At 55.0% G+C, this 70,462-nt stretch overlaps 1 protein-coding gene across 1 annotated transcript; it reads left to right on the plus strand.

Moving 5' to 3' along the window:
• Window positions 1–3,063: 3,063 nt before the first annotated feature.
• TMEM132E (transmembrane protein 132E) lies at window positions 3,064–28,880 on the plus strand. The gene is made up of 10 exons (XM_042914467.1): window positions 3,064–3,270; window positions 16,906–16,924; window positions 17,065–17,995; window positions 19,445–19,591; window positions 19,868–20,060; window positions 20,856–20,999; window positions 23,318–23,523; window positions 25,097–25,385; window positions 26,303–26,494; window positions 27,466–28,880. Exons 1-10 carry the CDS (start codon window positions 3,064–3,066, stop codon window positions 28,519–28,521), a joined length of 3,384 nt encoding a protein of 1,127 aa, XP_042770401.1. The 3' UTR covers window positions 28,522–28,880.
• Window positions 28,881–70,462: the final 41,582 nt, after the last annotated feature.

Raw genomic sequence — 70,462 nt, forward strand, 5'->3', positions numbered from 1 at the left:
TAACAGACTTCCCCATCTGTCTTAAGGTGTGTCTATTTCTCGTGAGTCTGCCTGGCGTCTGGGGTTTGGCTATTCTAGACCGGGTTTGGCTGGCTGGACTCCAAGCCGCTGTTTGGACCCCAGTCTCTCCATGTCTCCCAACACCCTCTTTGGACCAGGTGCTACTTGAGGGCTTACTCTTCTTGTGATGGAAAGTCCCAGTCGTGCAAGCACATCTCAAGCGTCTACGTGCATTTCCTTCACTCAAATCTCACTAGCTAAAGCAAGTCCCGTGGCCAAGCTCCAGATCAGGAGCTGGGGACGTATACCCCACCTACCACAAGGCCACGGCCAGGGCACAGCTGCACCGTACGGCTGCAGGACGTTGAAGAACTGAGACCAATAATTCCATCTGCCACCCAGGGAGAAAGTGAGGCAAGTCAGAGCCGGAAAGGGACCAAGAGATCACAGGCATAGAAACTGAGGCCCAGGGAGGGGATAGGACGTGCCCAGGGAGGTGCAGGACCCAGTCTCATGCCCTTAGTTTGTGCTTGTGTTGGACGGACCGGACCACCTGGAGTGGGGAGCAGTGTGCACCCCAATCCCATGACCTCTCCTACCAAGCAGAGACATGACTTCTTCAGTTTCTCCAGCTGCAGTCCTATCTGCCCTCCCTGCCCGCGCCTGGACTGCCGGAAAGACAGCGCTGGGCCTCTTATCCCCTCTCTGCATCTCGCACTCACCCCTTCCCCCCCTCCTCCTTTCCTTTCCTCCGCCCTTCCACAGCAGACAGCAGTTCCTAAGAACGGTAGCCTCCCAGAATCCCATGGTTGGAAGGTCATCCAGGCCAACCCTCTGCCTGTGCGGTATCACCGATGGAGATCGTCAGCCTCAGGTGGTTGGGATCCTTCTGGGAATGGGGAGCTCACTACCCCCAGAAGGCAGTCCTTTCTGTTGTTGGGCAGCTCCGACCCCAAGAAATTCCCAACTCATTTTTAGTTCCAAGTCTTCCTCGCCCCCCCACCCCAAATTCCGTTCACTGATCTTAGTTCAATATGTAGGAAAACATACATGCCAGCCGGGATCTGGGGATACAGAGATGAGAGTCTGCCCACATGTCCAAGGGGCTGCAGTCCACATGGGAGGCAGACAAGGGTACAGGGTGACAGGCATTTGGGTGGGAGGAATCATGGTTGTCCTTGCGAGACGTCCTCACCTTCTTGGAGCGTCAGGACATCTTGTCCTCTTCCCCAGGGCATCTTGAGATGCTCTGGTGTGAGCAAAGACTGTTGAGAATGTGACTCTGTTATCTCCCTTCTGGTTGCTTCCTCTTGGAAATGAGCAGCGTCGTGGGGCCCTGAGAACGACCAGGGGGCATTAGGCCCACAGAGGAGTTTGAGCAGATCTCTTTAGCAGAGATCGGGGAGCAGGTGGCCTTAGCATGGAAGAGAATGTCATCTGCTCTTATATGGCCCCTCCCAGAATCTGAGGGCTGCAGGGAACCTCAAAAATGTCTAGTTGAATATCCATCTGGGTGCTTGGAGTCAGGAGGGGTAGGCACACTACAGACGGACACAGAAGCCACTGTTCCCCCATCCGGCCCTCACAGAAGACATTGTTCATCACGTGTGGCTCTCTTCTTCCCTTGAATGTGGGCTCAGATTCAAGCCACTCTCAACTCCGGCTCCTCTGCAGGAGGGATAAGAATTTCTTGACCAGTCTTGCTTTACAGCAGCCCACACAGGCTTCCTAGAGGAGGCGGGATTTGGGGATTGAAATGAGCAGACATGGGGCGAGCACGTTCCAGATGTGGAGTTGGGGGGACATCTGGGGAGGGCCCTGTGCTCAGTTCTCCTGCCTTCCCGGCAGGTGCCTGTGAGATCTCTCTCAGAGAGCCTCTGGGAGGCGCTGGCGTGGAGTGGGGCAGGGACAGGGACAGGATGGGAGAGGAGGGAGAAGAAGGCAGTTGTGAGCGGAGGGGGCCATGGGGTGAGGTGAGGGGCTAGGGCAGGTGCCCGCCACGGGGTCTGGCCCCTTCACCTCAGGATGCCTGGAGCCCAGGCTGACCTGACGGGTTGTTGCAATAACATAAGCTCAGGAAATTCTTTGTAATTATGGCACTTGCTTCCCATGCCCTGTATCAGCCCCTCTGAACAGCAGTTTTATCCGTGTCTCCTGCTTTTGCCTGCTGTCTTGAGTGTATGTTGGGGGTGGAGTGCCTGGGAGGCGCTGGGAGATAAGGCAGGGCCCCACCTCTGGCCTCCCTGCCTTGCTCCAAATCCCTAGGGGCTCCCCATCACCCACAGCATGATGGCCCGAACTTTTAAAGGCAATTATTCACGTGAAAGCCTTTGTGAAAATCCCTATCTACAAAACCTGCCGAGGACCTCTGTGGCACCCCCCTTGCATCACCCCCAGGCCTTGTAGGGTCCGGGACCCTTCTGCAGGGCCCCAGGGCCCCTGGGAATACAGTCTGAAAACCATTGGGATAAAATCCCCAGACTCATCCGTCCAGCACCAAAGCCTTTCCCACGCCCTCGCTGCCACCTGCTGTCCACCTCAGCTCCCTATGCCACCCAGCCCAGAGCTGCCTTCACCCCTGGCCCCGTTGCCCACTCCCACTCGCTCCGCCTGAAAGCCCCCCACCTCCCGGGTCTCGTCACACTCCTCGGTTTATGTATTTCTTCTACCCTCCTCCAAGGCCCGGCACTCAGTCCCTCCTCCCCCTCCCGGCGTTTCTTGTGTGGGCATCTGGCTCCTCCTAGAACACCCAGGGTACCCTGCACTCCTCCTGAGCCTTGCAGCATTCTACCTGTTAGCGTGGTTATTTATGTACCTTTCTGGTCTCCCTGTTAGCCTGCAAATTCCTTCCGGGCAGAAACTATCTTCTTTATCTCTGGCTCCCTGGCAGCTCCCAGCAGGGTCTTGAGCAGAGAAGGGGCTGAGTAAATATTTATGTGTTGAATGTCTTTATTGAGGACTGTTGTACTGGGTGGTCAGGTTGCAAGGTGAAAGGCCCAGCCCCTGCCCTCAGCAAGGCTTCGGTCTAAGAGGAAGCAAAACCTGTACAGAGAAAAATGCGGAATGGTGAATGCGAGTGGCTCGGAAGTGCCTAACCAGGTCTTGGGGGCGGTCAAGGAGGGCATCATCGAGGAGGTGACCCTTGGGAGGAGTCAAAGGTCAAGGAGCACCCACCAGGCGGAGCATGTGGGCAACAGCACCACAGGCATAGGGAACAGCATGTGCAAAGGCACAGAGGCAGAGGGCATGGCTGGAGTGGCCCAGACCCAGGTGTGTGGGCTAGGGAGTGGAAGGAGGTGACTCGAGAGCAAGTAAGGACCCACGACCGGGGCACTGTGGGAATGAAACACTTGTGGGGATGTGGGACCGGGAGGAGGAAAGAAAGCATCCCATAAGGAAGAGGAATGGGTTGCACTGAGGCAGAGCAGAGGAGGAGGAGCAGGGTGTCTGTGTTCTCCAAACCTCAGTCTTCTCATCCGTAAAGTGGGTGGTTACAATCAGAGTCTTGAAGACCCCAGCCCTGGATCAGAAACGCCCATGGCGCATCAGGTAGATGACTGACCGTCAATCATTGTGGTGCCAAGAGAAACAAGGCACAAGAGGGCCTAGGCTTCGAGGGGCAGTTAGGGTAGGGCAGAGCAGATCCGGAAGGCTCCATGGGGGCCGAAGGGGGACACCCGTGAGCCAGAGTCTGTGAGAGCACTCAGTAGGGATTCCCACACCTGTTCTTTATAACACCCGTATAGAGGTGGGTTTCCTTGGCCCCATTTTGTGGGTGAGGGAGCTGAGGCTCAAAGAGTAAGTAAGTGGCTTGAATCCAAGGTTGTGACACTGACCCTCTGCTCTCTTCCCAGCTGGCAGGCGAATCTCATCATCCAGGGCTCCCCGCCTCCACCCCCAGGAAACCAGCCCAGGTCCTACAGTCACCCTGCGGGACACTTCCTAGTTCTTTTTAACGCCCTTTGACAACCCTGTGGGGCAGACAGAGAAAGGATGGTTAGCCTCCTTCTTAAAGTGACCAACTGTGTTTTGCCCAGGACGGGGGGGGGGGGGGGGGGGGGGGGGGGGGGACTGTCAGTATCAGATTGGTCGCACTACTCATTCTGCAGGCCCAGGTCACTCCAGGGGGCAATGCCCTGGTCCCCAAACTCGCCCTCACACACACATGTTCCAGCCCAGGGGCCAGCTCAAGAAGGGGCCTCCCTCCCCAGCTACCCAGTTCCCAAGGCCCCAAGCTGGGGGCCACAGAAGACTCTCTAGTGAAGACACTAGACAGCTTGTAAGTGAGTCAGGAAGACCAAGGCAAGGCTCAATGCCGAAGGACAATCATGGGTTCCTCCTCCAGGTCCGGATGCCCAGACCAGCTTGGAGTGCACTCTCTTCCTTCCTGGGTGGCTCTCTCTTCCCCAGCTGGAAACTCCCCAGATGGGGCTTTGGCTGTGCAGCCCCAGCAGACCACCCCCCCTACCGCCACCCTGCTGACCTGTCCCAGGGGCCAGGAGTCTGAGTTCCAAACCCTGCTCTGCCACAGAACCCCTGAGATCTTGGACAGATACCCTCCTGTCTCTAGGCCTCAGTTAAAACGGGCTCAGGGAAGGCCCACCTCTCGGACCGTTGTCAGAACGTCAGACCTGGGCTGTGGACGGGCCGAAAAGCCCTGTGTTCGTAATAGCGCCAGCCGCCGGAGCTGTTCTGGAAACACAGCTCAGTTGGTCCAGCATGCCAGGTCTCCTGCTTCCATTGCTCCCAGGAAATGAGCCCAGGGCTAGGGAAATCAGGAGGCCTGAAGGAGCCTAACCCCAGCTGTGTGGCCTTGGGCAAGCCTCTTAGCGTCTCTGAGCTTTGGTTCCCTCATAGGCGGAAATAGGGATGTTATTTATTTCCTGGAGTTATCATGGGGACAGGAGTCTAGCCTAGTGCCTGCGGTCCGTAGCAGCCTCTAAATATGAGCTGGGCCCCCCCACGGGCTTGCTCGGCCCTTTGGGGCCACTCTGTTCGCTGCAGCCCTGACCCCCAGACTGGGCTGGGCTGGGCTGCAGGGGTGAGGTGGTTCCCCAGCTGTCCCCAGAGCCTCCCTTCCCAAGGCCCAGCTCCAAACCCCACCCCCACCCCCACGGGCAGACACACACACACACACACACACACACACACACACACACATTCTCTCTCTCTCTCTTTCTGTTGTTTGCGGCTAATTGTTTATTAGGAGATGCGGGGCGGCTGCGCCAGTGGGAAGGCTCAGCTTGCTCCGCTATAATTAGGATAATGCCCACTAGTCATTTAGTGAAACTCAGAGAGCAGCCCCTCCCCCGCGGCTCCTGCTGCAGCTCCCAGGCCCGGCTGCCCGGCGTGCTCCAGTGCCAGGCCGCCCCACCCCTGCCCTCGGCCCACCTCCTTACCCCTCCATCCCCTGGGCACCTGCCAGGCTGAGGTTTTCCTCCCTCCCTCTCCTGGTTTCTTTCTCTCTGTCCTCTTCCTCTACCTCCCCCCTGCTCTCCTGACTCTAGCTTCCTCTCTCCTTTTCTCAACACCAACCCCCACCCCCCCCACCCAGTTCCCTCATCCTTGCCTCATGTCTGCTCTCCCCCTCCCCTTGCCCTCCTGGGAGCCTGAACCAGAAGCTGGGTTGGGAGGGTCAGCAGAGTAGGTCAAGCCTGGGTTTCCAGGCCCCAGGCGGGGGCAGTTCTAGTGGAGGCTGTGACCTCCTGGGGGACCCGCCTCCCTCAGGCCTGCTCCCTTGGAGGGGCCCTCCTTGCAGCTGCCCTCCCCTCTTCCCTGCCCGAGGCTGGAGGACTGGACCGGTAGAGCAGGGCTTGATCTCCAAAAGCCCCCTCCCAGGAGCACAGCAGTATGACTCTATTGCCCTATCCCCCATGCCCTTAGGGTCTTCCTGAAATCCCAGAAACAGGGGTGTTTGGGGGGTTAGGGGCTTAGGGTTCTGGGTGTGAAGGTGGGGACCCCCACAGGAATGGCCAAGCAGGGAGCCGTCCGCCTCACGTGGCCCGAGGTGGGGAGGGGCAGCGGGCTGCTGAAGAGTATCCATTAGTTCACCAGCAACCAGGGGCTCTTCCAGCAGCTTCCTTTTGTTCTGAGCCCCACAGCCACCAGTGGAAACCAGACCTGGCCACATATGAACCCCAACCCCTCTTCCTCCACCCTGGACCCCACCCCCCACCCCCGCTCAGCCCTTTCCACCACAAAAGAGACCTCACATCAGACCCATTACAGCTGGGCAGACTGAGGGTTTCACTCGCCCTGATAGTTGTTGCAGGGGGCAGAGGTGAGGACGGGGTCCCTTCCAGCTTTTCAGAAGTCAATAAAAGAGCTGTTCCCCAGGGGTGAGAGATGCTTGCCTGGAAATACAAGGCCTCCTTGTCCTCACAAGCCTGTCTGAGCCTCTGGTCCCCATCCTGGGATCACAGATGCAGACAGACTAACAGACAGACACACACTCACGACTCATAAGGGCAGGCTCACAGAGCAGGCACTGGGAGGGGGGCCTGGGACACTGGGCATCTGGAAGGGGCCGGGCTTCTGTCCCTCCTCTCCTGGGCTCCCCCAGCCCAGGAACCCTGTCTCTGGGCTCAGGCTCCTCCAGCCCAAGGTCACCGTCCCACATCTTCAAGTCCTTGCCCCCAAGAGGCCTGTATCACCCTCTCTAGGGCTAACGCTTCTCACCCTCCCTCTCTTCATGGGCCCCAAGGCTCTGGACCCCCGGGCCATCTGTAGCTTACAGCATCCCACAGAGAGAGCAGAAGCTGGAAGGGAAGGGAGTGAGCCTGGCTCAACCAGTCCCTCAGGACCAGGCTTGGTCTTGCCCTGGGACTGCTTCCCTCTGGCTGCAAGGCTCTGGGGCCAGCAAGATAGTGCCCCTGGGACCAGCAGGGAGCCGGGGAACAAGAGCCCTGGCTCCAGCGGGTCTCCCATCTGCCTTGCTGTGCACCCAGGATGTCCTCCCTGCCTGGGCCTCAGGTCCCCTGCCAGGTGCCCAGGAGCAGGACTGGATAGATGGTCAGCGCCAGCACGCAGGGGCCACAGCAGCTCCCTGGGGGGCACGGCTACCCGAACTTCCGGTGCCCTGGCCCTCCTTTGGGCCCCTGAGAAGCACTCCCAGCCCCCAAGTTAGCAGAGCTTGATACTGTCTCTCATTCACCAATACTCTCCTCCTCCCCTCTGTTTCTGCCTGCATCGGATTTCTCCCCTTGTTCTCAAAGATGACTGGTCACAGCTGAGCGGCAGGCAGCCACTGGTCTCATGGAGCAAGAGTGGCCAGGTCAGAATGCCGGCCCGGGATAGGGCTGGAGCAGGGGGCCTGGAAGCGGGAAACTGGCCCAGACTGCGTGTGTGCGCACGCATGCGGGCGTGCGTGGCTGTGAATCAGCACACACAACCTCCCAGGGCCCCCCCCCCACCCCGGTCGTTCATTTGTTCATGGCTCTGTGCAAAGCACCAGAAGGCTCAGACATAGTGAGGAGGGGGAACAGTCACTGGGTTTCAGAGGCTCTCTGGGCCCTGACTCAGGAGGCTGTGTGGGTTCCCTTTGGTGATGGGGACAATGACTGCCAAACCATAGCTGACATTAAAAGAGGCTGACTGTTGGGGCGCCTGGGTGGCTCAGTCGGTTGAGCCTCCAACTTTGGCTCGGGTCATGATCTCATGGCTTGTGGGTTCGAGCCCCGTGTCGGGCTCTGTGCTGACAGCTCAGAGCCTGGAGCCTGCTTTGGATTCTGTGTCTCCCTCTCTCTCTGCCTTCCCCCACTTCCCCTGTCTCTCCCTCTCTCAGAAAAAATAAACATTAAAAAAAATTTTTTTTAAATAAAGAGGCTGAATGTGCACCAGGCATGGGTGAAGTACTTTATAGGTCATCTTATAACATGTGCATTTCCTTCTCAGAGCAGCCCAGCGAAAGAGAGACTATCGCCCCCTTGGACACTTTAGGAAACTGAGGTAGAGGGATGCTAAGCTGTTTGCCCAAGCTCACACAGCTAATTGATGGCACAGCCAATCTGAGGGGAGCCTTCCTGACCCTCAGTTTCCTCATCTGTAAATGCAGGGTAGGGATCCTGCCATCGCTACAGCTAAGGGACCAGGAGTTCTCCGGTAGATGCAGGAAGAGACCTGGCCAATCATCAGTGCCGCAGGCAGCAGGCAATTTGGGCGGAGTGGACAGGTGCCCCTTCTACTGGCCCCTTTCCCTCAGCTTGTTCCATCCCGTGTGGCAGGGGGTGTGACAGCATGGGGAGGCTGCCTCCCCAGGATTTGCAGCCTCCTGGGGGCTGTGGGATACTGGAGGCTTGGCTTGCCATGGGTCCTCTCCTTGGAGCTCCTGCTCCACTCAGCCCAGCCAGGGCTACAGGCCCATGGGGGTCCTCAGTGCTGGGGGCACAGGAGTCAGGTTCATGGTGAGAGAGCCTCACCTTGAGGGAACCGCTTTGGGAAGAGGCAGAGCGAAGCTGGGGAGGCAGGGATAGTGGGGCTCAGGGTGGGGACAGACATCTCAGGACCCAGACCTCAGGGAGGCACCCATTTCTCCGCCGGGCTCCTCCTCAAAGAGGTGGTTCACCACAGCCCCAGCCTTGGGTGGGGACATACCTATATCGACCAGCCCAGATGGCATCACATAGGGAAAAGGCAGAAGCATTTCTGCATCAGGCTCTGGGCTTGGTGAGCAGAGCCCGGGGCTGGGTTTAATTTCCTACTGGCTCCCTGGACCCAGCATCTTTGTACAAGACCCAAACTGTTTAACAGTATATAGAGGCCCTGCCTTAGGGGATACGGGAGGGCATTGTTTGGGGCCCACGGGCCCAGCTGTCACCTCTCCTTTATCCAGCTGACCCCTGCCTGGCCCAGAACCCACCAGACTCCCTGCACACATGGCCCCTGCCCACCCCTACATCCCCCATGTGGCAGGCAGCTCAGGGACTGTCCGCTTCTTCCTGATGAGGTCCAAACAGGGGAGGAAACTGCCCCAGCTCACTCAGCAGGCCACCGGCAGATCTTCCTGAGCTGGATTCCAGGGGCCCCCAAAACTAGTAATCCTTTCAGCCTCGGTGACACTTTCGAGCTCCTTGGGACACTGTGCTTCATGTGCCTGTCATCTCTGTACTTGTCCTTTTTAACTCAACAGACATTGACAGAGGGCCTGCTGTGAGCTAAACAATGCATCCAGTGCTGGAGAAAAGCAAATCAGCACTTCTCCCTTCTCACAATGAAATAACCAATACGTGTTGAGTGAATAAATGAATAAACACTGAACGCTGAACACTGACTCTGTGCCAGGAATTACACCAGGCAATTTGTTTATTTAGTCATGGCAACCCTATGAAATAGGTTCTATTATCCTCATTTCCCAGGTGTGGCAATCGAGGCTCAGAGAGGTTAAGTAACTTGCCTAAGGTCACACAGCTAAGGAAGTGTCAAAACTGGGATTTGAACGTGAGTTTGTGTGGCTCCCAAACCACACGGGTTCTTTCTTCCTTTCCTTTCTTTCTTTTTTTTTATTTTCCTTTTTTAAAAAAATCTCGGAATAGCTTCAAACAATTTCCTTCATTTTTAATGACATTTATTGTTTTCTTTCTAATTTTACAAGCAGTACATGTTCATCGCAGACAACTGGAAAATACATAAAAGCATAAAGTAAAAAATAACAATCACCCGTAATCCTCACCCCCCAGAGATAACCACTATTAGCATTTTGATGTATTTCCTCCCGGTGTCTACATCTTTTTATGTAAAATTGGTATCATGCCATAGAGCCAATTTTACACCCTTCTTTGTTTAGTTCAAACTATTTTGTGAGCATTTTCCCATCTGAGTAAATATTTTTTTGAAAACTTGATCTGTAATGCTTGCACACATCCATTCTTAAGCATTTGCTTTTATTTAACCATGTCTTGCTTTTGGACACTTAGGTGTTTCATATTTTTTACTTATAAACGTAACATCGCAGTGAATATCTTTTTACATAAATCTCTGAGCCGATATCTATGGACGAGATTCCCCAAGGGGAGTTCCTGGGGCAAAGAGCATGAGCATCGCCAAAACCTTTAAAACGTATCTTGAAAGTGCGTTCTAGAAAATTGTCTACAGTACCCTCCGACAGTAGGGCGTGCAGATGCCCCGTTTCTTAAAACCCTTGCTAATACTGGATCTCACTAATGAAAACAACCACAAATGAAAACCAAAAACCTTCTTCAAGACAGGTTTTTCCCACTTCAGCACCTCACTCCGTGGTTCCTGGCATATGGGTTGATGATTGATTCTCCGTGTTACTGATATGGGGAAATGGGTCCTCAGAAATGGCATGCTTGCCCCGGGTGGGAGCTACTCGTTAGCCAAGGAAGAGCAGGACTGGAACCGGGGCACCCCTCCTCCCGGCCAGAGCCCTCTTCCAGGCACCCTCAGAGGGGAGCTTCCTCCCCTGCAGCTCTCCTGGGCCAGGGGTGTTTCACACCTCTGCTGTGGGCCTGGAGGTTTGAGCTTGTGTGTGGGGGGAGGGGGAGGGTGCCACTGTGCAAACCCATCCCTGGCCTCTTGATAGTGGACACATAGACCCCAGGATCCTCACCACCTACAGCAACCATATCTCTTGCTCCCATTCATTCATTCATTCATTCATTCATCTCTTCACAGATTTGGCACCTGTATGTGCCAGGCACCGTTCTAGGCTCTGGGTACTTCATCACCCACTGTCAGCATCACCAAATTATGTCATACAAGTCACTTCAGTGTCTCCCAACCTTTCCCGCTGGGTGCCATGTTTTCCAAACTTCTGTGATAACAGCGCCTGGGGTGTTTGATAAACACACATCATCAGGTCTCTCCCCTGGAAACTCCGATTGTGTTAAGCCTGGGTCCAGCCCTAGAATCTGTTTGCTTTTGTTTTGTTTGCTTCCGCTGATTCTTACATTCAGGCAAGTTCAGGAGCAAGTGCCAAAGGCTCCCCAAACATTGACATCTGGTGTGGCACCTGTGCATGTGTGTGTGTGTGCGTGTGTGTGTGCACACACAGGTGAGTAACCAAGCGGCTCCCAGCACAGCCCAGCACCCTCAGGCCCTGCTAGGACACCCTGCTGTGTCCCTCAGCCTCAAACTCACCAGAGCTAATGACGATCTTTTTTTTCTGATTTGCAAGCGATTAGTTTTAATTTGGGGACAATTAGAGGTAGAAGCAGGAGGCATCTGATCTTGATTAGAAGCCGGGAAATGGCCAGAGGCACCCCCATCCCCAGCCTGCCTGGCTGTAGCCTCTGTGTAGATTAATTTATATTTTCAGTAGGTTTGTGGGGGTGGCAGGCTGGCCTGTGTGTCTGGGGAGAAAGTGGGAAGGTTTTGTGGGGGTGGCCAGAGGCCCCTGCTGTGCTCCCAGACCACAAAAGCCAGACTGAGTTGAAGAGGGAGGGCCTCTGTGGGGCACCTGGGTGGCTCAGTCATTTGAGCATCAGACTCTTGATTTCAGTTCAGGTCATGATCTCACAGTTTTGTGGGTTCGAGCCCTGCATCGGGCTCTGCGCTGGCAGCTTGGTGCCTGCTTGAGATTCTCCCCAACTTCCTGCCCCTCCCCCATTCATACCCTCTCTATCTCTCAAAATAAATAAACCTATAATCTTAAAAACAAGGAGGGGGGAGGGCCTCTGTCCAGCCACTGGCCCTGCGCAGGTGTCTCATAAGAGGGTAGAACTGAGATTTGTTAAGCACCCCAAGTGCCACCCTTTGCGCTGCGCAAAGCTGGTCCAGGCCCCGTGTCTGCCTGTATCGCCATTGAGCTGGAAAAGCAAAAGCATAAATAAGTAGGTGCCTTCTGGTGTCGGGGGTGGCTTGGGAGACTTCTGCACAGGTGAAGGGGCGCGTAGGCCAGCGTCCTGCCTGCGGAGAGCATTCACTGAAGTGACTAACGAAGCAGTTCGATGGTAATTTGCATGTTACACCCAGACCAAGGCCAAGCTCCAGATCAGTCGGACCCAGAGCTGGACAGAGCAAAGCAGCACCCACGGGTCCTAGTGAGAGGCGTGGGGGAGTGCTTCAGGAGGAGGCAGAGCCGGGGCGGGCGTGGAAAGAAGATGGGACCCCCACACCCCATCCCAGCTGAGCATAACCCCAAAGTGGCCCCGGGTCAGTGCTCCCCAAGGGACTGGGCAGATTCAGTGCCCAGGGAAGCTGGGTGGGGGGAGAAGATTCGAGGAGGATGGGAGTTCAGGCCTGTTGCATCCACAGACACCCCATTCTTCGTTACCAAGCTGTAAAGAGCTGTATGTGCCTTCTGGGGCTGTGGGAAGAAGGAGCTGGCTCAGCTGAGTTGGGAAGGGTCACACTCTGGGTCTAGTCTCAGGGAAAGGCTGGGTCTGCCTCAGCCGCCATCATTATCCCTGAGCACAAAACCAGCATGATCCCCGCCCAGCTTCTTCCCCTGGATGGTGTCTCCGCTCCTGACTGGGGAAACTGAGGCTGTTGGGGGGCAGAAACAGCCAATCCCCATGTGTTCATCTGCTTGGGCAGCCCTAACAAAGCACCACGGACTGCATGACTAAAACAACAGATTTTGGCTTCTCGGTTCTGGAGGCCAGAAGTGCAAGGTCAGAGTGGCAGCAGGGTGGGTTTCTCCTGCGGCCTCTCTCCTTGGCTTGCAAAGGGCCGTCTTCTCCCTGTGTGTTCACGTGCTCTTCACTCTGTGTGTCCGTGTCCTCATCTCCCTACTTGTTGGGACACCAGGCGTATTGGATCGATGACCTCGTTTTACCCTGATGACCTCATCTTACCCGGATCACCTCTTTGCAGACCCTGTCTCCAAACACGGCCACATTCTGAGGTCCTGGAGGTCAGGTCTTCCACGTATGAATTGGGGTGGGGGTCACAATTCAACTCCTAACACCCATCATGCGCCCGAGAAGATGTGGAGAAGCCCTCTCTATCAGAAGGCGGCTCAGTCGGTTGAGCGTCCAACTTCTGCTCAGGTCATGATCCCACAGCTCGTGAGTTCGAGCCCCATGTCGGGCTGTGTGCTGAGCTCAGAGCCTGGAGCCTGCTTTATACTCTGTGTCTCCCTCTCTTTCTGCCCCTACCCTGCTTGTACTCTGACTCCCAGGGCTGCACCCAAATGCCTCCGGAGGCCCAAAGCTGTTTACACAGAGGGAAACCTAGCTGCTGCTCCGGGGGAGAGTCAAGGCCACTGACAGGAACACAGTGCAAAGGGTGGTCCACAGGGTGAGCTGGGCCCAAACACAAGAGCAGGAGTTGGGAGCCTGGAGGCCAATGCTCTGGGGAGCAAGTGAGAGGGTGAGGGGCAAAGAGTGGCCAGGTTCAAAGCCAAGCCTGAAGAACCCTGTGGGGTGCCTGATGTGGGGCCCGAGGGGCGGATGTGCACCAGCCCGTGAGATCAGCCCCCCTGTGTTGGGGGGGGGGTGTCCAGGCTGTCATGTCCATCCCAGCCACACCCCTTCAGCACCTCTCCCCCACCTCTGGGCCCAACCAACCTCAGTTCTGTGTAGATCTTCCCCTCCCCCGACTGTTGTCATTCAGGGAAACTGCAGCTCTTTCCTCCCAAGGCCAGGCCCTGCTTTATGCTGAGATAACAGGCCAGTGCACACATTAGCACACACACACCTTCCCAGATAGCCTTCCAGAAAACCTGACCTGTCTGCCGACAGCTCCACGGGCCTCAACTTCCTCCCCTCCAGCCCCCCCACCCACCCCAGACCACCTCCAGGGCCTCTCCCACCTCCCTGGGGAAACTGAGGTCCAGAGAGATCAAGTAGCTTCCTTTATGCTCCAGAGTAAGTGGGCAGGAGAACAGAGGTTATAGTGCTGGGGCCTCAGAAACACTCACCTCCACCACAGAAGAGGCCTCAGGGCCTCACAGAGGATAGAATGACTCACAGTGGTGACTGGAGGGGGTGTCGTGTGTCACGATGACACAAATACGAAAATTGCACCACCCTAATACTGTCTTTTCTGGCTCTCCTTTCTGAAAGTGAGCTGTTTTCTTAGCACAAGTCGCTTCCCCTTTCAGAAACCCAGACTCTTTATCTGCAAGGTTGCTGCCTGCCACTGAGAACCGTCCCCCTCAGCGGCCATCCGGTCTTCTCTTGGATGCCTCGTGGAGGAGGCCCTTGTACCCCACAGAGCATCCCAGTCATCGGGTTCTGAGAATCCCACTCATTCCACAAAAATCTATGGAGGGCAGAGGGGTGCATGCGGACATGGCCTCCAGGCCCCTCCCCCATGCCCCTCTGAGTCTTCTGCCCATCTGGTGGCTCCTGCCCCCACTGTGCCTCCAAGGGGTCCAGATGGCCAACTGTGGGGTGGGGACAATGAGAGTGTCGTCAAAGGGGACTAAGTGCTTACTTAGCAGCCTTTGGGATCTCCTGAGGACAGTAAGCAAGGCAGGGTCAGTGGTTATGAGTTCCGTGCCCCCAGCCTGTCCACCCCGGATGCTGAGCACTTACTGCTATGGCAGCTGCCCTTCCCCAACACCAGCGGGACAAGCACGGTGGCCCCTCCCCGCCTTGGCCCAGTGCCCACAAGCCCTGGACATCCCACCACACAGAGCAGTGCCCCCCTCCTCCTCTCCCTTGGCCTTTTAGCCACTCTCCACATCCTCGTGGAGGGGCTGATGTCACCATCTCAATTTTAGATATGGGAACCAAAGGAAGTATCTTGCCCATGAGTGTCACGGGGAGAACCTTGCACCTGAGTCCTGGATTCTTTGTTTGCCTGCTTCCTGCCGCTTCCAAAGCAGTTTGGGTGGTTTCTGAGCTCTGGCTCGGGCTGTTCCCCTGGACTCCAACATGTGTCACTTGGACCAGCCTCCCCCTGATGGCAAGGACAGCATCTCAGAGACTCCAGGGGTAACTGTGGAGCAGGGACTGCGGCCAGGAAGGCTCTTCCCATTCTCCAGACATCTTCCTGTCCTCGTCTTGGACCTAGCTGTCCACCCCGCCACTGCAGCCAGCATACCTTGCAGGGTTAGGAGCATCTAGTGGGGAAGGTGGCCTGGGAGCAAAGTTCTCCGGGGAATGGGAGGAGCAGTCTGGTGATTAAAGCATGGGCTGCCCGCCGAACGGGCCTATGCCCTGCCCCAAGCCAAATGCCTCTTTTTTTTGAATGAGGAAATTAAACCACAGATTAAAAAAAAAAAAAAAAATAGGCCATAGGTGCCAGAGCCTCAAGAGCGGGGAATTTTTAGTTCATTGCCTTTATGAGGAATTGGATGTGAAGGTCTGTAGAATTATCAAGGTTTCATTGATGATGGCAAAATAATAAATGGGCATAAACTGCAAGGAACCACTATAGCGTTGCTTAGAAGGCTCTTCCTTGGGACACAGGTCTCTGCAAATCACTCCGCGTAAATCAGGCATGATTTGTCAGAGGCTTGCTCAGTGCACGGCCTCCTAGATAACTAACTTCCATACAAGACAGGATGCGAAGTCCCCTCTGAGAAGGAGAGTCCCAGGGATTTGAGGTCATACCTTGGAAGGCTTCCTGGAGGAGGTGGCATTGGAGCTGGGCCTCGGAGGAGGATTCCGATGTGGATGCGTGCAGTTAGGAAAGGGGAGAATTTGATGCAGAAGGCACAGCATGAGCAAAGACGGCAGATGGGGCAGAATCAGCAAGTGCTACAGGCAGAGATGGTCCAGTCATGCTGGCAGCGCGGGTTTGGGAGGGGGAGTCCTGGGGCAAAGGGGAGCCTGGAACCCCACAGTAGAGGACCCTGAATGCCACACTCAGGCCCAAAGTGAGTCTGGATTTTGTCTTGTAAGCAGAAGGGAGAGAGTCTATAAAAATGCTTACAGACATTGGCATTGCGATGCACAATTTATAGAGTTCTTTCTTATTTGATTCTCGAAAACAGAGCAAGTGACAGCACAACATCCTTTAAGACCGGTATTATTATTATTATTATTATCAATTATTATTATTATTAACTTGATTTTAAAGGTGAGGAAAGTGACTCAGCACCGATGGGAAGATGGGAAGAGAACTGCTTCTCAAACCTCAAACCCCCACAGCTTGGTCCTTCCTATTCCAGAACAGTGTCCAAAGGGAATTGAGCTGGCGGTGAGGGGCCAGCAAGGTCTCATTTGTGTCCAGGAGAAACAAATCTCTCTGCTGCTGTGGGGGGGAGTGGATGCCAGGGAGGTGGTTAGAGGGAGAGGGGAGACCAAGTCAGGCCGTGTTATGTTGTCATAGCAGCGGGATCAAGGCAGGGTTCTGGGGATGGAGGACAGGGGGCAGCTCAGGACACCTCACAGAGTCAAGAGGTAGAATTGCTTTGGGCAGGGTCCTGCTCAGATGTGGGGAGGGGACCAGAGATGGCAGACCCAAGGCTTGAGTTGGGTTTGGGAGAGTGGGGTCCCATTCCCTGTGTATACAGTGCATGGGGAGAGGGCGTGGGGGTGGGGGGAGACAAGGGATCTCTGGGGGCCTGGCACCGTCTGAGGCAGCGGGAGCAGGAAAGGGCTTGGGTTTGAGAGTCAGGTGGCCCTGGGTTCGAAGCCTACTGCTGGCCCCTTTGGCTCATGTGGCTCGGGCAAGTTGCTTAAGCATTCTGCACCTTTACCTGTAACATGTGAGAATAAGCTCTCAAAAAAGAGAAGCTGTTGACAGAACACGATTGAATCCGTGGAAAAGGTAGACTGTGTAGCTCAGAGGATCCATCTGAGGATCAAATAAGCTAATGCCGGTGGCGTCAGCGTGGAGCAGGTTGGAATGGTAAGAGCGCTTTCTGGGGGCCCCCTCTCCGCTCTCGGCCCTTTACCCGCACACACTACTCGGGAAGTCTTAAGCAACCGCACCTGGAGGCAGAAAGCAATTTCATCCTCATTTTACAGATGAGGATGTGGGGGGATAAACCCTCTTTAAAGCCTCACAGGGCTTTGCGCTAGTGTCCGGTTTACGCGCACGCTGCAGCAAAAGAAACCAGGCAACGGTGAGCGGAAGGTTAACACAGCAGCACGGGGGGGCGCGCTTGGCGCGGACGCCCGCTGCGGGGTGGGAGGCTGGGGTGCCCTGCCGTGCCAGCACAGCCTCTGCTCACCCCTCTGGGCTCTTTCCCCTGTCTGTCCCCAGCCTCCAGCCGCTCGCACCCGGCCAGCCCCAGCCCACCCGGCCCGCAGGCCGGCCCGGTGCTGCCGGTCAGCTACCGCCTGTCGCGGACGCGGCTGGCCTTCTTCCTGCGGGACGCGCGGCCCCCGCCGCCTGCGGTGGCCAACGGCTCCCTGCAGCGCTCCGAGCCCTTCGTGGTGTTCCAGACCAAGGAGCTGCCCGTCCTCAACGTCTCCCTGGGGCCCTTCAGCACCAGCCAGGTGGTGGCCCGGGAGCTGCTGCAGCCGTCCAGCACCCTGGACATCCCCGAGCGCCTGACGGTCAACTGGAAGGTGCGGGCCTTCATCGTCCGCGCCCGCGTGCCTGCCTCGCAGCCCGAGGCCCAGGTGCTGTTCTACGTGGCTGGCCGCGACTGGGACGACTTCGGCGTCACCGAGCGGCTGCCGTGCGTCCGCCTGCACGCCTTCAGGGACGCGCGGGAGGTCAAGAGCTCCTGCCGCCTCAGCGGGGGCCTGGCCACCTGCCTGGTGCGGGCGGAGCTGCCCCTGGCCTGGTTCGGGCCCCCAGCCCCCGCCGCGCCGCCCGCCGCCCGCCGCAAGTCCCCGGATGGGCTGGAACCCGAGGCGGCCGGGGAGAGTCAGCAGGCAGAGCTCTACTACACCCTCCACGCCCCGGACGCGTCTGGGGGCTGCGGGGGCGCCCGTCGGGGGACCGGGCCCGGGGCAGGCGCCCGCGCGGAGAGCCCCACCCAGCACCCGCTGCTGCGCATCGGGAGCATCAGCCTGTTCCGCCCGCCCCCCAGAAGGACCCTGCAGGAGCACAGGCTGGACAGCAACCTGATGATCCGCCTGCCAGATCGGCCCCTCAAGCCTGGCGAGGTGCTCAGCGTCCTCCTCTACCTGGCCCCCAACTCCTCCTCTCCCTCCAGCCCCAGCGTGGAGCATTTCACTCTCAGGTAGGGGGCATGTGGGGGGAGGGTCCGCCCGCATCCCAAGGTCAAATGCATACCTGGCCGCTTGCAGGGGTGAGCCAGCACCCTAATCCGACTTCTTCCGTTTCTCACTTGAGCTACTTCAGGAAGGCACCTTACTTATTTGAGCCTCAGTGTTCTCATCTGCCCGGTGACAACAAAAAATTCTGCCCTACCTCCCTAGCTCACAGACGTGGGGAAGGAGAAATGTTCCTTTTCACAAGCATAGGTATCAAGAATGATAGAATGGGGTTGGAAGGGCCCTTGGGCCTTAGCTGGTGTAACTTAAAATGGTGTACCCATTTTGCAGATGAGGAGACCAAAGGCAAAGAGAAGAAATGGAGATCAGACAGCAGCCCGTTGGCTGGGAGTCAGAAATGAGCAGTAGTGTGCCCATGTGTCAGGACATTTGCCCAATCTTGGAATTAAGAGAAAAATTTTCAGGACTCCCAGCCTTTTCTGTACCCTGAACAGGATACAGTCCACAAATTCAGAAATACCTTAAGCCATATCACATCCCCACAAAACAGAATGTAATTTAAACCATGTTGAATGATTCTGAGAATGTAGCAAAGGCCCCACCAAAATATTCCCCCCACCCCAGGCACTATGCATAGGACCCACAACATTGCCTTTAGCCTCCGACTTCTTTGAGTTAAGTATTACCCTCTCTCCTGAGTGTACCACCTTAAAGTTCAGATCTTCCTGGAAGGGATGAGACCTGATTCAATGATTGATACGTGAATGTGAATATGAGTTAAATCAGTCATCACAGATCTTGGGCTACATTAATAGGAGTAAACATGTAGAATTAGGGAGGTGATCACCATTCTGCTTTAGCCAGTATGAATCGGAGCATAGCTGAAGTGTTGTATTTGGTACAGGGCGCTACAGGGTACTTATGTGTGCAGTGTCCAGAGGACGGTGACCTGAACCTGTGGCAAAAAGTAACAATTGGAAGAGCTAGAGATTTTAGGCCTGGAGAAAAGAGAGACTCAGGGAACACCCGCTCCCCTCCGGCTGTCTGAGAACTGTTACAATTGAGACGAAGGAGGATTGTTCTTTCCTGCCCCAGCAGAACCCATGACTAAGTATAGGAATGGGGTTTCAAATCCTTAAGGGCTTTCTGAGAATGGAATGGGATGTGCACAGTAGTGAGTTCCCTGTCACTAAGGTATGCAAGTAGAGGTTTGGTAGAACTTGGCAGAGAGATGGGGTAGAAGCGATTGTAGCCTCCACTGAAGGTCAGCATTTTCAGTCACATGATACCAGATTCCCCAAGTTCATCTCAAGCATGAAGTCTAGGACTCAGGGTAATGTACTCACCTGCTCCCCCTACTCCCAGCCCCAGCCTGGGGGGTGGGGGTGGCCAGGTGGGCAGCCATCGGGCCCTAGGCTGACCCTCTCGCTCTTCTCCCTCCCACTTTGTCCCAGGGTGAAGGCCAAGAAGGGTGTGACCCTTCTGGGCACCAAGTCACGGAGTGGTCAGTGGCATGTGACCTCGGAGCTGCTGACTGGGGCAAAGCACTCAACAGCCACTGTGGATGTGGCCTGGGCGCAGGGCACACCCCTGCCCCCCTGGTAAGCTGAGGTGGTGCCTCTGCCCACCTCTTTGCAGGATAGCACCTGGGAGGGGTGGGGGAGTTCTTGATGGAGGAAGCCAGACCAACAGAAGGGCTGGGGCTCAGATTGTGGGGGCTCTGGGGTCCAGGTCCGGGCACCTCAGGTGGCTGGAAAAGGCTCAGAAAGCTCCAGGAGGCAGGATGCCAAGGAGGGCAGGGGTCCTCATCGGGGTCCTCATCCCGAGCTGCTCCCAGCTCTTCCTCCCGGGCTCTGCTTCCTTCCTCCCCCCTGCAGGGAAGGCCAGGGGCCCCTGGAGATCCTGCAGCTGGACTTTGAGATGGAGAACTTTACCAGCCAGTCGGTCAAGAGGAGGATCATGTGGCACATTGACTACCGCGGCCGCAGCCCCCTGCCTGACCTGGAGCGGGCGGTCACCGAGTTGACGGTCATCCAGCGGGATGTACAAGCCATCCTGCCCCTAGCCATGGTGAGCGGGGCAGGTGACTGGGCCAGTGGATGCATACATCTGTCACGGGCGCGTGTGTGTGACAGGCACGTGCACAGCTGAGCGTGTGTATAGATCAACGCATGTCTGTGTGAGACTGCGGCCAAGTGTGTGCCTGTGAGTAAAGGTGTGTGTGTGTGTGCGCACGCGCTCACTGGAGGCAGGCGGTGCTCTGTGCCTGGTGCTCGAGTAGGACAGCAGAGGCTCACGGGGACAGAGGTGGGAGAAGTCACCCATGGAGAGGGCACTCAGGAGAGGCTTCCTGGAGGAGGCGGCCATGCAGTTGAACCTGGAAGGAAGGGCTTATATAACCAGAGATGAGGAGGGTGCTCGAGGCTGAGGATCCTGTGGGCAAAGGTGCGGTGATGGGAACGTGAGTAGTTTGTTCTAAGGAGCAATGGACTTGGGGGTGCCATGGCTGGAGTCACTGGGCCAGCCTGAGGGCACCTGGAATGGTCAGCAAATGTGTTGGATGTGATGCTGAGAAGCATGTCAGATGTTGAGAGAAGATGGTGGGGGACTGGCGAAGGGTTGTCTCCTGGTGGCACAGTGGCTTCCTGAAGGCTGTGGCAGGAGGCCAGGTGAGCAGAGCACCTGAGAAGGCAAGTGAGACTGGGCGGAGGCCCCTCTCTGCACATGCGTGCTGGTGTCCCCAGGGGAAGGACGCGCATCTGAGGAGTGGGGGCTCCAGGAGCCTGGGCCTTGGCTGGCCTGTCGTGGGAGAGCAGATGACCACCATAAGCACCCCAGTTCATCAGGGTCCCACCCTCCCTGCAGGACACAGAGATCATCAACACGGCTATCTTGACGGGCAGGACGGTGGCCATCCCTGTCAAGGTCATCGCCATCGAGGTGACTGGACTTGTCCTAGATGTCTCTGCCCTGGTGGAATGCGAGTCTGACAATGAGGACATCATCAAGGTGGGCGTCCTGGAGATGGGCCCCCCACACACAGGGAAAGAGGCCTCAGACCTTCAGGGGGAGCGGAGCCCCAAGCCAGTGGGGATTCACATCCCAGGCAGCTCCCCTTGGTAGGCAAGTGGAGGAGAAATGGGGGTGGGGGAGAATAGCTTCACATCCCACGTCTAGCCTGAGGGGGGTGAGGAAAAGCCTTGGGTACTGCTATCCTAGAGGGCTTCCTGCAGGAATTTGAAAGAGGCCATTTGGCAGGCAGAGGGGAGAAGGCAGTGTTGACAGCCTGAGCTCAATCCAATCCAGCAAGTGATTATTGAGCCCTTGCCCATGACAGCCATCAGGGAAGGCAGTGGGGGTAGGGAGGGAGCCTACCCCTCAGGGACACGCCCTGAACCCAGATGCTGGTGACCTCACAGAGAAGCTTCAGCTCTGGGAGGAAGCCCCAGAAACATGCGAGTTAGTCCAGGGGTGAAGGTCGTGTAAGGAAGGACTCTCTCAGGGCACACTCCCCCAAGTCCTCCAACTCCCGAAGCCCCCCACCCCCCACCCGCTAGAGCTCCTCCCCAGAGATCCACTCTGGGCCCCCGGTCCTCACAACCCAGCAAACAGGACATCGGTCTGACTCACATGTCCCAATTTGCCACCTCTCCAAGAGGGCCTCCAGATTTGCCCCTGCCCCTGGTTTTGGACGGTGGTCACAGGCCATGATGCACAAGGGTGCAGCCCCAGTATCTGTGTGGTGGGTGAGCTGTTTGTTGGGCCAGCCTCCAGCAGGTGCCAAAATCAGATGATCAGACAACAGAATCTGTTCCCTGTGTCTGTAAATAGCTCAGCGTGAAGGAGAACGGGAGGAGTGGGCCGTGGGTGTCCTTCTCCCTCTGGCTAACTGGGGCTAGCCTGGAGTGTGCTCGCTCTCTCTCCCCACATTCTGTCCCAGATCCCTCCAGGTCTAGGGAGCTGGAGCCTCACTTCACCCATTCCCCACCCAGGAAGAATGCCCCCTTCAAAGTCAGTCAGAGCAGATGGCTGGGTACCACAGCCCCATCCCCTGCAGAGCAAAAGCCTTGCCCAGGCCCTTGGGGCTTCCCGGTGCTGGCAGGCTGCATCAGGAAGAAATAGACCTGCTCTCAAAGGCTGTCACCCAGCACCTGCCCCTGCCCCCCACCTCCATGCTCCCCGACCCCGGCCGCAGAATGGACCAGAACAAAGTCTTGACGGCTTAGATACCAAAGGGGAATTCGCAAAGATGCTAAGTGGAATCTGTTTCCGTTCTCAATGAAATACACTCAGGTTCTTTATGGAGTTGGCCAACACTCTGAATGGACTTTGCCAGCCTTCTGAAGTGGGAAATGAACATTTCTGGCAGGGCTGCTGTCCCACGTCCCACCACCCCCATCTGAGATGCCTAAGGGAGCTGGCAAGAGTTTGGGACGAGCCAGGGGCTCATCACAGATGAACCACAGCCCCGGCCCCCTCCCCACCCCCACCAGAGCCTCCAGAGTGTCCTACGCCCGCAAGCCGCATGATTAGACCCTCCTCGCACGTGCACGCGAGGGTGGGCACCCAGTGGCCTGTAGCGGCAGGAACACTTAAATGCGTTGCACACAAGATTCACTGCTGCGTGTGCCGGGTACATACTGGGCACACTTGACGTGCACACCCACCTACATCTGCCCTGAAGTACCGGCACAGGTGTCCACCAGGATGTGTTCAGCAGGCATGTGCCCACCCAGCGAACCTCTAGGAGTATAAGCCGGTGTCCCGGTGGGCATGCATCCGTAAAAGCTGCACCCACTGGTGGCAACCATCCACCTGTCTGTCCTGATTTTTCCTCTCCCCGTCCCCCACCTCCACCCCAGGGCTAGAGCAGTCCCCGCGCCTGAAATTAACTAGCGGCTCATTTTCCTGGGGCCACAGGGCCAGATGGGCCGTTGAGGAGTCGTGGGCTCAGGACAGGCTCTCTGCCCCCTCTGCACTGTGGAGGGTCCTACCAAGTGACACCTGCACCAGAGCGCAGGCAGTCATGCGGGGGAGGGGAGCCAGCCCCGGGCCGGGGCGGGAGGGTGGGGGGGGGGGGTGTCGTCCACCGGAAGTCTCCTCTGAGGGGTGGTCTGTGTAAAATCACGGGCACGCTGGCTCCTTGCCAGGGAGCAAAAACCTCCCATAGTAGCCACTGAGAGATGATGCTTGTGGAGAAACAGTGGGAACAGGGACACCAGAGGCTGACGTCTCCCGGAGGAAATAAATTCGTCACCTCCCCTCCAGCCCACAGGATGCCCCCTGTAGGGCAAGACAGGCCAACCAACCTCCCTCCCCCTCCCCAGGTATCCAGCAGCTGTGACTACGTGTTTGTGAGTGGAAAGGAGTCTCGCGGGTCCATGAACGCCAGGGTCACCTTCCGCTATGACATCCTCAACGCCCCCCTGGAAATGACAGTCTGGGTCCCCAAGCTGCCCCTGCACATCGAACTCTCGGACGCACGCCTCAGCCAAGTGAAGGGCTGGAGGGTACCTATCCTCCCCGACCGGAGGTACAGCCCCTCCACACACAGTGGACACTCGGGATACTTACAGGTGGACACAGCCCTGGCACATAGTCTGATCCACGCATGTGTGTAAGACCCCAGGTGTACACAGTCTGCAGGTCGGTGATGCAATCAGCAAACTTATATTGAGCAGCTTCCTGTGTGCCAGGCACTGATGGGTGCTTGAGACATGGGGTGGGTGTGGCCAGTGCCTGACCCGGCCACGCCACGAACATGGTAGACACGGGAAGCCCTGTGCGCAGGGAATCGAGTGGCACTAAAGGAGACAGCCACCTCTTCCTCCAGGAGAAGTCCAAGCAGGCTCCCTAGAAGAAGTGACTCTGGGTATGCCTCTCTGGGGCACGTCCTCCACTCACCCCTCATTGCTGCTGGAGAGGAAAGCCAGCAGGGCAGAGAGAGAAAGAGTGGCAGGCAGCTAAGAGGGGAGGGGAGGGGCTGGGGGAGAAGCAGGCAGCCAAGGGAGAGCTGGGCTCAGCTCAGTTCTGTAGAGATTGGGAAAAGCAAGGCCCGGTGGGGTGGATCGGGGATCGGAGCCTCTCAAATTTGAATGTGCACATGAATCCCCTGAGGGCCTGTTCAAATGCAGATTCTGACCCAGTAGGTCTGGGAGGGGGCCTTCTGCAGGGGAACCAGCCCCTGCCCCGCCCCCCCCCCCCCCCACCAGGTGCTGCTTTGAGTCATGACGGGGGAGTGAACTCTGCAGCCAGACAGGCTGGGTTTAAATCCTGACTGCTGTTTACTAGCTGGGCCACCTTGGACTACTTACATAACCTCTCTGTGCCCCCGTTTCTTCGTCCACAAAACGGGCACGTTAACACCTCATAGAATGGTTGTGAGGATTCATTAACACGGGCACAAGAGACCTGTGTGAAGGGATATTCTGGTTGCTGGATGCGTCCAGAGCAGTAGCAAAGCACGAGCCACGCCCTCTGCTCTCTCTCCAGAGCACGCTTCCCTAACAGTGAAATCTCCTGGTTTTAGCCTCTTAGGCAATCTGGATAGGCTGAATTTCCCAAATCCTCAAGTCCTGGCGCCCTTTTGCTTACTAGTGCCTCCCTCGGCTCACCTCTCTGCTCTCAAGTTTCACAATGAGCAGCAAGGGGAACCAGGCCGCACATTCCACACGCTGCTTGGAAATCGAAATCGCACCAGCTAAACCTCCGAGTTCATCTGCTTGCCGCACGGCTGTAAGGATACAATCTGGCCGAGCGTTCTGGCAGTCTGTAACAAGGCTGCCTTCGCTCCAGTTTAGAGCTGAGAACAGGGCCAGGCGCATGCCTGGCGCCGAGAGAGAGAGAGAGAGAGAGAGAGAGAGAGAGAGAGACGGCACTTGTCAGGATTTGACATCAGCTTCTCCCGGGCGTGCCCAGCAGAGGCCGGGAGGCACAAGGGAGGGTCAAGGAGGTGCCTTTCTAGGAGAGGAAAGGCTGGGGACTCCGGGCTCCAAGCTTGTCAGAGACAGAAGGAACGGGGCAGGGAGGGGGCTTGCCCCTTTGCACGGCTCCCACCCACAGCGCAAGAGTGAGGGAGTGACCCCCCTGTGCCCCGCCCCCCCCAGGTCGGCCCGGGAGAGCGAGGACGAGGACGAGGAGGAAGAGGAGCGTAGGCAGAGCGCCAGCCGCGGCTGCACCCTGCAGTACCAGCACGCCACTCTGCAGGTGTTCACCCAGTTCCACACGACATCGTCCGAGGGCACCGACCAGGTGGTCACCATGCTGGGCCCGGACTGGCTGGTGGAGGTCACTGACCTGGTCAGCGACTTTATGCGGGTGGGCGACCCCCGCGTGGCACGCATGGTGGACAGCAGCACGCTGGCGGGCCTGGAGCCAGGCACCACGCCCTTCAAGGTAGGCACACGGCCAAGGCCAACAGCTCTGTGGATCTGTGGGCAGAGAACACAGACGTTCCCGGGACGGGATCTCTAGGGCCTCTGGGGTCCACCCCAGCCGGCCCCCAAAACACACTCTCTTCCCCTCACCCTGCCCCTGCCCCCCCCCCCACCACCAGAGGTGAGCTCCTTCACTGCCCCCTTGGTGAAGGCTCTCCCTGGAAGCCCTATCAACCTTTACCCATCCGTGTAGATCGCTCGGTGTGTTCCCTGAGAGCAGGTGTGGATGCGGAGAGGTGGCAGAGGAGAGGGCCCAGGAAGGGGAATTCAGGGACCTTAGGAATTCAACTCTGACCCTCCTACAGCGGGGTGCCTGGGCAGAAACCATCCATCTAAGAGGTTGTGAATAATGGCCCCTGGGCTAGGATTTGCCCGCAGACGTGATTTATCTGTAAAGCAGTGGATCCAGTGTTGAAATCTTGGGAGGTTTCTCATTTTTCAAAATCTAGATTTCTGGTTTTACAAAATACCAGGCCCACAATCCCACCTGGCAATCATCAGCTGGTCGGTACTGGTGCCTCCTTGACATGAGCGTTGAGTTCTATCTGCCAAGGTCCCTACCTTCCCCCTTTGTCTCCCTGACATCGAGGCCAAACATCAATGGCTATTTATCGCTGTGGGGGGCTGTTGTTGACCTTAAAATCTGCCCACCTGTCTCATCCGTGTTCCTGCCTGGCTCTGGCAAGCCCTTGACCCTCACCTGGCCTCTGGACCCTGGTTTCCTGTTGCAGCCCTAAGGCAGAGCCCAAGAGTCTTGCTCCCCCCAGCCTGCCTCCAGGGGTGGGCCTCTCTTGCAGCACTGGCTTTTCTTCCCAGGCTGGGAATTGGGGGGGTGCTCTCCTGGCCTTCGCCCATCCCTGCCCCACTCTGCCTCAGGTGGTGTCCCCGCTGACGGAGTCTGTGCTTGGGGAGACGCTGCTAACAGTGACGGAGGAGAAGGTCAGCATCACACAGCTGCAGGCCCAGGTGGTGGCCAGCCTTGCCCTCTCCCTGCGGCCCAGCCCGGGGAGCAGCCACACCATCCTGGCCACCACGGCCGCCCAGCAGACCCTCAGCTTCCTCAAGCAGGTAACTGGATGCCCAGCCGGCCAATCTGGGGGCTTGCGGTGTGGAAGGAAGAAGGAAACTCCAGTTTTCCCTGGGGCCATGAGTCCCCAGGTTAGGGCTCGAATGGAAGATCTGTCTGCCCTTTGTGCCCTACACACCCGACCCACCCCATTCCCCTGCCATCTGCACCGGGAGTCTGGCCAAGGTCCCGCTTCTTGCATCTGCCACCAGAGATGCTCCTGCTGAGGGTTCCCCCTCCCAGATTCTCAGAGAACCCCCGTCAGCTGTGCCTCCACCCCCAGGAATTACCCTCAGTCATCTCTGGAGCCCCAGTTACAGCCGCCCCCCCCCCCCCCCGACAGATCCACCAGGGCGTAGGCTACAGGACAGAGGTACAAAGGTGACAGGCAGGAGCACAGGGAGCCAGAAGGCTGCTGTTGAGCACCGGGCCAAGGGTCCCCTGCCCCTAACCTGCTCCATGACCCCAGGCCAATCCCTTCTCCCTGGGCCCTGCTTCCTCATCTGCAGGAGGGGCAGTGCTCAGAATGTTTTAACGGAGGACAAGGGTGGGGTGGGGTGTGTGTTCTCAATGTCCACGTGTCTCATGGGGATGATCCCAAGGTCAGGCATGGAGATATGGGGTTGCTCCTGCAGCAAAAGGGACTTGAGGTAGACCCAAGGCAGAGCATACGTTCAGCCCATCGAGGGGCGAAGGATAAAGTGGGCGAGGAAATTCTCAGGGCCGTATGAGGCCATATTGAGCCCCTGACGCTCCCCACAACCTCCAGAGGAAGACTTCCTGCTCCAACAATTCCTCCTAAGCACCTGCCACCCCGTCAGGCACAGTTCCAGGGCTGGGAGTGACAGCAGGGAGGCAGAGTACCCCAGTCCCTGTCCTCATAGAGCTCAGCATCTGCTCGGCATCTCCCAGTGAAGCCAGCCAGGACTAGCTCTCTGACTCCTGTCCCCTTCTCCTCCTCCTCCTCTTCCAGGAAGCCCTCCTGAGCCTCTGGCTCTCCTACAGCGATGGCACCACAGCCCCACTCTCCCTGTACAGCCCCCGGGACTACGGGCTGCTGGTGAACAGCCTGGATGAGCGGGTGGCCACGGTGACCCAGGACCGGGCCTTCCCGCTGGTGGTGGCCCAGGCCGAGGGGGCGGGGGAACTGCTTCGTGCAGAGCTCACCATCGCTGAGAGCTGCCAGAAAACCAAGCGCAAGAGTGTGCTGGCCACGACCCCCGTGGGCCTGCGGGTGCACTTTGGGCGGGACGAGGAGGACCCCACGTACGACTACCCCGGGCCCAGCCAGCCAGGCCCCGGCGGGGGCGAGGACGAGGCCCGGGGAGCCGGCCCACCGGGCACCGCGCTGCCCCCAGCCGAGGCCCCGGGCCCGGGCACCGCCAGCCCCGCGGTGCCGCCCACAGAAGACTTCCTGCCGCTGCCCACCGGCTTCCTGCAGATGCCGCGCGGGCTCACGGACCTGGAGATCGGCATGTATGCGCTGCTGGGCGTCTTCTGCCTCGCCATCCTCGTCTTCCTCATCAACTGCATCGTCTTCGTGCTGCGCTACCGGCACAAGCGCATCCCGCCCGAGGGCCAGACCAGCATGGACCACTCTCACCACTGGGTGTTCCTGGGCAACGGGCAGCCGCTGCGGGGGCAGGCGGAGCTGTCGCCGCCCGCGGGCAACCCGCTGGAGACCGTGCCCGCCTGCTGCCACGGCGACCACCACAGCAGCGGCAGCTCACAGACCAGCGTGCAGAGCCAGGTGCATGGGCGGGGCGACGGCTCGTCGGGCGGCTCGGCCCGGGACCAGGCCGAGGACCCCGCCAGCTCGCCCACCTCCAAGCGCAAGCGGGTCAAGTTCACCACCTTCGCCACGCTGCCCACGGAGGAGCTGGCCTATGACTCGGTGCCCGCCGGCGAAGAGGACGAGGAGGACGAAGAGGACCTGGGTTGGGGCTGCCCGGATGTGGCGGGCACCACGCGGCCCACCGCGCCCCCAGACCTGCACAATTACATGCGCAGAATCAAAGATATGGCGTAGAGGCGCCGTCCCGCCCCCTCCCCCCGGGGGGGTGGGCTCTGTGTGGGACGCGACCGGGACCCCTGCTCACACTGACGCAGGCGGGCCGAAGCGGATGTCGTACTCCCTGCCCCTGCAGCTTTGCTCTGTGCTGGGCGGCCGCCTGCCCCAGCTGGGCCTTCCCCGCGGCCACCTCGCACCATACCCAATTGTGCCACCGAAGGCAGAGGGCTCCTTCCTCAGGAGCTTGCTAGGAGGAAAGCAATCCTTGTTCGACTCTTTCCAAACCTCCTCCCATCTTAGACAACCCCCTGCCCCAAAAGTGAGGCATGGAGGCCAAGCTTGGGGTGAGGTGGGCCCACACTGTGCCCCGCCCCTGCCCCCCCACGTCCCCTGTCTTCCCCCTGTGTGGGGGAGCTTTGGGGGGGTCTTGTGTCACAAGCTGCACAAAGACTTTTCTCAAACCAATATTCAGGGATTTCTGTCCTGCAGGGTGGGGAGACGGCGGCTGCCCGCCCTGCGGAGGATCTTGCTGTGGACAAAACATGTGGGGAATGGGGGAGACACTTGTAGCATCTGCTGGCTTCCGGGTGCCCCCTCCCCCTCCAGTCCCTTCCCAGGACCTGGGAGTTGACCCTACAGAGGGGTCTGGGACCAAGCCAGGCACCTTCCTGAGATCTCAGGACTCCCTCCTCTATCCCAACCGGCTGTGGGCGGAGCCTAGAGGGGGAGGAGCCCTGGGCAGGCCCTGAGCAAGCCACACCCCAGCACTGTGGTCTGAGCAGTCCCGGGGAGGCCGGGTCCCCCTGCTAAGCCCACAGCAAGGTCAACACTACGCCTTAGCCCTTAGCCGCTCCTCTCGCTCTGCTGACCACTCCTCCCTCTCTGCAGGGGCAGCCACCCATCCCCCCAGGGAACGGAATCGGTGGGAGGGGGAGGAGGCACCAGGGGATGCTGTGGAGGACCTCGGGATGGGCAAAGGCAGCGGGGAGCCGGGCGTCTCCCTTACCCCTCCCAGCCCACAGCCACTTCTCTCTTGGGTTCTACCCACCACTGTGTCGGATTTTCTTAAATAAATGGGGGTGACCAGACTGGAGCGGGGCAGCAGCTCCCGGAGAACAGAAGGCGTGTGGTGGCTGGCTCTGCGTCTGGTCCTTGTGCGTGTGTGCACATACACACACACACACACACACACACACACACACACACACACATGCACACTGTGGACACACTAAATGACAGAGATCGACGCCCAGCTGAACCCGGTTGCCCCTTCCTCCAACATCCACATCCCTTCGGGCCCTGTCTTGCCGAAGCGGGTGCCCACGTCCGGTGTGAAGGATTTGCTGGCCCAGAAATGTGCCCTTACAGAGAGGTAGCTCCCCTAGGAAATGCCAAGGTTGCCTCGGGAGGGTGGGGCAAGCCTCAGGGCCTCGCCTCGGGAGAAAAGGCTTGGGGAGTGAGGGGGCACAGAAGAGTAAGGAGAGGGGTGAGAGCAGGTTGGTGTGCACACCTGAGCTGCTTCTGGATTCCCTCTCCACCTGTAGTCCACCTTCCAGAGACGGTCCCTCCCCGTCACTGTCACTGTCACCACCTCCCAGGGAGGCCTCTCTTCTGCATGAATTGATGAGGAAAGCCTGGGGCGGGGTCTCCATGTCCAAGCTGTAGGCAAGAGAGAGCGAGGGCTGTTGGGTGAGCACATGGCCTCCGACGGCCCTGGGGCACTGCTCCCCAGAGGGGCACAGGGGACCTGGCCAGAGCAAGAGCCCAGCCGAGGCTGCCTGGCCAGCCTGCAGCGCCCTGGACGGGTGACTACAGCCACCAACATCTGTTCCAGAAGGGACCAGGGAGGAGGCCCGGACCTCCCTCCTGGCTCAGAACCAGGGCTGCATTGGCATCCGTGCCCAACATGCTGTTGCCCACCACGAAAGGAAGCCTGCTTTCCTCAGTCCTCTGCTCAACAGATCATGGTGGCCCTGGGGTTGTTGTGAGGACCAAATGACACCACATATGCCCGGCGGGAGATTAAGCTCCTAGCGCACACCTGCTCCTAGAGGTTCCCAACAAATGGAGTTTCTCAGGCCTCAATGTTCAGGATCCATTTGTTTATGCAACACATTAAGCTCCTGCCGTGCACTGGGCCCTCCTGGGAAGCGTGGAGGCAAGATCATGGGCCTGTCCCCCAAGGAGCCCCAGCCCCGCTGGGAAGATGGACGCGTCAACCGACCACGGTTATCTGGAATGATTGATGCTATGATAGCTTTACCCTGGGTTGGTGGGACGCAGGGGAGGGGGGAGGAGACATTCTCAAACTGAGTTTGCTGAGGATGGGGCCAAAGGCATTCCAGGAAGGGAAGGGAGCGGGTATAAAGGCCCAGACGCCGCCTACTCAATACCCTGTACTTTCTTTTGCTGCCGTGTCTTTGTGCATGTTTTCTTTGTCTCTCTATGCGCATGCTTCTGGAATATGAGTCCCAGGTGGTAGGGGGAACACAACAAACATACGCAAAGTTGTGGAGGCCAGAGGCAGTGCGGTGGGTTCAGCATGGACTGGGGAGTCAGGCTCAGACTAGAGGTTCAGACGGTCTCTGACTGGGTGCCTACAGGGGCACCCAGCTGCGGAATTGTCAACTGCGTCGTCCTACCTGGGGATGAGGGGGAGGAGACACGAGCCACTGCTTGCCACAGAGACCTCCTTCCCTAATGAACCTCAGAGACCAGGCTGCCCCAGAAAACAAGGTGGAAGCTTCCACAGAGGTGTCTGTCAGCATCCAGGCTTTCACAGACAGGGAAACCAGGACCCAGAGAAGGGGAGCCATTGGCCAAAAGTCACACAGCAAACAATAACGGAGCCAGCGGCCTGCCTCCTGCTCTGTCCTATAATTTGTGTCCCTTTCTGTTCATCCCTCATCCCCTGTCCGGATGCAAGAACTCAGAAGCAATTGCTAGAAACAGCGAGCCCTGACCCTCGTGCAGTTCAAGAGGGAGCAGGCTTGGAGGGAACGAGACAGGACATTAAGTTAACAGCCCCTCAGGAATGGCCCTGGCACCGAACTTCTCTTTAAAAATTTGTCTTCAACCCCAAAAATGAATCGAGGGACCTTGTAAAGAATAGTTATTGACGGAGAGCTGCTCGGGGAGCACTGAGACACCGGGCCCATGAATCAGCTTGCGAGGGAAATGAGATTTCCCAGACAGCCAGGCCTGGCAAAGGCAGAGCCAGAGGTACAGAGAAGCCACCTCGAGCCTGTCCCCACCCTGGTGCTCAGCTCCTTGCCCCGCCCCACCCCACACCGCTAGCTCCCCACCCCCACCAGCCCTGCATGTGTCTCCGTGCCCGCCTTCAACAAATATTGACAGGCACCTACTATGTGCCAGGCACTACATTCCCCCTGAGAGAAGTCTTCAGGAGAAGAGGGAGAAGCCATGGAGCCTGTTGAGAAGGCTGAAAATAGAATGCATGGGTCGGAGAAAGGAAACTCTCAACTGAAAGGATGATTCTTCCCAAGACAGGTTGGCAAGGACTCCTGGGTCTGACAGTGCATTTGCTGTGTGGCCTTCAGCCAGTGTATCACCAGCTCTGAGCCCTCGTTTCCCCTTTTGTACAAACATGGAAGTCACTATTGCTAGGCCATGTCCACTGACCTCCCTCACAAGGCCCCAACTGTTTCAATACCTGTATCACTACAAAGCGTCTAGAGAGGTAGGAATTACTACTCCCATTTCCAAGAGACCATAACACAGAGAGGGCAGGTAACTTGCCAGTGGTCTCCAGCTCAGAAGTGACCAGGTGGGCAGCTACAAATCTATCCTCCTTTTGCTACCTCCTTAAGCACCATTGGCAACTGAAGGGGAAAGAGGTTGCAGAGATTTGGGGGAGGTTAAGAAGGGGGTCTCTAAAGATTTGATGGGCTGTGATGGGGGCAGCCTGTGGGGCCACCATTCAAGGCATGGATAGATCACGGAAAGTGTCTGGGGACAGATGGAACATTATGAACACTATGACCTCTCTGCCATCGTCAGAGGGACAGTACTCACCTGCTGAGAGAATTCTATGACTTGCCTCGTGGCACATAACGGATAAACGGCAGAGTCCGGATGCAAACCCAGATTACGTGGTTCCGAGTTCCAGGTCTTTCCGCTGCCCCGCACCGCCCTCCTCAGCGGGCATCTGGACTCCAGAGGATCGTTCTGATGAGGCCGAAAGAACAACCAGGCTGGGAATCCAAGGGCTTGGTGCAAGTTCTCAGCCACGAGTCTGGCATGGCCATGTGTGGAACAAGCCAGGACCCTCAGCTAGAATCCAGGGGTCAGATGGTCCCTCCAGTCCCTTCAGTCTTGATGCTTTGTGTATCTTCAGGTGGGAATCCCTGGGCACCACCCAGCCCTGCCAGGCCACACCTCCCCCACCTTATAGAGATAGTTGCTGTGGGGTAGAAGGGAGAGTAATGGGCCTCAGCGGTCCTCAAAGCTCTGCCAGCCTCTATCCGACGCCAGCATGGGTTTGGATTGGCCGTGTTGGGGTGGGAAGAGCATGGTGAAGGAGCAAAGGGGGGTGGGAACGGTAGCTATCCCTGTGTGAGCCAAACAGGCAGTGGGTCTCGGGGCTGAGACAGAGCGTGAAGGGTCCCCTGCCCACAGGGAGCTCCCAATCTGATGGCAGAGACCAGAATCTGTTCCACGGGAGCTCCCGGTCTTGGGGGAGGGGGCGGGAAGCCACCTGCCTGTGATAAACGACCAATCTGATCAGGGCAGCAGGTCGCACCCTGAAGAAAGGACATCATGCATTCAGAGAGATATAAGCACTGAGCCCACAGAGCAGAGGGGATGAAGTGGACATGGAAAGCAGACAGCTCATCCAGGAAGGCAGAGGGGAGTGTCAGGGGCGCTGAGGGGAGTTGTGAGGAAGGGTCTACCAGATGGCTGGGACTGGGAAATCGGGACCCAGCACTCAGAGGTTTGGGAGATGGGATGGATTTCTCCTGGAGGAAAGGGATGGAGTCCTGCGGGGTCCTGACCAAGAAGAGTGGGTATGGGGAGGCAGGATGTGACCCTCCCTCGGTGACCCTGGAGAAGCCCTGGGCTGCTGGGGAGAGAGCTGCTGTCCAGGCCTGGGAGAGGCAGGGGAGAGGGCCCCAACCCTTTACACCCTTAGGGGAGGAAAAGGAGACTGGCGCATAGTGGGGAGGCCTGGATGGGGGCCAACAGGCTTGGATTCCAGCCCCCTGGGCATCCCCATTCGCAACGGGCCCTGGCATGAATCTCTGGCTCTCCTCTGGCCCCCTCCTCTGGCCCAAGGGATCTGGACTGGATGGCATCAGAGGGCCCTCCCCGGACTGACCCTCCCATCAGGAGCCCCGTGGTGCCCCGTTTGCAGACACATATACATCAATTCGAGCACAGGGATCACTGTGCCAGGCAGCCCCTCCCTGGGCAGTAGGAGGGGACCTCAGGGAGGGGTACTGTGGCTGCTCCCCATAGCTCTCCCACTCCCTCCTGGAGCGGCCCCGTCAGCCAAGAGAACTGATGGCGAGCAGAGCAGGGCTAGGCACGGATCTCTGCGCCCTGCCACCCAGCACTTGCCCTGAAAGTGGCCTCCACCTACAGACCTATCCGGGAGGGGGGTGGGAGAAAGCCACAGCCAATGGAAGGAGGCAAGCGAAGGGTCACCTAGGCACCCCCTCTCTGCCCTCCTTATTATTTACTCCCCACAACCACCTGCACAAGACAGAGTGGAGCCCACCCCAGGGATGCACTTCATCAGCGCTGACTGAGCTAGAACGCTGTTCCAGGCCCTCCTCCCTCTCACACTTTTGCCCACGGGGTCCTGCCTCTGCCCCTCTCCTCCCGGGTGCTCTGGTCCCAGTCCCTTGGTGGGAAGATTCTCTACCCAGGGAAGGGGTGGGCCCAGAGGAGGGGAGCTAGACTGTGGTTGGCCCTCGGGTCGGGGACCACTTCCTCCAGGGAGGGAAGAGGGGAGGAGGGAGAGCGCAGACCACTCCAGCCGCTGCAGCTCAGCCAAGGAAACCTCCAGAGATGCCAGAGTCATGAGGCGACCCCTCCACCCCAGCAAACCAGGCTCCAGGAACAGACACAACAAAGCACCAGAAGCATCCAGTGATTAGAGAACTGCCTTTGTCAAAAGATGAGGAGCCAGGCTCTGGTGAGTGGTGTGGGGCAAGCAGATCACACGTACACACGCTCCCCACACGCGTGCAGAGCACACATAAACGCATGCTCTCTGAGCACCGCTGCGCATCCACACACCTGCCGAACTCGCTGCCCCCCAACACGCATGCACACACAATAAACACATGCACACGTGCACACACAGGGCGCGTGCACACTATAGCCCCAGCGCAGTAATAAGCAGAGGCAGCCAATGTTTTTTTCACTATTTTTTTAATGTTTGTTCATTTTTGAGAGACAGAGACAGAGCGCAAACAGGGGAGGGGCAGAGAGAGAGGGAGACCCAGAATCAGAAGCAGGCTCCAGGCTCTGAGCTGTCAGCACAGAGCCCGACGCAGGGCTTGAACTCACAGACCAGGAGATCATGGCCTGAGCCGAAGTCGGAAGCTTAACCAACTGAGACAATGTTTGAGCATTTGAGGGGGCAGAACCCTCCAGGCCCTCCCCGCCCCCAGGCAGGAAGGCCCAGAGTTTGAGAGAAGGTCTGCAGGGGCCTCATGAAGAGGGGCTGGAATGAAGACAGGTGGCACACTCTGGGCTCCAGTTGTCCCCAAGGGGTCTCTGCGAAGGGGTGCTTGCTGTTGCCCCTCTGTGGAAGTACCCTGGGGCGGAGGGGGGAGTGTGGTCGACTGTAGAGCAGCTTGTCTGAGGGAGGGGCGGTCAGGAACATCTTTACCCCACACTTAAAACAATAAATAAATAGTCTCAGGCACTCAGAGGAATTTCCATTTACATGCAAGCCATAACTGAGTTAATTACAAAGATTCTTATCTGTTCATTAAAGCAGACTGGAGGGCCCTCTATTTGGAAACACTTTGCAGTTAAAGGGACCATGTTATTAACTCTAATGAAATGATTTATTTTGGACTCGTGCCTAGTGAGGTAGAACCTGGGACCAGAAGCCCTCATAGGGTGGGGAGGGTGTGCCCTGGTTCTCTGCGCTGACATTCTTGGTCCCGGAAAACCTCTGTGGGAAAGGGGACAGGGATCCGCAGAGATTAACACCTCTCCTGTGGATGGAGGGAGCCCCTCTGAGGCTGGCTGGAGGGGAAGGGCACCCAAGGAGACTTGGGGGCCATGCTGGCCAGTCTGCCTTTGCCACAGAAGGCAACCGAATTGATTCCTCCCTGAGCTCAGTTCCTTGTCTATGAAATGGGGGTAAAATAGCACTTAACCTCACTGGGTGCTCGTAAGGATAAAATAAGTTCTTGCATGTGAATAACAGAAAATGTCCAGCCTACAGCTCACCTGAGTAAATGCCAGCTATTATTTTATCATCTTCCAGGGAAAGATGAATTTTCTAAAGTGATGTGACACCTGATCTGATCCTCCCTATGATACTCCCAATTTTTTTTTTCCCAGCTTGGTGTTTAGATGTGGGACTTCCCTCTTAGGTTAAACCACCTCTCTGGGGTACCTGCACAATTTGGAGGGGAGGCTTGCAGTCCCTAAAAGGAAGATATCGATGTTTTGCTAATTTGGGGCAGGGGGAGTTCAGTCAATTCATCTGAGAGCCCAAAAGAGATCTGAATCCAGGCTGGCGTCAGAATACCTACATTTGAAATATTTTTCAGGACGGGCTCTCTACTGATATTCCTTGGAGCCATTCTAACACTAGGAGGTATGAACTGAATCTTTTGCGTGTGCTGGGAGCAGAGGGGTGGAGTAACTCGATTCTCTTGGTCCAGGTGACCTCATCAGGAGTAGGAATGCTTCAGGAGAGCAGGCCCCTGGAGCTGAGGCCAGGGACAGTCGACTCAGAGAAGCAGGATCTCAGCTAAGGCGGGCCAGGGGGCAACTTGCCAGGCCACACAGATCCTGCTCCTGCTCCTCAAGCTGGCATGGAGCTCAGAGGACCACTGTGGGCCATAAGCAGGCAGCCAGGCAGAGATGTATATCTGCAGGGTGGAGATAAGGCCCAGCCCAACAGCAGGGGGCTTATCTCCCGCTGGCCTGTCTCTCATGGTGCTCACTGGCTGGTTGGCCTGCTACCATGGCTCCCCCCCATCCCCAATTCCCAGTTCCAATCCCCTCCTGAGGCTTGCATCTCGGTGAGCCCCCCAATGAGACCCTGCACCGGAGAGGGTGTGTGGTTCTGTTTGGGCCACTCTGTACTCCAGGCTGGGAGGGAATGAATGTATAGCGACTTTGTTTCTCGGCCACTGGGGCCCATGGGTTGGGAGACAACCCCCGGCTGGTCCCCAGGGACATGGTGGGCGGCTCCTGCCTTTCCTGGCCCACCCGGGACCGACAGCCCATAGGAAGGCATGGCAGAGCAATGCTCAAAGACCAGACTGGAAGAATCCCTCCCTTCAAGTCCTCAGGCTCAGCCCTCCCTACCTGTGCTTCAGTCTCTTATAAAAACAGGCTCTACCTTGGGGTGCCTCAGGTCTACCTTCCGGAGGGTTTCCTGAGGGGTGCGGAGGGGAGTGAAACAGAGTCCAATGGCCAAATAGAAAAGGCACTGAGAAGCTCAAAATTTCCTCCTGGAAACCACATTAGGAGAACTCTTGCTGGCAAGGGAGGAAACCCAGACTCCAAAGAGATCAGAAGTAAGAGAGAACCCAGGGATTTGGAAACACAGAAGCCTTCTCCCCTACCTCACCCCCACCCACCAGAGCTCAGCAAGCAAAGAGGCAGGTGAGGCTAGGAGTGTGGGCTATATCCTGGGGCCCACTGAGGCCTGAAGTTGCACTAGGTGTTACCTGAGTCTGGGAAAGGGAATGCTGTCCCCCAGAGCTCTCTCAAGGCTCCCAAATACCTCCTTTCCATTATTTAAAAAAATTTTTTAATGTTTTTTATTTATTCTTGAGAGAGAGAGAGAGACAGACAGAGCATGAGTGGGGGAGGGGCAGAGAGAAAGGGAGACACAGAATCAGAAGCAGGCTCCAGGCTCTGAACTGTCAGCACAGAGCCGGATGCGGGGCTCGAACTCACAAGCGGTGAGATCATGACCTGAGCCGAAGTCGGACGCTCAACCGACTGAGCCACCCAGGCACCCCACCCCCCCCACCCACTTTTCCATTATTTACTTCTCCGTGAAATTCCCTAAGTTCCAGGCCTCCAGGTGTCTCCGCACCCTGGGATGAGCACATCATTGAATAAAGACTGTGGAGCCGACAGGGCTGGGTTTGAGTCTTGGGTCTGCCATTCACTTCTCGAAAGTCCCTTCAAATCAGCATCTCAGTGATCCAAAGTGTAAATCAGGGCTAAAGTGCTCTTGTGAAGACCAGCCATCTTTTCCATACTGTCTAAGGCACACAGTAAGTGCTCAATAAGTGGTGGGACATTCATATCGGATGTTTCAATTACCAGTGCATCATCTGTCACCAGCCCTGGGAGGAATCCATTCCAGTTGTGGAAGAAAACAAGACCCAGAGCAGTAGAACGATTTGCCCCAAGTCCTAGAATTTCACTGATTCGAATCCGGAAGGAGCCGGATTCAGATCTGGGTCTCCAGACCACTGTTCCTTCTTCCCAGCTGCCCCATCCCCAGGCGGACCTGACCTTCGGCGTTTCCGTGAAATGACTGCCCTGTGTTAAGTTTTAAGATTGGGTAAGGCTACCAGGCCCGAATGCAGGGCCTCATATCTCCTCTCCCCTGACCACAACCTCATCCTCTCTCTGTCTTCCGAGGCCCAGGGCGGGCCTCCAGCAGAGCAGGAGAGAAGAAGGAATGTTCCTCTTGTCTCTCGCTCTCCCCTGGGCCCTAGAGCGGGGCTGAGGGATAGGCCAGTGCTCTGTCAGCAGCCCCGGTCCAAGATGGATGTGGAACCTGGTAGGATGGTGTCGGCAACACTTGGTGAGATTCATTTTCCCCGCTGCTAGGGGAGAAAAATGTGGCCTCCGCGCCATTTATCTGCTCTGCAGCGAAGTGGTAAACAGGCAAGCCTCTCGGAGAACAGCCTGGAGCGGAGCCCAGCTCAGCAGGCCTCCCACAGGGGCTGGGATGCTAGGAGAAAGCACTGGGACTCATTTCCCCGGGGCGCCCACGACTGGAAGGACTCCCAAGTGTAGACCCACAGGGTGGGACCCTCGGGGGAGCCACACACACCCTCAGGAAGCAGAAGTTAGGAAGTCAGATGGACCATCTGGCCACCGAGATGGATCCAGGAGAAAAATGGCTGGGTGCCACTGTCCCTGAAGCCCTGCCTTTGCCTGTGCTGTCCCCCGCATGGGGTGTTCTCTCTGCGTCCCTCCTGGGAATACCTGGGGCCAGCCCACAAGTCACCTCCTCCGAGGAGCCTTCCCAGATCCTAGCAGCTTTATTTCCCACTGCTCTTGGCATATATCCTATGAGCAAATTTGGCTTTAAATGGTTGAATAATTTTTATCCCACTTCGGCTCCCCGCAACTGTATCATTTCTGAGCTTGGTCCTCCCGCACTTCCCCTGTAGTGAATTATCTGTATTCCAGGGCAGCCCAGGACTAGGCTAGAACATGCGTAAAATCAAAGTTCACTATTTCCTTCCCAGGTCAAAGGCTGCCTCCTTCCTGGCAGGCTCTGTCAGATGCCCTTGTCAATTCTATTGTGCTTCCGGGAAGGCAAGTAGACACGCTGAGTGGAGTTTGATGCTTCCTTCTCGGGCCCTCCCTCTCCCTTCCGCACTCCCCGCCCCCATCACTTCTTCTTATACAACAGTCCCACATCTGTTCTCCATAAGCATCAAAGTGCTTTCATACCCACCCTCCTGTCTTTGGGCCTTGCTTGCAAAGAAGAGTTGCTACTATGATTCCCATTTAACAGATGAGAAAACTGAGGCCAACACATAGAGAAATCTTGCCTGGAGTGAACCAAAGCACACACGAGGACTAGATTTAATCTGAACCTTCAGAAGCAATTCCTTTCCACAGTTTTCAAGTTCCCAGCCCCAGCATGAGATCCGCCCCTCCCCCCTTTGTCACCGCAGGGGCAGGGCTGGCTCCAATGCTCTTTCTCTCTGCCTTCCCACCAGCTAGGGCTCACCAGCACCACTAGAACACCCTCCTACCTGGCTTCCACCGCAGCCTGTGACCTCCACACCCCTCAGTGAAGCTGCGCTATGTCCCCTCCCCCTGCCCCACACAGGTGTCTTTTGGGGGAGCCAAGATCGGCTGACCCAGGCAAAGGGTCCTCACAGGTTGCCAGCCCTAGGAACCTCGGTGGAAGCAGTCAGGGCAGCCCAAGCACACACCACACATCAGAGGCTTTGCTGGAGGCCCCTGGTCTCACTCCGCCTCCTCCCCACCCCCACCAGCCCCTTCACCCTGTGGTTCACAAGGAGAAAGGCATGCAGGGAGGCTCAAGAAACCAGGATTCTCTCACTCGGCACCCCTCTTTAGCAGAGATCATGCGGACGTGAAAATGAACACAACCCAGCCCAGCCTCTGGATCCATCCACACACGTGCCATAGGACATGGGACAAGCCCTTCTCCCTCCCCATCTGTTAAGCAAGAGGGCAGAATCTGAGAGATCTTGGGGTGGGGAGTATGAACCCTTTAGAGAAACCATGAACCTTCCCCAACCACACACACTTTTCTAAAATAAATTCCTCCTCATACAAAATTTCACCTGCCACTCCGTGGGGGTGGTGGACAGACCCCTGAGGATCCTCCTTAAAACTCCATGGAAGCTAGGGGCACCTGGGTGGCTCGGTGGGTTGAGCATGTGACTCGATTTCAGCTCAGGTCATGAGTTTGGGCCCCTCGTCGGGCTCTGTGCTGACAGCATGGAGCCTGCTTGGGATTCTCTCCCTCCTTCTCTCTCTCTCTCTGACTCATGCTCTTTCTCTCTCTCCAAAATAAATAAATAAACTAAAAAAAAAATACACGTTCACAGAGGTCACTTCGGAAGCTCTTGTAAAACAGTTCCTAAGAACCTTTCCAGCTTCAGCTCTCTGACATGGTCTGCTTCCGCACGACCAGGAGGAGGCCAGGCGGACAGCAGTCTCTCCCTGGTCCCTGGCGGCAAGCCCCAGGAAAGCCTGGGGGCGGGGGGGCCTTTCTCACCTCATCCCTCACCAGGGGTGTTAGCGGAGATGGCCATTACTCACTGAGCCAATCTCTCACTCCGACACAGGCCCAACCCCACCCCCTCCTCCAGAGAACAAAATTAAAAGAGATTTGTCCTCGAGCCGAGACAGCTCATCTCTCTCACCACAGCAGCGACAACTTTCCTGGGCCCGCAGCTCTGCGCAGATTGCCGGGTGAGCCTGGGCAGGAGGCCTGAGAGCCCATCTCCTTGGCCTTGGTCCCCCCTGCTCCCCGAAGCCCCTCCCAGTTCAGCCCCCTCCCTCCAGGCCTCTCCTCTCATCCTAGTTTCAGCCCAGGAACCTCTTAAAAAGATCCAATTTAAAACTTCAGGAGGAATCCCTTCCCACATTTTTAAAGCTCACAGCTCCAGCATCAGGCCCTCATCTCTCATTTGTTCATGCGTTCGTTCAGCAAGTAGCCCAATTTGTCACCCTTTGCCCAAGCGTTCCCATCCCTGCAAGCTGAATTAGGGTGTCCTACTTGGAGCTCTTAGAGTGAGTGCTTCCTTGAGGTTTCTGCCCTCAAAGTCAGGGCCCAAGCTGCTGGCCTCTCTGTCTCTCCCATAGGACAGTGAGCTACTTGGGGGCATGGACCCTTTGGATTCATTTTTGTACCTATGCCTGGCATAGGGCACGTGCCAAGATGGCTGACCACATGTACTGACTGTGGAGCTCCCATGTGCCGGCCCTGAGTAGGCCCACAGGGGGCTGACCAAGGACGATGCATCCAGTAGAGGAGACAGATGCAGAATCAAACAAAATGCTTCCGTGACCAGTGCTGCGATAGGGGTGAGCAGCCCCCCGCCCCAACATTTTGCACTCTACCTCTGGCCACATCGTCTCCACAGCTGAATCAGGCTTCCCCAGGCACGCAAGGCACCCGGCTCACCAGCATAGCTTGGTCATTACCACCACCATCCAGGACACTGGGGCCAGAAGACTGAGCTTAGTATCAGCTTTGCTCCTTGAGAAGGGAGTGGAGAATTGTGAGAAATTCCATCATGGCTCTTCTTATAAGGGATGGGGAGTGGCTGACGGAAGCAGGGAAGGAAGAGAACCTTTCTCTTGATCAGCCCCAACCACTTGGCCATGGGTACAGCAAATTCACTGCAGAGAACACCTGAGGCCCTCAGAATTTAATTTGGAGGACCTGCCTTGGGGGACCTTCCTAGCCCCCCAGATCTCCTCCTTTAAGGGGCTCGCAACCACAGCAGAAGTCTAGACTGGATCTGGACTACACAGGAGATCACAGTTCGAGGGCCACCAAGGAGAAGAACCACTCAGACCCAGGCAAGATCCTGCCCTGGATCGACACATTATCTTAAAGCACCAGATAACAAATATTTCAGGCTTGCCAGCCACACCATGTGGGCTCTCTCATAGTACAAAAGCAGCTACAGACTATACCTGAGCAAATGGGGTAATTCTGTGCAGTACAAGTTTATTTATGAACCCAGGTAGTTGTCTGCTGGAACTCAAATATCACACACATGCAGGAACACACACACACGCACACACACACACACACACACACACACACACACACACAGCCACACAGACCCTTTAAACAACTCAAGGCCACCTCTTATCCTCAGGAATACTATACTATGCTCAGTGCCACCATGGTAAACGCCCTAATCCTAAAAACCCTCACGATTAACACTGTTCAGGCCCCAGGGATGTGCACCTCCACGTGGTTTGGTCCAGGTTTGCAAAATAAAAACCAGCAGATTGCTGAGTTTTCTGGGAGCCGCTGCAGCTGACATCACTCTCCACTTGATGGAATGGGGAACATGGAAAGCAGCAGAAGCCCTTAGGTAACCAAGAAGAAGAATTAATTAGCTTTTCAAAGCCTTGCTCTTAGATAGCAAGAATGCAATAGATTCTTGAAAAACAAACATCGCTTCCAAGTAATGCCAAGTGTCCTAGCTATCTGACTGCTCCAATTAATGGTTCTGGAAGTACCCACAATTACCAAGTTATTACTTGTAGCATTTGCTACAGTCGGCACAGCAGCTAAGGAACATTTTGCTACATTGAGCAATTCGTATTAATCACATGTTATATGTGTAGGGCTAGATGTAAAAAGCGTGATACTGATTCATTTCATTAACCAAAAAATTGAACAGTTAATGCTGTTTTCTCATAAAAGTTTTTAGACAAATATTTAATAATATTTAAATATCTTTTCCAAAAAATTAGAATAAAATTTCAGCTTTGTGTAAATAATTTTGATTTAGAGTTTTGATCTTCTTTAGTTACAATAGGAACTACACTGTTTAATTTGGATAGACCATTTTGAATGCTTTTCAAAAAAGCATGAAAGAATTTAATTTCTGACTATCGGTTGAACTGAGGTATTTAATGAAAATATATCCAAATTTCATACACCTTGGGTTAAGATTTCATCCCTTAGCTGAGGTGTCCCACAGAGTAGCCACTCTATATGTGATGATCGAACACTTGAAATGTGACCAGTTTGAACTGAGAGGTACTCCAAGTGTAAAATGCACACTAAATCCCAGAGCTCTAGTATGAAAAAAGGAACACGAAATATGTCGTTAATAACTTTTTATATTGATTGCCTATTGAAATCACATTTTGGATACCTTGGGCTGAATAACATGTATTCCTAAAATTAATTTCACCCATTTATTTTGACTTTTAAAAATGTGACTGCTAGAAAATTATATACGCGACTCCTATCTGTGACTCATGCTATTTCTATGGGACAGGGTTGCCTTAGCTCAGTCCTGTAAGTAGAACACGAATTATATAAAAATCCTGATTGTAACGACAAGATTGGCGATTTTGCTGACATGATGGCAAGAAAAACTTTGGGGAGTGGATACGTGATAGTTGAAGCATTGTGCACAGCTATTTTTGTGTGATATTTTAACACTGAGTTGTTCTAAATTTCTCACGATTCTGATGTTCAGTTTTCTGTTATTATATTCGAGGCATAATTTACATATAGTGCAACGCCCTCGTTTTTAGTAGAGAGTTGGATGAGTCTGGATGGGTGTATACTCCCATCTAGATATGAGACAACCCCACACCCCAGACCTGTCCCTCGTATTCCTTTTCCTTGAAACCCACCCCCTAGAAACAACGGATTTTCTGATTCCTATCACCACAGATTGATTTGACCTGTTCTTGAACCTCCTGTGAGCAGAATCCCGTATTATCTACTCCTGTGTGTCCAGCTTCTTTTACACATTTTTATTTTATTCCTCATTCAGACATCAACCCACCAACAGGACTCCGGGACAGCCACGGTAGTAATTAAATTGTTTGATGTTTACCACCAAAGCCTTATACATTCTTTGCAATTTTGTCATTACGAAGGTATGTTTGCCGGTCTGCTAGCTGTCTCCGTGACATTGAGGCGCTTCGATGTGTGGTGTGTGGGCCCCCCTTTGCAAGGCTGCCCGGGGCCCCACAGATGGTAGGCATGGGTGGGTCAAGGAGGGAGAGAAGAGAGGCCAAAGCGGCAGGGGAGCCTCCTCCACCCTGCAGTGCAGGAGCCTGGCTGGGTGAGGAGACTCAGCCCTGAGTGGCTATGTAGGGAAGGACCCTCCAGCTATCTGAGAGCCAGTAGAGAAATCCTTACCAAGGAGGCCGGGGTGGAAAGTTCAGGGTGGGTGGGAGGGAACAGATCATGGTGCTAGGCTAAAACAGGCACTACTTATTCAACTGATCAGTATCGAGCATCTCGTTATGCCCACAGTGTGCCAAGTTTGGGGAGGAGATATGAACAAAAGATGTGCCCTCTACCCTCCTGGAGCTTACAAATTGGTAAGAGAGATCTCAAGCAAATAGTCACAAGCACAAGGGATAAAACCAACCGGATCCAGCCCAAACTTTCCAGACAGACATTCAAGCCTTTATTGCTGCCTCCCCTCTGCCGGAGAAGCCCCCTTCTGGTTCTTTCTTCTGCCTGCAGAAGTCCCTACCCATTCAGGAGGCCCGGCTCCAAATGCCTCCCCTGTAAGCAACCTTCCCTGCTGTCCCCATCTGAAGCTCGGCCCCGCCCCCTGAGTTCCCAGGGCACCTTCTTCTCCCTCCCTGCATCATACTAGGTGGGGGTCGTTGGTCACCGCATCTGTACCTCCCACCACTGAGGGTTCTCTGGTGGGGGGCAGGAAGGGGGCGGTGTGATGAGCTTGAGGGCTGCCTTTGTCCAGGTGAATTGCTGTCTCTGAGTCTGTTTCCTGGTCTATACAATGGGAACAATGACTGTTACTTCCTAGGGTCTTTGTGAGGATTAATGATGTCTATAGGCACATACAGACCCTGAGTAAATGTTGGTGTTCACCTACCCTCCCCCGTCCCTCCCCTCTTCCCTGTGGAAGAGGAGCTGACCCCCTCACCCGGCCATAGAACCCCCGCATAGCCTGGCAGCGCGGACAGGCAACTGGAACAGGACGCGAGGGGGGCAGAGGCAGGCTGGAGCTTCGGGGGCCCTGAGTTCCCCTGGGGGACATTGGTTCCCATCTTTAATGTAGCTGAGGGTAGGGAAGAAGCTGCTTCTCCAGGCAGCATCCGAGCTTGGAGTCAGCTGCCAGGACGGGCCCTGTGTGGTGGCAGGACAGGCCCAGAGCAGCTGGGATCCAGGTGGGCAGGAGGCAGGCTCAGGATGCTGGCGGACTGCCCAGGGCTGCTTCCCCAACCCCATCTTCTCCCCACTCCCAGGGTGTGGCTGCCACACTGCCAACAAACCTGGCAGCGCCTGGCTCCTCCGTTTCCAGAGCAGCCTGGGAGGCTGGGACTCTGCCAAGCTAGTCGCCGGTGGGGTGAGGCGCCCCTGCCTGGGCCCCGTGGTTACAGCCCCTATGGGCCCCGTCACTAAGCTCTGGGATCCAAACCTTGATTACAAGCGGCCCCGCCCAGGCCCGAGGACAGCCCCCCGACGCCACACAGAAGACTGGGGTCCCGAGCTGGAGCTCACGGCTCCGCTGCTGACTCATTTCTTGAATCCCGCCTTGTGCACGCCTCTTCCAAGCGTCCGTTTTCTCATCGGCTCCGTCCTCCCTAACCTCCGCCACTCTGTGGTTGTAAACGGAGATCGCGCAAGACGATGCATTTTACACATGGCTCAACCTACTGTGTGACCTTCACCCGGTCGCTGACTTTCTCTGTGCCTCAGTTCCTATGAGGCAGCGCTAGGCAAGAGGCTGGTAAGTGTATCCCCCCTCCCTGCCCACACCCCCGCCTCAGGGAGAGAGGAGAGAACAGCTCCTAGCTGGAGCCGCCTGGGATGAGCCGCAGGTTTCTTTCCCCCTCCCCACCCCCCACCTTCGAGAAAGCCAAGGCTTGATTCCCACACACACACCCGTCTCCGTCCATCCTTGGACACGTCCAGGGAAGCTCCTGTGTCCTGGAGAAAGTCCAGAGGGCTCCTGCCCTGCGAGATACGTCCCCAACCAGATGCCAGCTCTCCTACCAGCAGCCAGCCATAGTTGGGCCCCACCCCTCCCTCCCGAGCTAATTATCACTGTCCCTGCCAGCTCCTCTTGGCAGCTCAGACCCCCACACCTCGCCCAGCCAGGCCTCTCCTCCTATCGGTCCTTCCCCGCCGCTCCACTTCTGCCATTTACTTCCAAAATCACTGCATCCAACTGGGATTCACTGCGAGCCTGCTAAGGTCCAGGCACCGGACCAGGCTTGGAGGCACACAAGAAAATGAGACACAGCCCCGCTCAGTAGGGCAGACGGATACCGCTGGCCCCAGCGACCAGAGGACGATGCGCCTTCTCACAGGTGTAGAATAAGAACAGTTCACATTGATTGGGTGCAGCCCAGGTCCCAGGGCCTGAAGGGCTGAAGGATTTACAGGCATTATCGCCGCCCTGTGAGGTGGGCGCCATTACTGGAATGCAATGGTCCCATTTTTAGGCACAGGATCACTGAGGCTCAGAAAGGGCACCTCCCTCCCCAAGGCGTGAGGTCGCAGGAATCATTCCACCGTTCCGTGTGGAGTGCTCAGGCCACACGCTGCTCACCAGCAGGTAGAACGCAGGCCTCCGATGGGCCCCTTGGCTCAGCCCGCTTCCAGGGTGCGCACAGGTGCGCTGCGCACAGCACGTGCCGGGGAGCCCCGCCCACTGGGAACGGGCCTGCGGAGCGCGGGGAGACTACCCTTTGCAAAGGAAAAGGCGGGGCCCTTCCCATCTCCTTCCCTGGACCCCCGCCCTGCTGTCATTCACGTCCCAAGTGATAATAATGCAAATACTGCTTGCCCATACAAATGCAAATTACTTTCGGAGGCATGCGATTGTTGTTCTGCGGACACCGACTAGATTTGCCCGTGTTTGCATCTATTTGTAAATTCACTCTAGCAGTACCTTCCCGGACTATAGATGTGAGGTACTTTGAATTCTCCTTTAAACAGGTTGTAACATCTCACGGGGTCCCTCGCTAATTATTGAGTTAAATACAATCTTGACACATGTTCATTTTATTTCTATACGGGAGTCATGATGGTCCTTTTTCAAAATAAATGATCCTTTATTAATACTCCCAAGATGGCTGGCAATTTCTCATCCGGAAACTGGAATCGTGGGGGTTAGGGGCAGGGTGCACCCCAACAGTCCCAGTACTGCTCCCCGCTACTTGTTCCCCTGCCATGGGGCCTGGCCAAGGGGGTGGGGGGCTTCTAGTGATCTCTCCCAACATCTGTTCCACTACGTTTCTTGCTAACAGAAACATGGAAAAGATATCAGTGTTCCCTCCTGATGGGAGGCCCCAGCCCCACATTCTGAGCAGAAAGGGGCCTCCCTCTTTCCGGTTGTGCCCAGTCTGTGAGCTTCACAGAAGGGGACTCTGGAAAGCAGGGAGCTCGGGATCTTTTGCTGGGCTCCTCGGTCCGTCATTCTAGCCGCGTTAACTGAGCACCTGCTATTGCCAAGTGCTCTGAGAGCAGAGCCAACCAGGAGGGCTCTCCCTTCAGGTCTCTTTCAACTTCCCTAGGCCTCAGCCCTGCTGTCATTCATGTTCCAAATGGCCCTGGCATCAGGTAGGCCCTTAAGGAACCAGAGAGACCCTATGTTCCAGTCCCCCACCCCTCCAAGAAAGCCTGGCCAAAATCCTCTTGTGGGAAGCAGGGCTCTCCAGACTCCAGGGCAGCTGGCCTGCCTCAGTGGCCACGGCTTCCACTTACAGGGGGGCCTCCTTCCCCAGAAGAGGAAATTAGCACCTCTCTCCACCAAAGCTCCTGGGTCTCTAGAGCCCCCAGTGTGGTTCAGTGAAAAGTGTACAGGGCAGCACGTCAGATAGTGTTGGGGCCTCAGCTCCTCCACTAATTACTCGCTGTGTGACCTTGTGCCAGGGGCTTCACCTGTTTTCCCACATGGAGGATGGGGACCATATTAGCCCCTACTCATAAGGTTGTGAGCAGTAAATAGGACCATGCAACAAAGCTAAACTCCGAATAAACGCTGGCTGGTGTTACTGCGGTTATTAATTATTCATCCACCCCCCATAAAAGGCTAAGTGGGGTCAGGGTTGTTAATTCCATCCTATAAACTGGCAAATTGAGGTCCAGATGATAAGGAGATTCAAAATGTCTCTAAATGTAAGTTCAAGTACAAAGTCAGAAAACGAGATTCAGGGACCCCCCCCCACACACACACACCCCTGATTTGAATTCCCCTCATCAATTCCCCAGGAAGGAAAAAGGGCAGGACTATTTAATGAGCGGATCAGGCAGAATAATAAGGATGCCACAAAGACCCAGGAGCCCTGTGCCCAGTGTGCCGTGTCCAGCTTGGCGTGGTGAAGGAGCTGGCTTGGAGCTCCAGACACCCTGGCCAGGGTGCATGGTGCGCGGGAATGTCTCCTCCACCTGGGGCTTCCCATCAGGGTGCTCTACCCCAGTCCCCCCCACACCCCCTCTGGGCTGTTACCAGCCCACAGAGCAGCACGGGGGGCCTCCTGGCCCCCATGGAGGCTCATTAAAGAGCTTTTGGGAGGCTCCAGCTGCGCGAGCCTGCATATGGACAGACGGATGAGCAGGAACGTGGAGAGAGGTCTTCCCAGGAGACCACAGCCCACCCCACCCCACCCACCATTCCCCCTCCTTCCAGTCATAGCAAATATGACAGGGATAAAGGGGAACTCCCAGAGTGGTATGGGAGGAAGCAGATCAGTGTCCACGGGGGGGCGGGGCATACATGGGACCACATCCTCCTGCAGGCCAGGCATTGTGCTAATAACAGGTGAGCCTCATGTGAGGCACACGCCTTACCAGGCAGCGGTCCAGACGCTTTACAGGTGCTCCTTCGTTTCGTCCCCGCAACCACCGTGGGAGGTGAGTGCTATCACGATCCCCATTTTACAGGCTAGGAAACTGAGGCTCAAAGAGGTCCAGTGACTTGTCCTAGCTAAGCACGGTGCATGTAAAAATCTCACTGAACTGTTCTCACCAGTCAGTAGGGAAAGGGACTGTTTTGATCACTATTGTATAGAGCAAGAAACTGCCTAAAAAAAAAAACGGAGAAAGAAACAATGTAACTTGCACAACACCACACAGCTAAGAAGTAGGGGAATATGGCCTAGGACACAGGCTTTTTAGTGATCCCCCACCCCAAGTTTGGGCTTTTATCACCATGTGATTGCTATCAATCCAGAGATGTAGGTGTATTATCACCAAACCCATTTTCTAGAGGAAGAAAGCAGGCTTTCAAGGACCAAGTGACACGGCTAGTAATGTACCAATCAGCACTGGAGCCCAGCCTGTCTCCACACTCCAAAGACCGCTGTTTTCTGGGATACCACGGACTGGGGGTGGCTCAGTGTAGATAGAGATGATGCTTCCTCAGGCACAGCTGCCTGAAAAAGAGACTTGTGGGTTCACAGTAGGGCTTCCCATCCCTGAAGGTCCACATCAGACCTGAGGGAATGACTGGGGTGCACTTGGTGGGCTTAGTTTTGGATAGGAGCCTGTTTGGTGTGAGCTTCAGTGGACCCGATCTCAGAGAAATTTCACAAAGTTCTGCCCAGTTCCTAAGAGCTTCCCCTGTTATCCTTGACCCTGGGGAGCCTCTCGTGCCCCCTTAGGACCTATCTTCTGTTCCCGTGAGTCTGAGCCTGAGGACAAGAGCTTGAGGGGTGCACTGGCTCCCAGCCTCGCCTCTCTCTGCTTGCGTACTTCTCCACTGAGTGACCTTGGCCAGGGGCAGTGGGGGAAGCCTCTTCCACGATGGGCCTTGTCTCTGCAGGGGAAGCAGAGGGCCCTGCCCTCAAGGCGCCACACGCATGGAGCCATAACATACTCCGGCCAGCAGAAGCAGCCAGCCCAGGACATTCAGGAAAGCACCCCAGCGGCCACTCACATGGTCTCACACTGTCCTAGGAGGCTCATGGAAAGGGGCCCTTGTAGAGAGGGGCTCACCACCACCACATGCAGCCAGACAAAACACACAGGGTACATACAGCAGGAGAATGGGAGGGAGAAGGGGAAAGGGAGAGAGGGGTAGAGATCCAGACATGGGGGAGAGAGGAAGGACAGAGAGACAGAGACAGAGAGGCAGAGATAAAGGAGAGATAGAGTGACACAGTGGGAGGAAAGGCAGAGAGACAGAGAGATGGGGGAGAGACAGTGAGGCAGCCAGAGACGCAGGCTTACCAAGACGGGAGCAGAGATGAGGAGAGCCAGCCATTCAGCATGACAGAGAACACAGAGAGAAACACCCAGAAAAGCAAATACAGAGCCCAAGAAGGCCCGGCGGCAGCGGGAAGCGGGGAGCAGCCAGCTCAGGAAGAGAGGGGAAGGTGGAAGGCGGAGGGCGAGGCGAAGAAAGCTAAGGGGAAACTCGGCAAGGAAACCTGACAGGAGACGCGGAAGAGAAGGGCCGAGGCCGGGACCGTCGGAAGAGAGGCGCAGGGGCGGCGGGAGGAGGGCGGGGGCGCAGGGGCGCAGCCCGCAGGGAGCCGAGCGGAGGCGCCCCGCCCGCCGCGCGCCTGGGCATATGGCTCCCGGTTTCCTAAAGGCACGGGAACGATAACCATTCATCTCTATAAATAATTTTATCCGCCGAGCGTCCTAAATGGGTTCTGTGTGTCTGTGAAAGCTTTTAAAAACCATTTGCTTGGTAAACAGGCGGGCGGCGAACAAAGGCCTCTTCCTACCAGCGGGAGGGGAGGCTGGGAGACCAATTAGGCCGAGGGGGTAATTAAAAGGGAGAGTGCGCTCCGCTAGGCCCCTGCCCGCCTCCTTCCCTCCCGGGGGCCTCGGAGCCAGCTGAGGCTGCCAGTCCGTCTCAGACAGCGGGTCCCCCCCCCCCCCCCCCCCCCCCGCTCTTCACCCCTGTCCCCTCCGGGTCCCTGGTGCAGTGGCCGGCCGCGCCCGGGGGACCGGGGCTGGAAAGGACACCCCCGCGGCACGTGGGCTGCCCACATACGGAGGGCATCTTAGTCGTCACAGAAGCCTGAGCCTGGTATTCCAAACGGTTTAGAAATGCCTCTGTCTCTAGCCTGAGTCCCTCCTGCGTTTCCATGCCTTACAGCCTTTACCCCTGAGGTTTTCTTGGTCACAGGGGTCTAAAAACAGACAGGGGGTGCGGTCACATAGGATGTTTCTTATCCCTAACTCTAAACCTCAATGTGTAGTGTCAGGCCCAAGACCCTAGGTGTTGGGGGGTGAGGGGGCAACCCTGGATACTGATATCCCACTTTGTCAATATCCTGTGCTGAGTATCTGTACCTTCCCCCAAAGGAATCATTGCTGCCTGCAGCAGGCCCTCTGAGTATTTGCTAAAGCCCCTAGGTCATCGTCACCCCTGCTGGGGCCCGCCTTGGCTCTTGGGACACCCAAAGCAGATGTCCCCTTTGTCCCTGTTAAGTTTCGTCTTGTCCGATTCTGGTGTTTGCTCCAATCATCCAAGATCCTCTTGGACCCTGATTCTATCATCCAGTTTATTCCCCCAGTCCTTTCTGGCCTCTATTCCACCCCTGGGGGCTGGGCTCCTGAGCTCTGCTGGGGACGCGCTAGGTGTTATTGGGCACAAGGCACCCATATCTCCACTTACTCCTCAGGGATGATCCATGTGTTGGCTGCTCTGGCTCCCTGGACTGCCCACTGCCATCACGCCCTCCATTCATGCCACCCATGGTTGCCTAGACATGCCAGAGAGCCTCACTGGGGACCCTGGCTTCACAGGACATGTCCCCATGTGGCCCAAGGTGGTCCAGTGGTGCCAAGGCACCTCCAGCCAGCCCTCTCTGACCCCGGAGCACCCACAGTTCCCTGACTCTATGAACTTAGAACCCACACAGACTTTAAAGAGCACAGAGGGGCCTGAATACCACCACCCCCCTCCCAGCCGCAGCTCTGATTATAGGGGGCCTGCCCCTCCAATGCCCAGAGACCTTGGTAAAAATGGCCAGGGAGGGGAGGATGACGGATGACAGATCGGTTTCCCAGTGCTGGCATTTAAGAGCTCTCTGCACATGGCCACAGGTCATCCAGGGATGTGGTAGTTGTGGTTTCCCAAACTCTACCTGCTTCAAACTGGATGGAAACGGAGGAGCCCAGAACTCCACCCAGCCTTTCTGTGAACCTGTGTCCAGCAGGAACAAAGGGGGGTGGGGTGTGTAGGGCAGAAGTCACTGGATAGAATTCCTCCTGGATGGACTCTTGGAAGAATGAACCGCCTGACAATGAACATTCTAATTCAGTGCCTAAGGCCGTGAATTTTGTGCTTGAATGCAGCTCTGTTTCTTAGCTGCTAGGTGACCCTGGGAAAGTTACTTACCCATTCTGAGCCTCTGTTTTCTGATGCGTACAATGAGAACACCACCGCCTCCTTACAGGGGTCATCTGAGCATCTGTTGAGTGCCCACAGCATCCAAGGAGCTGCAGAAGGACCTCTTCACCTCAGCCCCATAGATGGATGCTGTGGGTCCAAATCCATTTTCAAAAACCCTTGGGGGCATCTGGGTGGCTCAGTCAGTTAAGCCTCTGACTCTTGGTTTTTGGTTCGGGTCATTATCTCACGGTTTGTGGGATCAAGCCCCACTTGGGGTTCTCTAGCTTTCTCTCTCTCTGCCTCTCCCCCACTTGTGCTGTTCTCTCTCGCGCGCTCTCAAAATAAATAAACTTAAAAAAAAAACCCTTGGAACCAGATGTTTTAAAAGTAATTCAGTGCATAAAATGTTTATTTTATAAAGCCTCCAGGGGTGCACCCCATAATCAAGTACATTAACGTATCTGCAGTGATACACGTGACTTTCCGCATCAAGCAAAGTAAGTAAACTCTAGGTTTACAGCCTCATGTCAATTCAAGTCAAGTCTGCCACCAAATGAGTTTTGAACAACAGTGTCGTTTTCAGGGATTGGTGGTTTCCTGAATTCCAGGTACGGAATGTGGGCCCGAGTTACGGTCCCTATTTTACGGATGCAGCAACTGAAACCAGAAGCCAAGAGGGCTCAGGCCACGGACGTGGCCGAGGACACCCGGAGAGCGTGAGCAGGGCCGGACGTGAGGCTGAGATCCGTGTCCTGGGCCTGAGCCCTTACCCGGCCCCCACATTTGGAGGGGTCGCTGCAGGCTTTTGCCTTGCGTCTCCTACCTGGCCATTCTGGGTCAGGTTTCTCCTTCCATCCTGGTAACCTCTGCCGGGCAGACTGGGAGGGTCTCAGACCCGAGAAGGAGACGTCAATGCCCCAGAGTGGCTGTTGCAGGGGCACAGGGCTTTTGTCCTTGCTGCTCTCCACTTCCCTTCTTAGCTGGCCTCTCTTTCCTTGGAGAGTGTCCATCCCCCAGGTTTCAGGGCGGGGTCAGAGGTCTTCCCCACTGGCTACCCACTGGTGTAGGTGTGTGCTTAATTGTGAGCCAAAGGCAAGTATGGAGGGGGAGGGAATAGGACAGAATGCAATGACGGAGGGACTGTGGGTCAGGGGCATGGCTTCATGGTGCTCTGGAAATCCTCTCCATCCTAGCCCCCACCGCAGCCACCAGGCCAAAGGCGCAGACTTGAGACTCCCCCCTGCCTGCCTCTCCCCTTCCCTCCCCGCCCACCCCAGCCCACAGGACAGCCCCTTCCCCAGGGGCTGCTCCCAAGCCCTGAGGGTCTCCGGTTTACTGAGGGCCTGTGTACTGTGCTGTCCCCAGGCTCAGGTACCGCTTCTGCTCAGCCTCCCACCCTGAGACCAGGCAGCTTCCAGGCATATAGTTAGGTTCCCGACTGCTGTAACAAATTATCACAAATCCGGTGACCTAACCAATATAGATTAACGTTCTACAGTTCTGGAGGTCAGAAATCTGCAAAGGGTCTCACTGGGTTGAAATCAAGATGTCAGCAGGGCCATGTTCCTTCCGGAGGTGCTTAGAAAGAATCCGTCTCCTTGCCTATCCCAGCTTCTAGAGGCCTCCAGAGATTTCCAAGGGCTGGTGGAGCCTCCACATTGTTTCACTGCCACCACATCCTGCCTGCCTCCTGGCTCCTCCCCTTCTGTATTTAAAGACCCTCGTGATTACTTTGGGCCCACCTGGCTAACAGGGGAGGCTCCCCCTATCTTAAGGTCAGCTGATTCACAAACAATTCCATCTGCAACCTTAATTCCCCTTTGCTTTGAACCCAACACACTCAAAGCTCCGGAGGTTAGGATGTGAACCCTGGACATTTTTGGGAGGCCACTGTCTGCCTGCATTAGGCCAGGAGCCACAGAAGCCTGGGAAGCAGTGTAATGAGGGTAAAAGGTTCTGGGTTAGGGGGTGAAGAGGTCTGCCGCTTAATGCTGGGGTGACCCCAGGCAAGTAACTTAACCTCTCTGTGCTTCCCTGTGTCATTCATTCAACAACTATGCATGGAATGCCTGACTATATGCTGGTCTAAGTGCTTGGGATAAAGCAAGGGCTCTTCCTCTCATGGACATATGTTCTAGTAGGACGGAGATGGAAAAGAACCAAATCAGCATACAAGATGTCAGGTGGTGGGAATAATTGTTATGGAGGAAAATTAGCAGGGAAAGGGAATGAGGACTGAAGGGTGGGGTCGGGTGCTCCATTAGGAAAAGTGGTCAAGAAAGCCCTCTTGGATGAGGTGACATTTGAGCAAAATGGAGTGAGTTGATCAAGGCCTGTGAATGTCTAGGGGAAGCGTGTTCCAGGCGGGCAGAAACAGTAAGTGCAAAGGCCCTGAGGCAGGAGTGTGCCTATAGTGCTTGAGGAGCATCAGAGAGGCTAGGATAGTAAAAGGAAGCAAATTGTAGGTGGGGACTTTGGAGAGGCCATGGGGGCCACAGTAGGTAGGGCCTGGTGAGCCATGGGCGATGGCCAAGTGGAGGGTAGTAACTTTTTGGGAATTAATGTGTAAAAACACCTTGCACAGGGTCTGACATATAACAGAGGTTTAATAAACTTAAATCTCTAACCTCCAGTGCAAGGAACCGTGTCTCCTCAAGTGAGTCTGGCAGCTCCCTTGAGCTGGGCTGGGCCCAAGGGGATCCCTCATGGATCAGGTTCAGACCAGACCCTCCCACCCCCCTCCACAGGGCCAGCAGCCCAGCACCCAGCCCTCTCCTGACAGTCTCCGGCTTCCGCTCCGTGGGTGTTTGCGTAGTGTTTCCTCCACAGCCCCCGCGGTTCTGTTAGTTTTCACTGCTCCTTTATTAATTGGCTTTTCTGTTCTTGGGATTATTTGATTTCCACTTAATTGCTTGATGACAGCAAGGTTTGTTTTTGTTCTTTGCTTTCCCAGAGGAGGGGCAGATGCTGGAGAGTGGGCCAGGCTGACTGCTGAGGGCTGTGTGGTCTCCTCTGGAGCAGCCTTTCTCTTCCACCTGGGGCCTCAGTTTCCCTTCCTGTCACCCTACAGGGGACCGAGGTGGGAGGCCAGAGGCCACCACATCTTGAAGCCTCAGACCAAGGCTGCAAGGGGGCAGAGGGGCAAGGCCACCCTCTGTGTTTATAGCCAGAATCTGGTGCCAGGGATCCAGCTAAACCCGTCGTTTGTGGAGCGTATCCTGAGCCAGCTGGGCTGGGCCTGGAACACACACATCACTCACTCTCCTGAAAGCAGGAGCCATTCAAATCCCAGCTGAGACAACAGAAGCTCCTAGAGAACTTGCCTGGGGCCACAGAGCCAGCCTGTGGCAGGAGGAGAGCCATCGGTGAGACACAAAAGGCAGACCCCTCCCCCTGGCGGGTGACAGACAAGTAAACCAACAGTGAGCACTGAAGGTAGAAAATGGCCCTATCATGGGGCTGGGTGAAAAAAAAAAAAATCCCTCCAGTAAGTTCCCACTTTAGTTAAATGAACACCTATGTATACACATATACGTGGAAAGATTCATTCCTTCGACAGATGTTCACTAAGGCCTTGTGTGCTGTTTCTCATGTAGCTACTAGGGAATGCAGGCTGGCAAACAAAGTAAGGCCCCTCCCTCGAGGAACCTACGTTCCAGAGGGAGAGGTGGTTCATAAGTGACTAAATCAGCAATTGGTAATTTTAAATAATAATACACACTGTAAAAAAAAAAAAGAGAGAGAGGAGAGAGAGCATCACTAGGGAAGACTTTTCCAAGAAGGTAGTGTTTTGTGGCAACTTTATGAGGAGCTGGTCATGTGACACTAAGGGCAAGATTGTTCCAGGCAGAAAGTACAGCCTGTGCAAAGGCCCTGAGGCAGGAATGAGCTTACTGTGTTTGAAAGCCAGACAAAAGCCTGGTGTGTGAGTGGTTGGGGGGGGTGGGGCGGGAGGGGGAGGCCAGAAAGGAAAGCAGAGGCCAGATCGGAAAAGGTTTTGTGAGCTGTGATGTGGAGTGTGGATTTGATGTTAATGGAATGCTACAGAAGGATTGTAAGCCATGTATTTAAAAAGGTCTTGTTTATGTGGGCTGGGCCGGGCAGGGGTGAACCTATGGATGGCCGGTGGATGCTGGGTGTGTGGGTTTGGGGGCAGGTTACTCAAGACTGCCATTACTGGGGAGGGGGAGCATGCCAGGGAATCTGGCAGAAGGTGCCTCCTTCATCCACTGGGGATCTGGGCCCAGGCCTTGCAAGGAGCACCCAGCAAGGCTCTCTGAGCTGCCTCCTGCCCTTGAGGCTCCCTGTCTGGGGACACTCAGGGCCTTAACTTCGGGATCCATCCCCTTCCCTTCTACTACATTTGGGCTTCCAGGGCACTTGAAAACATCAGTAAGGCCACCCCCACCCCCCACCCCTCCACATACTACCTACAAAGTTACAAGGGATCTGGAAGCCTGCCCAAACTGGCCCCAAATGCCTCAGGCACCGGTCCCTCCCCAGCACACCTGTTCCATCCTGTAACAAGCCAGGGGTCCTGGCCCAGGGGTCGCTGGTGGCCAGGAACATAAACCCACTGGTACTACCTCAGGGAGTTCCATGGAAACGCAACAGGATACCTCCTACGGGGTCTCCAGGGTATCTATCCGGCTTCTCTCTGCTCTCTGCCCCCTTCTCCTGCCCTCCGTTGTGTGCCTGCTTTCTCTGCTTACTCACGGCCCTATAACCCCATGCTGGCAGGTGGATTTACTTTGCCTCCAATTCCCGCTCCCATGATGAGCTTTCCCGCCATCCATCTGACTAGTTCTCAGAGTCCAAGTTCCCAGTTCCCAGGAGCAGGGCTCTGATTGGCTCAGCATAGGCCAGGAGTCCACCTGATCTAATCAGCTGTGCTGGCAAGTGCGGGAGTTCCTTGCACATAAGACTGTCCTGTCTGGGGGTCCCCGGTCTCTAGACTGAGCAAGGGGCCTGGAAGCAGTGGTTGACATTGGGCCGCTTCCTGTTCCTCAAACAGACTATACTCGCCCACCTCTGAGCCTTCACTCATGCCACACCTCCACCTGGAGCACTGCCCACAAATCTTGTCCTTCGTGGTCCACACCAACTTCTGTGAATTCTCCAGTGTTCCAATCTGTTAACAGCCCTTGGCCCCCAAACACCTTGAGATGGCCCCATACACCATCCTTGCACCGTGGCCTGCCCAGGCCCTCCCCCCACACACTGAATGGGTCCTGCCTGGCCCCAGTTTGCACGGGGCACAACATCCTTCATGCCAGCCCTCACCCGGACCCCAGGACCCAGCGCTGATGTTCAAGCAAACTGAATAGGGGGAAGCAAATGCAAGTTCTGAAGACCCCATCAGGCCTGTGAGACTAGCTCACTGGGAGAGGCCATTTGCCAGGGTTTTCTTCAGCAAAACTCACCCATTCTCTACACTGAACACATTTCTCACCAGCCCAGCCTCCAGGTCACCTCTGCCCTCTGACCAGACCTCTGTGGTCAGATTCCCCCAGCTGTCCCCCACACCTTCCCCAGTTTCCCATTCTGGGGCACACCGTCTGCCCTTCTAAGGCCTCATCTGGAACTTCTCCACCCCTCCCCACCCCTGAAAAACTTTTTTTAAATATGTATTTATTTTTGAGAGAGAAAGACAGAGCATGAGCAGGGGAGGGGCAGAGAGAGAGGGAGACACAGAATCCAAAGCAGGCTCCGTGCTGTCGGCACAGAGCCCGATGCAGGGCTCGAACCCACAAACCAAAGATCATGACTGGAGCCGAAGTCAGACACTTAACAGACTGAGCCACCCAGGAGCCCCTGCTCCAAAAGCTCAGATGCTGAAGATAATAATCCTGCCCCGCCCCCACCCACCCTCTTTGCCTGCAGAGCAGGTTTTGCACTTGGACTTTCCATTCTAAGCCCCGTTAATTTTTTCCCTCTTTCTTCTTTTTTAAACACAGGGTAATTTAAACCCTCGTTTCACAGATGAGAGGCTTTCAACTTTGGCACCAGAACTTGGGTTTGATTTTTTTTTGTTTGTTTGATCCTCAGAATAGATTTTTCCCAGCTAGAGGGACCCCTGATCCTCTGGGCTAACCTGGAGCTTTTACAGAAATGATTGCTCAGACCCAGGGAAGAGAGGTGACCCGTCCAAGGCCACATAGCACAGGTAGGGTGAGAACCCAGGTTTCCAGAGGCCCCTCGTCTGGATTTCTCTCTCCTCTCTCTGCTGCAGATGGCCATTTTTTTATAACTTGCAGAAACTATGCACTTGAAGAGAAAAACAGGGGGTAACTGGACCAGCTAGTGTCACATGAGAGAAGGCAGAAGCCACACACAGGGTGTGTCCCTAAGTGACCCATAGTGCTAGAACCACAGCCACCTCCAGAGCCCCTTGGGCCCCAAGCAGGGCCATGGGCACTGACAAATAGTGGCTCAGGTGCCTCTGTCTCCCTGGCACCCCCAGTGAAGTCAGGATCCCAGCATCTGCCCTTGTTCTGGCTGCTGCCGTAACAGAAGCCACGGTTTACTGAGGGCTTGCTATGTGCCAGGCCCTTTGCACGCATCATCACATCCAGCCCTCCCACAACCCCGGGAGACGGACTCCATTCCACTATGCCCACTCTACAGATGAGGAAGCTGAGGCTCAGAGGAACTCAGCAACTTGCTCTAGATCACGCAGCCAGGCATATGGTGGATCTAGGATTGCAAGCCGTCTGGCCCCAGAGCCCACGCTCTTCCTAATACTACCCTCAGATTCAGTGTTTGAAAATCCCACAAGCTGGGAGGGAGCCAGGTGGAGAGGGTCGAGGTAGGGCTGGGGGATCATTTCATCCACTAAAAAAACAACGCTGTCGGTCACAAGTGCTAGGTCACAGCAAGTCAGCAGACTTGGACCAGCCCGGGGGGGGGCGGGGGGGACCCCAGCCAGTAGCACAGGCAGATCATGCGCTCGCCTGGGATCTGGTCTTTCTTCTTTCCTTGCAGAGGCCTGCCCTGCCTGTGTGGACAGCCTGGCCGTTCCGAGACTGAGGCACCTGGACACCCCCAGAGCCCTGGGCCATGGGGTTAAGTGGCACCCGTGTAGACTGGATGGAAACGCTCTGTGCCAGGACCGTGGAAGGACCCACCCCCATCCCATAAAGTCCTGGACGAGTAGAGGAGGAGGGGGAGGAGGAGGAGGAGAAGACTCTTGATGGTAGAGCAATAACGCTGCTCTCCTTCAGAGCTTGGGTCTTAGGAGCACTCCCCATGGGACTGGAGCTCAGCCAGAGTAAAAGCCTGCAGTCCTGCCCTGGCCACCAGGGACCTGGATGACCCAGACCCTGTAACCTTGCTGACCTCACGTCCTACTTCTGTCCCTGCTGCTTACCCCTCCCCAGCCGCATGGGCCCCCTCTCCGTTCCTCAAACACCACAGGCTCATTCCTGCCTCTGACACTTTGCAATTGTGGGTCCCTCTGCCCGCACGACCTTCAGACATCACATGGTTGGCTCACTTTCTTCTGGTCTTGACTGGAATATCATCGTCTCAGAGAGCCCCGCCCCCGGCAACACCATCTAAAGTTGCAAGTCAACCCCACTGTGGCCCAAACCCACTTTCTTGCCCTTTCTCCTTAATACCTCCGGCCATCTAGTGTAATGTGTTTCATCCTAATGTATGCATGTTTGTCCCTCTGTCCCACAGCAGCTCTGTGAGCACAGGGACTTTGGTCCATCTTGCTTTATCTCCAGAGTGTCTAATGCCTCCTGGCACACATGGGCACCATCCCTGAATGAGGTCTTTAACCTTCTGAAGGTGGGAACCAGCACCACCTGGGCCACAGTCTGGGTTGGTGTTTGGAAGTGACAAGAAGATGTCACATCCAGGCACCTGGAAGAACCACCCAACTGTGAAAACAAGTGTGTGTGAGCGAGGGCAGTGGGAGCCAGGCCAGGCCAGGCAGGAAATTTCCACTGGGTGGTCCCAATTATCACGGTAATTATAGCCACACTTTTCTCCCCATGACAGCATAGGCTTCCGTGCTTCTGTTCAATCAGGAGGGTCCAGACCGGCACCGAAGGGGCGGGGAAGAGGGAGGGAATGAGAGGGGAAAATTTAGAAAAAGATATTCAGAGTCAACAGGCAGCCACAGACTGACGGGAAACCAGAGGGGGTGAGCCGGAGAGCTAGAGTTGCCTAGAATATCTCGCAGTTGCTGGAACGCGACACCTCATGCTGTTGGGATTCTTGCCACACGGATCACATGTGTGGACTTGGATGCACTGAGCTCTCTTTCTCCTGCTGCAGCGCAGGCTCTTTGAGGGGAGCCCGCGTGCCTCTCACCTTGCCCTCCCGTGTGCCTAACTGGTGCCTGGGGGGCCCACACACCTGTGAGGGACTGACTCAGTTTTAAGTGGATTGAAGTGGCTGGGCTGGGGCGGGAGCAGTGGGGGGCGGGGGTCTCCTCCCTCTTTGCCCCTGACCAGCAAGGTGGCAATGGGATGGCTCTCCACCCCCTGCAGACCTCATTCTGGCACCTGTGACATAAAGGCAGGAGGTCATAAAGACATAAAGAGACCAGGTGATCTCTCCAACGGTCTCCAGCTCTAGCATTCTGTGGATTCGTGAGGGTTTTGTTGCAAATTCCGCCATCTACTTCCTGAGGGAGGCCGCTGCTCCCCTTCCTAAGAGGGAAAATGAGTAAGTGCCAAGAGAGACAGGGTGCGTCCCGCCCCATTGCCCAGACCCTCCTCCTGATGATGTGTGCCAGCTCTCTGGAACCCGCACTTGGCTTTACGTGGCATCACTGTCTACTCTATTCCATGTGGCCTCACGCAGGCCGAGGAGACCCCACCACCTCTGCAGCGTCACCCCCTCCCCTCCCACTGTCACACCTCCACCAGGGAGACCACATCACAACACAGCTTGGATTACCCCTCCTACCGATCCTTCAATGGCTCCCCACTGCCTACGGGATCAGGCACAATCCCTCACGGAATAATCAAGGCCCTCCATGATTTAGCACCACCTTCCCTTTCCCAGCTTCGACTCCCTTTCCCGTCCCTTTCTCGTCCTCTGTTCTCTAAATACTGTGCTTTCCCACCTCTGCACCTTTGCTCACCCTAGTGTCCCCTCCCAGAGTGCCCTCCCATCCCAGTGATAACTACTCATCCTCTGGTGACCCAGCCAAAGGCCATCCTCTCTCTCTGTCCATTAGACCTTTCCTGATTCTCCAAACAGTTGGAACATTTGCCCACTGTGCCTTGTCTGTATTTGTTGTGGACATCATGGAGAAGCATGACAGGGACTATCTCTGACTGATCTTTGCAGCCTTTGTGCACCAACCGGTGGCTTGCACACTCTGGGTGCTCCATATACTTGGTGGTGGGATGCCAGGGATCCAGCCCAGGGTGGAAATCTCCACCAGCGCTGGAGCGCACGTTCTGTTCCAGCCACCGCTCCAGCTCCTACGTGCATGGACTGATTTCACCCCACAACAGTCCTGTGAGGCAGGTACTGTTACTAGCCCTGTCTTACAGGTGAGGCCGCTGAGGCTCAGGGAACTGAGCCCGAGGCCGCAGAGCTGGTGGCAAAGCTGAGATTAGAGCCCAGATGGTCCGGCAGGCAGCCTAGCCCACATTCTTAGCAGCTGTCCCTACCTCAGGCCCTCCCCCAAGCCCCTGGCCCGATGGAGCCCAGCTCCTGTGCCCTCGCAGCCCTGCCCCTCCTCTGTCAGGAGCATAGGAAACCCGGCCTTGTCTGGGGTTGGGCAAGGCAGGGCTGGTTTCTTGGAGTCCCTCCTGTAATAGGCAGTGGAGGGGAGAGCAGTGTGGATTATTGACCCTGAGCCCAGAAGAGAAGGAGAGCAGAGGGGATGAGGAGATGAGTGTGAGCGGAGGTCAGTGGCGACTGGCTGTAAGAGCTGGAAGGATTAGGGACGGCAGATGGGGCGGGTCCCCTCTAACTCCCCCTCAAACAACCCCAGCCATGACAGCCACATGGCTGGCCACGGTATTAGAAGAAACCTCCCCAAAGCCCCCAAAAGGAATGTGCCAGCAAGAGCAGCTGCATTCTCCTATTAAATTCCTCACGGGGTTGTGGGACCCCAAGTCAACAAGAGGGGGTTCTAAGAAAGTGCGATTAAGGGCCCCCACGACTGTCTTTATCTGACACCCAACATCTGGATGAAACGTGAAAAATCATCATTGTCAAGGTTTCTGTCTTTCTTTCTTTTCTTTTTTCTTTTCTTTTTTTTTTTTCCCTGTACAAAGCTCTAGGTATTTAGAAACATCTGGGTGATGGGCTGGCTGGTTCTGCTTTTTGTCCAGATGTTCAGCGTTCCCTAGGTTCAGCCTGACGGTGGTTGCTGTAGAGACAGATTCAAATTGAGGAGGCCAGGGGATCGTGAGGGAGGAGAGGTGGCAGTTCTGCCCTGTGGAACCTTCTGCCCCTTGGCTCACTCTGTCCTCACCAGAAAATTTGTTCTCCCCAACCCCCGCCAGGTTGCATGGAGCTAAGAGACACTGCCTTTTATACAACATCTTCCACTGGGAATCGGCCCGGCCCAGCACAAAATTAGCTGGCGTCTTACGGCTCCTGGATTATGCAGGCAGAGATTTTGATTGAATCTGGCAACCAGATTTATGAATCAGTCGATATTTATTGCGGGGAACAATCCATCTTCATGTCTGGTCTGTGCACACAGAGCCCCACTCAGGGCACACCCGAGGCCTTGGTGCTAAATGTTGGAACGGTCTCCGTGAACACATCTGAGGGAGGGGGCAACGGAGAGGGGTCTGACACCGATCAAACAGGAGTCAGCGTATAATGAGGGGAAGTGTAACTGGGGGGGCGGGGGGAGGGGGAGGTGGGGAGGGCGAGAGAGAGCTACCATAGCCATCCCATGTTTGTTCCTGTCTGCTCTTCTGAACCCTCTCCCAATCCCCCACACCATCTAACAAAAGTCAACTAATATTACATTATTTGAAGTCAAACGTGATATAAAATTTTGATATAATGCATTCCAAAGTAAAACGAAATTGTGTGTGTGTGTGTGTGTGTACTTGCGTGTTCTAATGATCTACTCTTGGGTTCCCTCCCCTACCCACTGGCCCAGGTATTAAAGGAAATAACTGAGCCTGACCACCCAAGCTCAGTCTTCTGATGGACCAATCACAGAGCTGGGGGTGTGACTCGGCTGATGAATGGCCAGGGAAAAGGCTACTCAGGATTCGCTCATTTGCATGCCTGTGCTGATTGGCTGAACCACTGCCCCCAGTGGTGGAAAGCAAGTTCCCAGTCCAGGCAGAGGGAATCCAGGAGTCAATCCCCCCGCCCCGCCACTCCCCCCAGGCATTCAGCTCACTCTGAGACCCAGGAAAGATGGTCCCTTACCCATCTGAGCTTCTTAGCCTGATTGTGGTAAGGGCAGAATTTAAGATGGGTGGGAAGGAAGAAAATAAGATGGTGTCCCCAAATCACCTTCCGCTGTCCCCTTTCCAGCTCTGACTCAGCCTCCTGTCCCACACACTCATTCCTCTGTCCTTGTCTGCCAAGGTGACCACCTTTTTGGAACTGTACCTGGCAGCCCACCCTCCCCCAAACCCTTCCCCAAGTAACCCTAGTTACAAGGTAACTACGGGGCGTTGAGAAAGAACAAGGGAACTATTTGGAGGAGCAAGCTCCCCGCAAATTGTAGAACAGAGTCTCTCTAGCTGGGAAGAGAATGGGCAGCACCCAGAAGGGATAAAAGACGACTGCCCCCACTCAAGGGCCAGGACACCTGGGCTCTTAACTAGTTCTGGACCTCTGGTCAATTACTTCACCCCGGAGGCCCTTATAAGATGGGGAATCACCTCTTCTCAGACTTCTCCCAAAGCTGGTAGAACAAGACAACACCCATGAAGGGCTGGAATCTCCGTGGCTCCAAACGGACAGAATCGCATCCGATGGGTAAATTTACAGGCGGTCAGGCTTTCCCTTGGTGTGTAGAAGAACCTTTCTATATTCAAAGTGTCCAGTAATGGAAACGGTTAAGATAGTGATTGAGCACAATTCAAGCATCCAAGCAGTTTGGATGACCGTCTGTTGTAGAGTATAATTTCTGGACACTTTGATGCACTGGATGAGAATTTTGGCATAATCTGCTGGCTGCCTCCAACTCTTTATGATTCTATGACTCATTCATTTAGCAAATGTTTATTGGCTACCCGCTAGACCCAGCTCTGTGGCTCGTGTGCTGTGTGACTACCAGTTTCCTCTCTAGAGTCCGTTTCCCATACATAAAGTGAGGGTGTTGGGCCAGTGGAACTCTAAGGTCTAGAGCCAGCTCTGATAGGCTGCCTTGTTCTAAATGGAATCACAAGGAAGTGCAATAGCCCACCTGCGCCCCCCTCCCCATCCCCTAAGACTCCTCTTTCTCCCACTTTTTCCTGCATTACCCATAACTTAGCAAAGTCGGGACAAAATGAACTTCTCCTGGCCCGGGATGCTGTGTGAAACAGATGGCCCTGTTGCCATGGAGACCAGGGGGCTACTTGTCTTGCGGGGCTGGGACTGGGTGGGGGGCTAAGTCAGGCACGGGTGATTTACTCCTGCAATAGCCCAGCCTGGAATCTACATGAATGTTAAAAAGGAGTGGCTCTAGGCAATCACTCAGCCAGACAGATCAGAAACCACTCAAGATGAAAGACCCAGAGCATCTCTTCCCAGGGTGCCAGCTACTTCCTGGCTCCCCACCCCCACTGTATAATCTTAGGCCATTCAGCCCCTCTCTGGCACAGGAGATTTGACCCCGAATCTAGAGGAACACACAGTCTGTTATGAAGAGGGGAGATACAGGCAGTTCTGGAAGGGACATTCTGCGGACTCAGGAAGACTGACTTCCTGGGCTTGTTGGAAAAAGGAGTTCTCTGGCAATCAGCACTGTGCAACCACGGATGGGCTGCCCCAGGAGGCAGTGAGCTCCCCACCCCTGGGAGCATTCAGACTGGGCTGGGAAGATCCTCGGTCCGAGATTATCAGAACAACTTCCCCCATCAAGTAAGGAGATTCTAAAGGCAGCTCTTCCAATTCTGAGATCTTGTGATAGCAGAGGCAGTGAGATGTGATGGTTCTGAACATGCACTTTGGAGTCAGACAGACCTGGGCTCAGGTCCCAGCTCTGCATCCAACTTGCTGTGTGACCTTGAGCAAGTTAATTTTCTCTGAACATCTATTTCCTCACCTGTGAAAAGTGAGTCATAATACCAGCCTTACAGGATTTTTTGGGAAAGGATTAAAGCGAAACACAGCATCTGAAGTGCTTAGTATAATATCTTGCACATGTTAAGTACCCAGTAAGTGGCAGGTATCATTATTAGTTTATAATGAGTAAACCTACACAGGAATGGAAAGTTCCCCAGCTGTTTGGATTGGACGCCTGGCTCCTCATCTGCCATTCACTGTGTGAGCGTAGGCAGATTCCTTTTTTTTTTTTTTTTTTTTTGTATAGTTGACACACAATGTTACATTAGTTTCAAATGTATGACATAGTGATTCAACATCTCTGTAGGACATTGTGATTCAAGGTCACTATACATTAAGTGGTGCTCACTACACATGTAGCTACATGGAGAGAATTTCCTTACAAAAAAAAAAATCTCTGGGGGCGCCTGGGGTGGCTCAGTAAGTTGAGTGCCTGACTTCGGCTCAGGTCACCATCTCGAGGTTCATGAGTTGTGAGCTCCCCACATCGGGCTCACTGCTGTCAGCACAGAGCCTGCCTTGCAAGGATCCTCTGTCTCCCCCTCTATCTACCCCTCCCCCACTTGTGCCCTCTCAAAAATACACATTAAAAAATAAATAAATAAATAAATAATCTCTGCGCCTCAGTTTCTTCGTCTTGTAAAATGAGGCTAATAATAGCTCTTACCTCATGGGCATATTGTGAGGGTTGAATTCTATAATCCATGTAAAGTGTTTGGAACAGAACGTAGCACAAAGCAAGGGTCCAGTAGCCGTGTGCTAACGTCACTGTCACTGTCATGACCATCACCAGCCTCAGCCTCAGCTCTAGCTTACCTCCCCAGTGACTGGTTCTTGTTAGGACTTATCCAAGATCAAAGTGGGATTTTTTTGTTGTTGTTGGAGATTTTATTTTTTTGTTGTTGGGAGGGAGAAAACATTTAAATTCTACTGTTAGCAAGTTTCAATTACACAACACAGTATTATCAACTGTAGTCACCATGTTATACATTAGATCCTCAGACCTTATGGATCTTATAACTTCTACCAGCCTCTTTCTATTTCTGCAACCCCCCCCCCCCCGTCAGTCTCTGCCAACCACCTTTTTACTCTTTATTTCTAGGAGTCTGACTTTTTATTTTAGATTCCACACATGAATGAGAGCATACAGTATTTGGACTTACTTCACTTAGCATAGTGTCTAGATGAGGTGATGGATGTGTTACTTAACTTGATGGGGGAAATCCCTTCACAATGAATATGTATATCAAGTCATCACACGTACACTTTAAATATCTTATAATTTTGTCATTTACACATCAATAAAGCTGGGGTGGTGGGGAAAGACAAGACAAAACAAATGCTGGCAAGGATGTGTAGAAAAGGGAACCTTTGTACACTGCTGGTGGGAATGTGAATCGGTGCGGCCATTATGGAAAACAGTAGGGAGGTTTCTCACAAAATTAAGAGTAAGACCACCCTACGATCCAGCAATCCCACTTCTGGGTATATAGCCAAAGAAAATGAAGTCAGAATCTTGAAGAGATATTTGTACTCCCATGGTCACTGAAGCATTATTCACAGTAAGCCAAGACATGGAAACGACATAAGTGTCCACCAATGGGTGAATGGATAAAGGAGATGTAGTATATGTACACAATGGAATAGTACTCAGCCATAAAAAAGAAGGAAATCTTGTGGAAACACGGATGGCATTTGAGGACATTATCCTAAGTTAAATGAGTCAGAGAAAGACAGACTATGATATCACTTACGTGTGGAATTTTTAAAAGCCCAAATTTGTAGAAACAGATTGTGGAATGATGATTGCCAGGGGCTGGGAGGTGGGGAAATGGGGACATGCCAGTCAAGGGCACAAACTTCCCATTACAAGGAGACTAAGTTCTGGGGTCATAATGTACAACATGGTGACTATAATTAATGATACTGTACTATATACTTGAAAGTTGCAAAAAGGGTAGATCTTTTTTTTTAATTTTTATTTATTTAGTTTTAAGAGAGAGAGCAGGAGCATAAGTGGGAGAGGGGCAGAGAGAGAGAGAGAGAGAGAGAGAGAGAATCTAAGCAGACTCTGTGCTGTCAGCACAGAGCCCGACTCAGGGCTCGATCCCACAAACCATGAGATTATGAACTGAGCCAAAACCAAGAGTCGGACACTTAACTAACTGAGCCACTCAGGTGCCCCAAGAGTGGATCTTAAATGCTCTCACCATGAAAAGGAAATGGTAACTATGTGAGATTATCCAGGTGTTTACTAACTCTACTGTGGTGACCTCTTCGGAATATATACATGTATCAAATCTTCACATTATACACCTTAAACATGCACAATATTCTATGTTGGTTAAATCTCAGTAAAGCTGGGGGGCGGGGGGGACAAAGATCAAAGGAGTGAATGAGCCAGACATGAGGTGAACGGGAAACCCGCATCAACAAGAAGCATTTGTAAGGACCTGCGGTGTTTGCTGCCCTAGGCTAGCTGGAAGGATGCAGAGGACCTGCCCTTGCAGAGCTTACACTGAGTTTAGACAACCAGCACCTTCAGGAAGAAACGATCAAAGGTCATGATATCCCAGATGGTAAAACCAGTCATGCTTCCTGGAAGAAGTGAGAGTTGCATGAGGCTAGAAGGAGGGGCAGGAATCTGGCAAGTATCCAGACATGGGGGTGGGGGCTGGGATGGAAGCATTCTGGAAAGGGGGCCAGTGAAGGCAAAGACCCAGGGTGGCAGCACATGGCCTTTCTGGAAGACAGTGAAGGATAAACAAGGATAGGCCCCAGAGTTTCTCTACATTCTCTACAGGGCCTTTTTATTTAATTTAGTTTGTGTGTGTGTGAGGTCTCAACCTAGAAGTGGCAATGGAATGGGCTAGAAATGTCCAGGAGCAATTCACCTGAGCCCTGGTGAGCTTCCCACAGACATCTCCCCTTTCCAAACCAATGTTATGACTGGATTGGCCCTTGTGGTTCTTGTTACGATTTCAACAACCACCCTTCAGCAACAATTGTCAGGAACCTTTTAAAAAATAAAGGTTTTATTACTTACAAGACCTGGAAATTACACAGCACACCTGGGGCCACACAGCGAGGTCACCGGTGGAGACAGAGCCCATCTGGATGGGGCTTCTGTTTTTATTGGGGTCAAGGTTGGAGGCCACGGGTGTCTCAGGCTCACTCTTTATTGGTAAATTTAGAATATAAAGGTGGGGGCACCTGGGTGGCACAGTCGGTTAAGCGTCTAACTTCAGCTCAGGTCATGATCTCGCCGTTAGTAAGTTGGAGCCCCATATCAGGCTTGCTGCTGTCTACCTGTCAGCACAGAGGCTGCTTTGGATCTTCTGTCCCCCTCTCTGCCCCCATCCACGCTTGCACTCTCTCAAAAGTAAATTAACATTAAAAAAAATAATAATAAATAAACATGGGGCACCTGGGTGGCTCAGTCAGTTAGATGTCCGACTTTGACTCAGGTCATGATCTAATGGTTTGTGAGTTCAAGCCCTGCGTCAGGCTCTGTGCTGACAGCCCAGAGCCTGGAGTCTGCTTCAGATTCTGTCTCCCTCTCTCTCGCCCTGCCCCTCCCCACTTGCACTCTCTCACTCTCTCAAAATTAAATAAAACATTAAAAAAATTTTAAAACTAAATCAATAAAATATACAGATGGGAATGTAAAGCACAGGGAAGGGGGGTGCCTGGGTGGTTCAATTAAGTGTCCAACTTTGGCTCAGGTCATGATCTCTGGTTTGTGCATTCAAGCCCCTCGTCGGGCTCTGTGCTGACAGCTCAGAGCCTGGAGCCTGCTTCGGATTCTGTGTCTCCCTCTCTCTCTCTCTGCCCCTCCCCCACTCATGCTCTGTCTTTCTCTCAAAAATAAGTAAACATTAAAAATTAAGAAAAAAAAAAGCACAAGAAAGAGAAAAGACAAGTGGCCCAAATGGTGAGTTATCAAAATGAGCTAGGATCTCTAAAACAAAGGAGCCTCAGCTAGAGGAAGTGGCCTGGGTCTTTACCCAGTCTGTGGCCAGCTAAGTGCTTATTCCAGATAGGTCACAGTCTTTGGAGTAGATCTCTTGGCAAAGCGTAAGCCAGCCCTTGCGTCACAAAAAAAGAAAAACTGTCAGGGCTTACGCTCTAGGCATCTTTGCCTGAAGATGAGGGAGAAGAGAATTAGGAAACAAGATTCCAGCTTCCCCGGGGAAGGCAGAGACCCAGGTCCGTTTCCTCCTAGTACTTGAGTGACCTTGAGCAAGTTACGGTTCTAAAGCCTCAGTTTTCCTATCCTTACCAGGACACTAATACGCGCCCCTAAAAAGTAACGCTAAGCTAACATTTATGCAGCACCTGGAAAGCAGTGGTACTCAATCAATAGTAGCTATGGTTTGTCCTGGGAGTGGTAAAGAACAAGGGAAGCTTTTTCCTGATATCTATCTATCATCTATCTATCTATCTATCTATTTATCTATCTATCATCTATCTATCATCTATCTATCTATCATCTATCTATCTATCTATCTATCATCTATCTATCATGTATCTATCATCTTTCCTGATAGATAGATATATTCTTTTAAATTCCAGTACAGTCAACACACAGTGTTATATCAGTTTCAGGTGTACAATAGAGTGATTCAACAATTTCATACATTGCTCAGCGCTCATCACAATAAGTGTGCTCTTAATCCCGTCCACCCATTTTACCCATTGCCCCCCCCCCGCCCCCACTCTGGTAACCATCAATTTTTTCTCTGTAGTTGAGAGGCTGTTTCTTGGTTTGTCTCCTTTTTTCTTTG

Source organism: Panthera leo, chromosome E1 (genome assembly GCF_018350215.1).
Source record: "Panthera leo isolate Ple1 chromosome E1, P.leo_Ple1_pat1.1, whole genome shotgun sequence".
NCBI classification, from domain to species: Eukaryota; Metazoa; Chordata; class Mammalia; order Carnivora; family Felidae; genus Panthera; species Panthera leo.

Excerpts from the sequence above, each read along its gene's own strand:
- TMEM132E (XM_042914467.1), top strand. The coding sequence starts at position 3,064 with ATGGTGAATGCGAGTGGCTCGGAAGTGCCTAACCAGGTCTTGGGGGCG. Across the intron at positions 17,996-19,444 it reads GTGGAGCATTTCACTCTCAG|GGTGAAGGCCAAGAAGGGTG; the intron begins GTAGGGGGCATG and ends ACTTTGTCCCAG. Across the intron at positions 23,524-25,096 it reads CCTATCCTCCCCGACCGGAG|GTCGGCCCGGGAGAGCGAGG; the intron begins GTACAGCCCCTC and ends CGCCCCCCCCAG.